At 33.4% G+C, this 54,881-nt stretch overlaps 1 protein-coding gene and 1 long non-coding RNA gene across 4 annotated transcripts; both read left to right on the top strand.

The window, feature by feature from the left end:
• The first annotated feature begins 5,927 nt into the window (after positions 1–5,927).
• LOC142231997 (uncharacterized) lies at positions 5,928–6,408 on the top strand. Its single transcript, XR_012720987.1, has 2 exons — positions 5,928–6,157; positions 6,215–6,408. It is a non-coding gene; the product is annotated as an uncharacterized LOC142231997 (long non-coding RNA).
• Positions 6,409–9,119: 2,711 nt separating this feature from the next.
• Positions 9,120–51,717, top strand: LOC142230442 (uncharacterized). 3 transcript variants are annotated; one of them, XM_075301083.1, is made up of 10 exons: positions 9,120–9,236; positions 13,915–15,046; positions 22,626–23,153; positions 23,238–23,385; positions 23,449–23,648; positions 40,011–41,636; positions 41,703–41,849; positions 46,541–46,711; positions 46,783–47,018; positions 51,493–51,717. In XM_075301083.1, exons 2-9 carry the CDS (start codon positions 13,915–13,917, stop codon positions 47,007–47,009), a joined length of 4,179 nt encoding a protein of 1,392 aa, XP_075157198.1. In that variant the 5' UTR covers positions 9,120–9,236; the 3' UTR covers positions 47,010–47,018; positions 51,493–51,717. The 3 variants fall into 3 exon arrangements, with proteins under 3 accessions (XP_075157198.1, XP_075157200.1, XP_075157199.1); XM_075301085.1 differs by lacking the exon at positions 51,493–51,717 and adding an exon at positions 47,077–47,198; XM_075301084.1 differs by lacking the exon at positions 51,493–51,717 and having other exon boundaries at positions 46,783–47,198.
• The last annotated feature ends 3,164 nt before the right edge of the window (positions 51,718–54,881 follow it).

The raw sequence follows: 54,881 nt of genomic DNA, 5'->3' as shown, positions 1-54,881 counted from the left end.
GTTCCAAAAAATGTGGGCATTAATATATACTCAGACAGTCAACCTGCAATAAAATCCTTGGACTCTGTGTTCCTCAACTCGAAAACGGCCATCGATTGCCGCAAATCTCTCAATGAGATGGCTGAGCAGTACAATATTCACCTAATATGGGTGCCTGGCCATAGGAACATACCGGGGAACTGCGAAGCCGATGAGTTGGCAAGGCTAGGGACTACCTTACATATTCCAGGGGAACTAGAATTTGTTGGTATGCCCCTAGCTACCTGCAAGCTCATGCTGCGTGAGAAGGCTGTTATGATGGCAAATGTTCGATGGGAGAATTGCAAGGGTTGTAACGACACCAAGCAAATATGGCCCCATTTCAACTTAAACCGCACACTAGATATGCTAATGTTCTCGAGACGTCAGATATCACTCCTGATATCTGCTATAACGGGTCGCTGCCTGATAGGAGATTTTGCAAAAACTATTGGCGCGAAGTATAATGACTATTGTATGAGCTGTCATGATGCGGAGGAAAAAGAATCAATTAAACACCTCTTGTGTGAGTGTCCTGCATTTTGTGTAAAGCGCAAGCAACTTTTAGGAGCATATAGCTTCAGATTACTGGCGGATCTGGAAAACGTTAACTTAAGCAGTCTGCTAATGTTTTTGGAACAATCTGGTTGGTTCAACAAAGAAAAATAATCAAGAAGGTTCAGCGGTTAAAACTAGAAGTGCCCATATGTAATAGGTACTTTTAGTTAATGTGGTATCACAATGGACTGAATAGTCTAAGTGAGCCTGAATCTTAATCGGGCTGCCACTTTAACCTAACCTAACCTAACCTAACCTCAGCGTTCAATTTAATAGAGAATTGGTAAGTTTTATATTAAAACTTTGCCTTCTTTTGACAAGAATATTTATTGTATTATGTACTTCACAGTTTTATGAGTTAATATATTACTCAATTCATTATTTCTCTAATTGTTTCAGGTACAAACTTTATGAGGTACGTTTATCTAAGAAAAGTCGAATTCCTTACACCATTTAATAAAATGCCCCCAAATATGGTAAGTTACAAGCTAATTTAAGGAGATTAAAAATTATATTTTATTACATGTTAATTTTTAACAATTTTCATTATTCCTTCCATTTTTTTCAGCAAGATATGTGAATATACTAACGATGAATAAAAAACTAAGGAAAAGTCAAAATGTCCAAATAGCGAGTTAAAATAAACTACTTTCTTGTTACACGTGGTCATAATTTTTATTCACAAAAACATTGTATTAAGAACTTTCATCATAAGTACTTTTGCTTAAAGAAAGTTGAATTTTAATGTATGAAAATTTTCATAATAGTAAAACGGTTTGTTGTTCCTTTAATTATTTAATTTCTCTGTACTGTGGAATGATTGATTTAAAAATAGTTTAGCCGTCGACATTTTAAAGAGACTGTTAACCACTTTTTATTATCGGGTTTGCCAAAAAATAAGCAGGTAAACCAAAATAATACTGACTTTTTAACTTGGTAGGGGTATATAAATCTTATGGTGTTGTAAAAATGAACTAAAATACAATGTTATAGATTAACTAAAATTTAAGAGAATTATAAACTAGACAAGTTGAAAAAAATCTTAAGGGCTAAATCATGGTCAATATTACTACAGTTTAGTTCATTTTGCAATAGAAAAGGGTTCACTGTTTTTTCAGTGTAGAAATTCTAAGACACACTATTCATTACATGTACCGCAGAAGTATGCAGGCATTTGAATGTCAGAGTCGATGGCGAAACAATTCAGGACAAAGAAACATTGGTGATTACCTATAAGGCAATTGGCCGATCAATGGTACACTATGCAGCAGCAGTGTGGGTACCTCATACAGGAGATACGTAGTGGAATAACATGCAGACCTTCCAGAACTCTGCCCTTAGAACTAACACAGGATATCCGCAAAATATGGGGGCTTATATAAAGCCCCCATATGAACTGATCCCCAGATTTTCTTACGACGCCTCTTAGACAAGTAAATTTCATCCGATTGAGTCGAAATTTGGTACGTTATGTAAGTATGTGCCCTCTAATAACCATGCATAAATTGGTCCATATCGGTCCATAATTATATAAACCGATCCCCAGATGTGATTGCCGGAGCTTGCAGGAGGTGTAAATTTCATCCGATTTAGTAAGTGATGTTAATATATGATCTCTAAGCATTATGCAAAAATTAGTCCATAGCGGTCCATAATCATATAAAACCCCGTATAAACCGAAAATTTAATTTCTGGAGCCTCATGGAGGAAAAAATTTCATCCGAGTCGGTTGAAATGGGGTACGTCGTGAATATATATGGTCCTTAACACCCATATCGGTCCATAATTATACATTGCCCCCATATAAACAGATTTCACCTCCGGAGCCTCTTAAAGGAGCAAATTTCATCCGACTCGGTTTAAACCTTGTATGGCCTTTAACAACCATGCACAAATTGGTCCATATTGGCACAAACACCCTCAAAAATTCGCTTCTGTAACATATAACATACTCCCAAACACATACTGCTTCAAGCATATTTTCAAAATTGGTCCAAGCAAAATATTGTTTGTATTGTTCAAACATATTATGTCACTGGTAGAAAAAACTTTTAATTAAATTTTCTTTGTGTGTATATATTTTTAAGGCGCCAATTGGTTACTTCCATTTTTTACTTGCCATACATTTTAAAAGAGAACATAACAAAAGTTGGGCTGAACAAGAAATTGAGCTACTGTCCAATGTGTGCATGACCATAAATAAAATTCAAAAGATTGACCTCCAACTATTGAAAAATCACTTTGTGACATACTAGTTGCATCGACCCAGATAAAAGGGGCTCTATGCCAACTGAACTTTATTTTAGTTCATGAAGATTAGTCGATTTTAGTTAAATTTTGCACAATATGAGTAAATGTTCCTTATTTGAATAATGTTTTGCTAACTTTAATGACGTGAACTAAAAATAAGAAAAAAAGTTGTATACAAATATAGTGCACAATTTTAGTAAAAAATAAAATAGTTCATATTTTCCTAAAATGACAGAAGTTTGCTTAAATTGAGTTCATAAGTCTCTCAAATGAGTAAATTTTACTAAAATTGTACCTGTCATGAACTTCGTATAGCGCTAAAGACATTTTAACAATTTTTAATTCCAATTTTTTCTTTCAACATATGAAATTTTCTTAAACTAGAGAAAAAAATTAATTATTTTTAATAAATTTTCTTCAATTTGACAAAAATTATTAACTTATTTGTAACATGTTGCAATTAGAAAACTATTTTAGTTAAAATTTTCTAAAATAAACCTACATTTTCTTCCACGGTGGGTTCACTTTTTTTTGGGTGTCGGTAATCCATTGCAGTGGACAATTTAAAGTTCAAATCACACCCAACAGCGTAAATTTAGAAAATATAGTCTGCTTCCAGGGCATACAAATTACAATAAATATTTTGGAATAAAAAAATTTGGTTGGCTAACATAGAATTGAATAAGAAAACTGGTAAAATTTCGACTAACAATGAAAGATCCAACTTATATATTAAAAATTCTATATTGGTTCCGCTGAAATTTAATGAGAAGTGATTGAATTGGTGATATTGTTCCCAAAAGCCACATTAAAATAAATCGTTTCATTCCAGCCTATCGCAATCATTTTGGAATGATGATGAATAACTACAAGAAAATTATTTTGCTTTTTAAATAAAAATTAGTTGTTTATGTGGAATACACATTTACCATTTATTTTGGATATAACTTTGTTCTGAAAAACTAATTTTATAATGCTGCATTTTATTTTTGGAACATAGCAATTTATTCTTGTGATTCCATTCGTTGCTACCAGGGCTGTGGAGTCGAGCCAATTTTGCTCGACTCCGACTCCGACTCCAGCATTTTTCATCAGCTCGACTCCGACTCCGGAGTCGACTCCGGGTAATATAACTAAATCTCACTTTAATACCACTAATTTGTAGTTCTATTGTGGGGGTACCCTAAGTGAATCGATATAAAGTATCGTATTTATTTATGTGTGCAAAAAAAAGGTCTTAATTTCACATTAGATGCCAATTGAACTCTATATTTCAAATTTAGGGCAATGTGTAATAAATAAAATAATGATATAAGTACCCATCATAATATGAGAAGATACCAACAGTATATGTATTGGTGGACCAAAATTATTGATACTATCTCAAATCCTTTAAATTTGTTGCGAGCTATATAAAGGCTTATATTCCCATATGCATGAATTTGAATCTGATTTAGACAAAATTGTATATACTTCTACAAAATCTATGTACTTAAAATTTAAATCTAAAGTTATGGGACGTAACACAATTTTAACAAAAAATAAAAATGCAAGGAAAGTCTAAAGTCGGGCGGGCCGATTATAATATACTCTGCACAATTTTGTATTTAGATCTACATTTTGATAAAATCTTAAATCAGACTTCTACAAAATCTCGGGCAATATTTGGGAAATATTTATAATTGTTTAGACAATTTCGCAAAAATGCATTTATGATTCATTCATTGAAAAATTTGAAAATCTGAGTCATTTCTACAAGTTTTCGACTTAGCAGTGAGTATCAGTGAGCATACAATTTTGGAAAAAATTTTGTCTAGTAAATAAAATTTTGCAAAATTTTCTACAGAAACAAAATTTTGAATAAATTTTTTATAGAAATAAAATTTTGACAAAATTTTCTATAGAAATCAAATTTTGACCAAATATATAGAAATAAAATTTTGAATAAAATTTGTATAGAAATAAAAGTTTGAAAAAATTATCAGCAGAAATACAATTTAAAACAAAAATTGTGTAACAATTTTGCAAAATTTTCTATAGAAATAAAATTTTGCAAAATATTCTATAGAAATAAAATTTTGACCAAATTTTCTATAGAAATAAAATTTTGACCAAATTTTCTAATAAAAAAATCTATTACTATAAAATTTTGGCAAAATTTTCTTTAGAAATAAAATTTTGACTTAAATTTTTATAGAAATAAAATGTTGAAAAAAATTTTGTGTAACAAACAAAATTTTGCAAAATTTTCTATAGAAATAAAATTTTGCAAAATATTCTATAGAAACAAAATTTTGACACAACTTTCTACAGTCCTAAAATTTTGACAAAATTTCCTATAGAAATAAAATTTTGACTAAATTTTCTATAGAAAAAAGTATTTCTATAGTAATAACATTTTGAGTAAATTTTTTATAGAAATAAAATTTTGACAAAATTTTCTATAAAAAACAACTTTGAAAACATTTTCTGTCAATATTCCACATATGTATATGGCCTTAAAATAAAATTAAAAAAAATAATTTCGATTGTTCGAGATATTTGAAATAAATTGATATGGGCATTAAAATGGATCGATCCAGCCCATCTGCTAGTCTAACATTCTAGGAAACATAAAAAGATAGCCGTAATTGGAAGTTGATTTTCATTTACAATCATGCTGTAAATTGATCGAATGAATAACGCAATGGAAACTAATTTGCGTAAAAACTTGCTTAGTTACAAAAATGTGAAGTGTTTTAAAAAATTTGGTTTAGCCGGAGTCGGAGTCGAGCAAAATTTTTACGACTCCGACTCCAGCAAAATATTCAGACTCCGACTCCAAGACTCCGACTTGGCTCCACAGCCCTGGTTGCTACCATAGTAGTGCAACATCAATCGCACTACCTCCTTTATAATTACGATGTAAGGCTAGCAGCATTTGTGTTTATTATCCCGATGCCCACTAAAAAGAAACGATTGTAAAATGAAAATTACTAAATAAAACTTTATTTTGTTAACATTTTTCTATAAATTTCATGTTATATACATTATTTATATTCTATCATGTAGTAGGGTGCGGCTAGATGGTGGTTCTAGCAATTATTACGAAAATCCCTGCCAGCATTTCAAAGTTCCATTTCAACCTCATCGTTACCACAGACTCGTAAATGTCACTTCAACCATCATGAAAAGGTACATCAAAAAGTACATGCAAGTAATTTGCCATCCCTACTGTTAAAAAAGCCATTTTTTGTGAAACGCCAAGCGCAACCAGCTTGTTATATTTTAATTAAATAAAAACGAAAATAAAGTTCTGAAAACATAGATTATACGCTTAAATTTGTGAAAGGTATATTGGTGAACAATTTGGTGATTTTCCAAATGGAATAAAGTGCTTGTTTTTCAGATATTTTACAGACACGCTGCCTCCATGGAATAAAAACACTGGTTGATAGACGCAGCAACATGTAACTCGCTACTTGTAACTCAACATCATCATTAATGCCAAAAATTATGTTAAATGTAATGTGATAGTGGTATAAATGTTATATTTTTAAGAATTTGTAAATGTTTAATCAAATTAATAAATATCTAAACAAACGTGTTTTACTCGACCACAATGATACTTTTACAACTATCTTAAAATGCACTTTTTCTGATTGTTTGGAGGGTCCCTTATTGGCGTCGTTCTAAATTGATCTATAAAGGCACCTAATAATTGCACTCATGCGAAACATTTTTGTAGTAACTTGGCGTGGTACAACTTCTCAATAGTGACGGCGCTTTTCCGACGAGTTTTTGATGTCGTATATGATTGTTTTCGACGTAGTGGGGATTCTCAAAAGAGTCCCCAAATTCAAAAAATGTTGGCAGGGATACCACTCCATGTTATTTTTGTTTCGATCAATCGATCTTATTGCATTTTTCAATAACAACGTGAATCACATTTGTGCTATATTTTTATTTATTTATTTATTTATATATTTACAATCATAATGAATTATGAAAATAAACAGGTAATATATGTAGGTGCTAACAACATACACACAAAAAAAATAACTGCAAATAAATATTAACAACTTTATTTGTATGTAGAATCTGCTTATGCTCAACAAATTTGTCTATTGAACATGAGGCATTTGTTGTTGAAATGTGTTTGTAGATGCTTCACAGAGGAAATAATAGAAATATTCTGAATTTTCAACAAATTGCTTTGTTGCGAAAATAGTTGACTGCTATCGATATGAAAACAAAAATACAAGACTGGTTACGCACACATCGCTGAGAATATGTACGAAAGCTATATTTATATATTTTATATATTCTTTGTATATTTTTCAATATGGTAGTTTCTTAAATGTGTTTTTGTATGAGATAAATAGTAAAACCATATTAATATCGGGATTAGAGTTATTACAATTCTAATTAACTAGAATATATAGCACTGGGAAAAAAGTTGTCAAAATGCTTGCTAGACCCGGGACTACTCAAATTTAAAATTGTCAAACATTTACAAAACTGAGTATAGGATTTTCGACACAAAAATGTTACATGTTCCCCGTCCAAAAATAACATTTTGGTCATATTCCTTCTCTGTGTGTACTTAACAAAATATCTCCAAAATTGTTCCGGCAATTTTGCAATTTTGGTGCAATTCATAGCAAAATTCTGTCAATATTAATTTCAATTTAATTTTTTATCAATACACCAATAAATTTGTTACAGGTCATTGATAAACTCCAACAAACCACAATCAAATTTTTTCGTTCAAATTCAAAAATATTTGTTGACGATTAAACGTAACGTTCAACAACAAATATTTTGTACTGTTGGATGCTCAACAAATTACTTACAAATTATGTTATTGAGAACACAAATTATTTGTTGCCTTCTGATGGTGACGATTGCTAACAACTTTTTTGTAATAATGGTTATTAAAAGTACAAATTAGTTTGTTGCAGGAAAATTAACAAATTTTGTTATTGGTTTTCCAACAAAAGTTATTGGTTCTCAAACTTATTTTTATCTGTGTAGGTTTACGACCTGACTTGTACTATAATTTCACACAAATCATTTGAATAAAAATTATTTCTTAATTCACATTGCAAATGGCGCCATGTTTTGAAACTAACTAATCTCAACATATGGAAGGATTTAACACGATCTAATTAGGGATTGTTCGCTTTACGTCAGATTTTCAACTCGAAAAAAACAAAGTACCACAAATGAAAAAATATTTCGGTAGTTTTTCGCATTTTTTGTTTTGTATGGGATTTCGTTGCGGAAACCTACCTACCTTTAGCCGAATCCGAACGACGTTTCACATTGCAATGAAACCACTTAGAGAAGCATTGAAACACACAGAAATGTCACCAGCATTACTGAGGTGGGCACGGCGGCTCGCAACCTCTTGGTAGAGCAAATTTCATCTAAAATTTGAAATGTGGTACGTTGTGTTAGACTTCCAATAACCATACAAAAATATATATAGCCCCCATATAAACCTACCCTACCTACAGATTAAAGTCCCATATAATTGAATTATATGGGACTTTAATCTGCCTTTTTTATTTGGGTTATATCCCATATGGAGTAACTTACAATTTAGAAGACGACGTTAAGAAGTTGTAAGATATCTTGCCATCGGTAAGTGTTACCACAACCCAAGTAATTCGATTGTGGATTACAGCCTTTAGTAGAAGTTTCTACGCAATCCATGGTGGAGGTTACATAAGATTCGGCCCGGCCAAACTGGCTACGCCCATGTACGGTATTAGGGGTAATATTGAGAAATATCGATTTTACGGCTTTTTAAAAAAAATTTAAAAATTGTCTTTTGATTTTTATTTTTTCGAAATTGCAAATAGTGGACTTTTTACTACATGAATTTTGCAATAGTTGACTTTTTGGGATAGCGTGGACTTTCGACTGTTGTGATAATTGAAAAATTGATTCTTGCATTTTCAGCATAAAAAGTCCTACACATCACATTCCCCTTTCAATTTAAAATCGTTAAAGTTCGATCAGTTGATTAAAAAAACATCAAAAATCGATTTTCTATTTTTAACCTTACAAAAACTCGACTTTTTGACTTTTGATTCAGCTCAAACGAGGAGTCCTTTAACATATTTAGTTTGATTTGAAGTTGTTATTTTAAAGCCAATATTTAGTATAATGTCCCACTGTGCGTAGTAAAATGTTAACATTATATGCTAGCATGTTTGACATGTCTAACTTTACAGCATGGGCATTTGGATGCATTTCGGTTGCTGCTAATTTCACTCCTTGTTTAGTTTCTCTTTCATTTTTGTGTTGAATAGTCGACCGGTGATAAGCCAAATCCTTATTTTGCTTTTGCCATTCCAAAAAATTCTTAAAGTGTGTAAAATTAAGATTTAGCAATTTTGGGATCAGTTTTCTAATAAAAGGTAAGTTCAAATTGGTACTTGGCACATCGATATCGATGATCCCACAAAATTTGCAAGAGATGCTGCAGAAAATGAATATAATGCATAGAATGGAAAATGGGAGTGAGCAACTCCCAACTGGAGACAAAAATCATAGAATAAAGTAAACGGTCCCAATACCAAGAGAGAGACAGACAATTTGCAAGAGAAACAGTGATTTTCGAAAATCAAACCAAAAGCTCTTAAATAAATTCTCTTAACAGTAAAACAATGTACACTCTTAAGGTGATCTGTTAAATGTTCTAGAGTAAGAGGTGTTACACGAAATTGCCATGGTTTAACATTTCACGTTTGAGATACGTAGAAATTCAATTATCAATTAGAATAAATTTTTTTGTGAAAAATTGTTGTAAAAAAACGATTCTCAGGGAAATAAAATAATACATACGAACCTACATTCTCAATATTGCAATAGGGCTTGAGAATTTAAAAACTATCAGAGGTGTGCGAGTGACCTGAAATTGTAGTGACACGCGCGAACTCCGTAAGTCATAAACAAAATTCAAAGCAATATACGTGAATGGGACTAAAACAAAATATGTCTTGAGAAAGTGTGAGTGAAAATCAAAATTTGTTACTGAGTATAATTTCTTAAAAATCACGATCTCCATAAAATTCACGCCCATGATAACATTCATGCTTCCGAACAAATTATGTTTACGATTAATAATTACCATTTTTCTTTTACTCACTAACAGTTCCGTCGTTCCTTAGCCATGAATTGCCTCGAATCACTAGATTTGACGTGATTCACGAATACTGTCGTGTTACGAGAATTTTCGTGAATCACAAGAATGAGCGTGAGTCGTGCGTAAACATGAAGAGTTTTTACATGAGATGGGTGTAAAGCCATGAACAAAATTCAAAGGAATATACAGTGTCACACATAAGTATTGACGCAGCACCCTAAACCACATAGTGGTCAGCGTATTTGCGAAAAAAAATGTGCCAACCAGCAATATTGGTCGACTCATATCCAGAGCTGTGGAGTCGAAGCCGGAGTCGGAGTCTGAAGATTTTGCTGGAGTTGGTGTTGGAGTCGTATAAATTTTGCTCTACTCCGGCGAAACAAAATTTGAAAAACACTTCATATCTTTCTAACTAAAGAAATATTTCGACAAATTAGATTCCATTAGGGTTTTCAATCGAACAACGAAAAACGAAGTATTGGATTTCAGGACATTCAAAGTGTATTTATACGCGTGAAATTTCATGGTAAAAAATTATAAAAAATTTTATTTTGTCACTATAACATCAAATGACTTACCTTTTATTGTTGTGTTTATGCATTTGTTAAAAAAAAATGTTCTAATATTGAACTAAAAGAACCAAATTTCCAAATCCAAATCCCACCTCAGTAATGCTGGTGACATTTCTGAGGGTTTCAAAGCTTCTCTAAGTGGTTTCACTGGAATGTGGAACGCCGTTCGGACTCGGCTATAAAAAGGAGGTCCCTTGTCATTGAGCTTAACATGGAATCGGACAGCACTAAGTGATAAGAGAGAAGTTCACCACTGTGGTATCACAATGGACTGAATAGTCTAAGTGAGCCTGATACATCGGGCTGCCACATAACCTAACCTAACCTACAATCCAAATTAAAATATTTTTTAATTTCAAATATCTTCACGTCACTTTTAACATGTGAGTTTTAAACGAAATTATTTGGTGTGTCACTATATGTGAAAGTGCGTGGATGGGACTGAATCAAAATGTCTTGAGAAAGTGCGAGTGAAAAAGAAAAAATGTCTGTGAGTAAAATATCTTCAAAACCATGACCATGGAGAATTCATGCTCAAAAATCGCACTCACGAACAAATTCCCACATGCCCGTCCTGGGTTCGATTCCAGTTTCCACCGAAACCCTCTCAGTAAAGCAGTTTTAAGTTTTTCTTAGGTGATTTCATCGTAATTTAAATACCGTTCGCTATCATAGGACTGGAACCGGTGCGCTGCCACCGTGGTGCAATGGTTAGCATGCCCGCCTTGCATACACAAGGTCGTGGGTTCGATTCCTATTTCGACCGAACACCAAAAAGTTTTTCAGCTGTGGATTATCCCACCTCAGTAATGCTGTTGACATTTCTGAGTGTTTCAAAGCTTCTCTAAGTGGTTTCACTGCAATGTGGAACGGCGTTCGGACTCGGCTATAAAAATGAGCTCCCTTGTCATTGAGCTTAACATGGAATCGGGCAGCATTAAGAGAGAAGTTCACCACTGTGGTATCACAATGGACTGAATAGTCTAAGTGAGCCTGATACATCGGGCTGCCACCTAACCTAACCGGTGCGCTTTCAAAAATGATGTTCTTTATTCTTACTACACAGGAACAGAGTAAGTATTAATAAAATGGTATAAATTATATAAATGTTGTAAAAAAATGCTGAATCCATTTTAGAAGAAATGCAAATTTTTGAAAATATTTGAGGTCAAGCGTTTTAGACAAAAACCTGTCTATGGGGTGCTCCTGCTAAATTGTCCCAGGACGTGTTCTTTGTAATGAGTCCAAGAAGTGTCCTAAGTGTCCCAATGACAATGAAGTGACCGGTCCCTTTTATACGTTTGGACTAGAACTGGGTCTGGTCCATACACACCAGGAACTAGTTCTGTACCGGTCTTGTGGTTGATCAATTTCTCCTAGGGCGGCTATAAATAAGAGGAACCTTGATATTGAGCTAAACATAGAATCAGGCAGCACTCAATGACAAGAGAGACAGTGGTATCACATTGGACCGAATCGTCCAAGTATGAATGAAATAACGGGCTAACCTATCCTAAACCTACGGTCAAATTCACACTCTTCGATATCACGAAGAAATGTAGTACTTCGGCAACATTTTTTTCAGTGTATGTAGGGAATTTTTGCTGTGTATTGAAAATGTAAAAAATTGGTTAATATGTGTTGTGTAGCAGACTATTGAATTTGTAGGACTCTACTTCGGTAAAATAAAGACATTTTTTATAGACCTATCTACACAAAAAAAAAATTCTGATTCAATCACGAAATTAATTGATCCAATTAATTTTTAATTGAAATGTCTTCAGTCACAGAAATGATAGTCTCAATTAAAAAATTAATTGAAATTAATTTATTAATTTTTGTGATTGATTTTTGTTTCAATTAAAAAATTGTTGAATCAATTAAATTTTTAATTGAATATTTTTTAAAACTCAATTAAAACTTTAATTGGAAACATTTTCGTGATTTTGTTTCTGTGTAGCTTTAAATTTAGGCTCAATAAAATTAAAATTAGGATACAGATCCAATTGATGGAATTTTTGTGATCTTTTTCGATATATTAATAAAGCTACTTACGTACAAACAAATGACAGTTAAAAATCCAAATTGTAAAAGTAAAAAAATTAATGCAAAATATAATAATAATAATCATAAATTAAAGAATATACAAAATGATCGAAATAAGTCTTAGCCTATATTTGAAGCGTTTTTATCTTAAGGTAGGTATTAAGTTCGAGTTTAGTAGCTAAAATCGCTAAAGTGAAAACTAAATCAGTAAAAAAATGCATAAAATTATACATATTTGTGGCAAATTTTATTATAAATTGATGGGGAATAGGCCAAAGCAAATTTTCACAAAGTTTGTATTCCTTAAAGTGTATTAATTAAGAAAAATAATAGTGAAAAAATGGTGATTTTAGCGGCTAAACTCGAACTTAATACCTACCTTAAGATAAAAACGCTTCAAATATAGGCTAAGACTTATTTCGATCATTTTGTATATTCTTTAATTTATGATTATTATTATTATATTTTGCATAAATTTTTTTACTTTTACAATTTGGATTTTTAACTGTCATTTGTTTGCACCACCGTGGTGCAATGGTTAGCATGCCCGCCTTGCATACACAAGGTCGTGGGATCGATTCCTGCTACGACCGAACACCAAAAAGTTTTTCAGCGGTGGATTATCCCACCTCAGTAATGCTGGTGACATTTCTGAGGGTTTCAAAGCTTCTCTAAGTGGTTTCACAGCAATGTGGAACGCCGTTCGGACTCGGCTATAAAAAGGAGGTCCCTTATCATTGAGCTTAACATGGAATCGGGCAGCACTCAGTGATAAGAGAGAAGTTCACCAATGTGGTATCACAATGGACTGAATAGTCTAAGTGAGCCTGATACATCGGGCTGCCACATAACCTAACCTAACCTAATACCCACCTTTAGATCGAAATATTAATTTGAGGAGGACTTAATTTTAAAGACGATTTTACGTTAAGGCATAGCATAACTTCTAATTGAAATCGAGTCTGAATTTAGACTTTGGTGGCTGAAGATGAAGGAAAAAAATTGAATGAAGTAAAATTTGTTTCCTCGAATCAAGTACGTAAAACTCAAATTTAAAAGAGAATTGTGTCTTAACGATATCCATACTTCAACTGTACGCTAGTTTGATTCGGAATCAATACCAAAATCATTAATGCAAAAAAGAAAATCTTTGGAACCGGGCATGCTTTTTTTCAGTGTAGTTATTTGCTTCAATTTAGTTTGATTCGGAATCAATACCAAAATCATTAATGCAAAAAAGGAAATCTTTGGAACCGGGCATGCTTTTTTTCAGTGTAGTTATTTGCTTCAATTTACTTTGAACTACGAGTAATATTTTGTCTTCTCTTTCAGATGGAGTTCGTGCCGCATATTGAAGCCGATGTCACCTCAAATAATAAGGATATTTCCCATGATTTACAATCTTATGAAATCGTTTGCGACGGGAAGAGTTATAAAAATAATTTGAAGAGGAGAGTTGATGAAATCGAGAAGTCGTCGGAAAACAAAAACAGCTTAGCAGAGAGAGTTCGAGATGAAGTAGAAATTTTCATTGTTAAGAGAAAGAAAATCGTTGATGATGTAATAGAAAAACATTTTGGGTTTGATGTAAAACTCGATTCAAATATCTTTTGTAGCAGTGGGGAAGGAGAGATAAAGGCTTCAGATGAATCCTTAAACCCGAACTGTGATTCAAGGAATCTTAATAGTAATACTATGGTCATGGAACAGCCTGTATTGAATATGGAAATAGAATATGAAGACACAATTTATTTGAGGGAAACTCTTTTAGGCGATCATAGTGGGACCAAAAAAGAGAACATTTTCATTAAGTCGATGGAAAAGGAGAAGTTTGCCTATGATTCTGTGAATATTAAAAATGAGGAAAATATTGATCAGGTGGAAGGAATTTATACAGACCCAACAAAAAGGCATATTGAGAAATTACTCACGCCAAGTTCAATTGAGAATTGGAGTGGAGAATTGGAAATAACTCAACTTAATAATATCGTAGAACTTGTCGATATAAAAGAAGATACATTTGTTGTTAATGGCGATATCATGAATGATGATGTACGAGAAAAGAAACACGGCGATATTAAGCAACAAAATAAATCATTTTTCTATAAAAGCGAAGGAGAGAAACTTAAAGATGGTAATGAACAAATAATTGGGAATCCAGATTTAATCAATGATTCTTTAAATAAGACAAAAGGTTTTCATAAACCAATGGATTGTTTTGCAAAGCAAACTAAAAATAATATTCAGGAAGAGGGGTCCAATGAAACTTCCTTTAATGATGTCGGCTCAAATACATCTGTAAAGACATCATCCCCCCCAAATATGCAGAAATGTTTCGATAAACGTTTACTCTCACATATTCGTAAATACAGCAATATATATGACACTGAACACAAGTTATATTCAGATACTGCTGTGTTGAATAAAACATGGCTAGAAATTGCTCAAAAAATGAGAAGTGATGGTAAGTAATATAACGATGGTACATTATGAAATAAATGATTAAAAATTAAGGTTTTTTTGTTTTCAATTAATAATTGTTGATAAAAACTACCTCGATGTCTTAACTTTTAATTTATATTTATTCATCAGGAAAATTTTTGAAAATAACAAAAACTATACACTAACTATTGAGTAAATAACTAACGACTCGATTAGGTATTTACTCTATGTTCTTTTCAGAAATTTTCCTGATAAAGTCTTTCAATGAAAAGTCGAAATATTGAACAAATATAAATTAAAAGTTAAGACCTCAAGCTCGTTTTTATCAACGTCTAAGTACAGGTCAAATATAATTTAATTTGAAATAAAGGTAAACAAATTAAGAAGGTAGCTAGTGTAATTATATTATATTAAGTACTAAAATAAAATAATTATGTAAAATTAAATGTAATTTTTTTAATTATTATAAGTTATATTAAATTAAGTTCAGCCAATTAAAATAATGTAAACTAAATAAAATTAAACTAAATTAAAATTAATTATATGAAATTATACGATATTCCCCTATTAGTTGCCCCAAGGATGAAATAGCATTCATGCCAAATTGCCCAAAATTTCTCAATCCCCTTTCAATTTTAATGTTTTTAATATAAAAATACACACTTAAAGTGTAAAGTAAAGTGCCAACACTCAAAGCAAACAAAAAAATTAATCCTCTATTTCACTAAAGCCAATTTAACTTTATTTTATTTCATGGAATTATTATGTTTGGAGAAAGTTTGCGTACGTGAGTTAAATGAACTAAAAACCAGGACAAATTATACACAAATAAAGCATAAAAATTTACTAAATACGTACTTCTCACAAAATAGTTTATTGTTTCTTAAATTTGGACATTTTACTCCAAATGCGCCCATCTTGACATTCTTGCAATTTTGAATTCCATTTTTTTCCTTCACACTACAAAATTTTTTTTAAAAAGTAAAAAAACAAGTATATACAGCAGTAAGTTCGGCCGGGCCGAATCTTAAATACCCACCACCATGAACCATATATTAGGGTTTCCTTTGAAATTTCAGGAGGGCTTGAGGACTTGAGGACACATCCCGAAGATAAATTTAAAGATTTCACCTATGAGGACTATATCAGATTCTGGATTTATAAGAACCATTTTTGTTTGAGGTTTAGAGGAATCATTAACATCTCTTGTAAGTGTGCAAGAAAATTATAAAATAACGTCTTGATTTGAAATCTTAAATCTGTAGAAGTAAAATCTGGAAATTTTACATTGAGTTTCAAGCAATTTTCATGATCAGTGCGCCTTCTACACCCTCAAGAAGTGAAGTCGGTCTATATGGAGGCATTACCAAATGGACCGATAAAAACTTAATGCGATACACGTTTTTGTGAGCCTAAAATACCAGAATATTTACAATTTCAGGCATATCAGATAAAAACTACGGTTTCTAGAAACCCAAGGAGTTAAATCGGGAGATCGTTCTTATGGGGGCTATACTAAAATATGGACCGATACCCACCATTTTCGGCACACCTCTTTGTGACCCGAAAATACCTCTAGATTTCCAATTTCAGGCAAATAGGATAAAAACTTCGGATTCTAGAAGCCCAAGAAGTAAAATTGGGAAATCGGTCTATATGGGGGCTATACCAAAATATGGATCGATACTCACCATTTTCGGCACACCTCTTTATGGTCCTAAAATACCTCTAGATTTCCAATTTCAGACAAATTGGATAAAAAATACGGTTTCTATAAGCCCAAGACCCCAAATCGGGAGATCGGTCTATATGGGGGCTATCCCAAAATATGGACCGATACTCACAATTTTTGGCACACGTATTTGTGGTCCTACAATATCTCTAGATTTCCAATTTCAGGTAAATTGAATAAAAACTGCGGTTTCTATAAGCCCAAGAAGTAAAATCGGGAGATCGGTCTATATGGGGGCTATACCAAAATATGGACCGATACTCACAATTTTTGGCACACGTATTTGTGGTCCTACAATACCTCTAGATTTCCAATTTCAGGTAAATTGAATAAAAACTGCGTTTTCTATAAGCCCAAGAAGTAAAATCGGGAGATCGGTCTATATGGGGGCTATACCAAAATATGGACCGATACTCACAATTTTTGGCACATGTATTTGTGGTCCTACAATACCTCTAGATTTCAAATTTCAGGTAAATTGAATAAAAACTTCGGTTTCTATAAGCCCTAGAAGTAAAATCGGGAGATCGGTCTATATGGGGGCTATACCAAAACGTGGACCGATACTCACCATTTTTGGCACATCTCTTTATGGTCATAAAATACCTCCAGATTTCAAATTTCAGGCAAATTGGATAAAAACTACGATTTCTATAAGCCCAAGATCCCAAATCGGGAGGTCGGTTTATATGGGGACTATATCAAAACCTGGACCGATATAGCCCATCTTCGAACTTGACCTGCCTGCAGACAAAAGACGAGCTTGTGCAAAATTTCAGCACGATTGCTTCATTATTGAAGACTGTAGCGTGATTACAACAGACAGACAGACAGACAGACAGACAGACAGACAGACAGACAGACGGACAGACGGACATCGTTATATCGTCTTAGAATTTCTCCCTGATCAAGAATATATATACTTTATATAGTCGGAAATCGATATTTCGATGCGTTACAAACGGAATGACAAACTTATTATACCCCCGTCACCATTCTATGGTGGTGGGTATAAAAATAAATGTTGTCTAATACATTTTCTTGAATTTGTCGAAAAATATTTACTTATTTTTGTGATATCGGTGTGATGTCAGCGTTTGTAATACTGTTTAGTTAAAATTTTCTAAAATTAACCAAAATTTTTCTTTTTTTATAATTTTATCTATTTTTATAATTTTATCTCCATTTCATTCATTCGGAGAAGTAACTCAGTTTACCTACTGTTTACTACTTTACTATTGAAAATTTTCTTTGCATACTTTTAGGTGGTTGAATTGTCCGTTTAGAAAAATAATGTATAAGAATAATGTAGTAATAATATAATAAATAAAGTATATAAAAAAAAGGAAAGGCAACAGCTATTGCATTCGAATATTTAATATATTTTTTTACTGTAATTCCTTTTTTATTTATAAAAATAATTTTAAAAATAAGTGTTTAATTTTTCAAATTTTTTACAATATCATTAATACCAATTTACATTTCCAAATTTTTACATTTAGTTTTTTTCTAACAAACTAATCTGCTTTTATGAACTTAATGTAGGTATAAAATTCAGTATCCGTACAAATTAATTCAAGGTAAAGCAGACGAACATGTTTGAACGATTCTGAAAATTAGTAAGAATGAACTACTGCACGATAAATATGGTCACGGTTTGGCGCCAATGGTTGTTTTCTGTCCTTTAACATAATTTATTTTTTCTTTTATGAAACGATGAAATTTCATAAATGGCAGTTTAAAAGCATACCAGGTTATTAGAATTTCCTTGCAATAACCTGTTATGCAATGGAGTGCAATTTAGTTAATTTTTCGATCGAAATAGTTAATTTTTCCCCATGAAATAGTTTATTTTTTATACCCACCACCACAGAATGGTGACGGGGGTATAATAAGTTTGTCATTCCGTTTGTAACACAACGAAATATCGATTTCCGACTATATAAAGTATATATATTCTTGATCAGGGAGAAATTCTAAGACGATATAAGCATGTCCGTCTGCCTGTCTGTTGTAGGTTAGGTTAGGTGGCAGCCTGATGTATCAGGCTCACTTAGACTATTCAGTCCATTGTGATACCACATTGGTGAACTTCTCTCTTATCACTGAGTGCTGCCCGATTCCATGTTAAGCTCCATGACAAGGGACCTCCTTTTTATAGCCGAGTCCGAACGGCGTTCCACATTGCAGTGAAACCACTTAGAGAAGCGTTGAAACCCTCAGAAATGACACTAGCATTACTGAGTTGGGATAATCCACTGCTGAAAAAATTTTTGGTGTTCGGTCGAAGCAGGAATCGAACCCACGGCCTTGTGTATGCAAGGCGGGCATGCTAACCAGTGGCTCCCCTGTCTGTTGTAATCACGCTACAGCCTTCAATAATGGCGCTATCTTCCTGAAATTTGGAACAGATTCGTGTTTTGTTTGCAGGCAGGTCAAGTTAGAAGATGGGCTATATCGGTCCAAGTTTTGATATAGTCCCAATATAAACCGACCTCCCGATTTGGGGTCTTGGGCTTTTAAAACCCGTAGTTTTTATCCAATTTGCCTGAAATTTGAAATCTAGAGGTGTTTCAGAACCATCAAAGAGTGTGCCGAAAATTGTGCCTATCGATCCTTTTTTTGGTACAGCCCCCATATAGACCGATTTCCGTATTTTGCTTCTTGGGCGTCCAGAATCTGTATTTTTTATCCAATTTGCCTGAAATCGAAAATCTAGAGGTATTTTAGGACCATAAAGAGGTGTGTCGAAAATGGTGCGTATCGGTCGATGTTTTCGTACAACCCCCATATAGACCGATCTCCAGATTTTATTTCTTGGGCTTCTAGATACTGTATTTTCTATCCGATTTGCTTGAAATTGAAAATCAGAGGTATTCTAGGACCATAACGAGGTGTGCCGAAAATGGGATGTATCGGGATGTCCATGTTTTGGTATAGTCCCCATATAGACCGATCTCCCGATTTTATTGCTTGGGCGTCTAGATACTGTATTTTCTATCCGATTTGCTTGAAATTGATCACAAATAGGTGTGTCGAGAATGGGGAGTATCGGTCCAAGTTTTGTTGTATCTCCCATATAAACCAATCCCGGATAATTGGATATCGAGATGTATTTTAGGACCACAAATAGGTGTGCAGAAAATGGGGTGTATCGTTCCATGTTTCGTTGTAGCCCCCATATAGACCGATCTCCAAAATTTACTTCTTGGACTTATAGAATCTGTAGTTTTTATCCAATTTGTCAGAAATTAGAAATCTAGAGGTATTTTAGGACCATAAAGAGGTGTGTCGAAAATGGTCCGTATCGGTCCATGTTTTGGTATAGCCCCCTTATAGACTGATCGCCGATTTTAGATTTCGTAGTTTTTACCCAATTAAATTGGAATTCTAGAGGTATTTCAGGAACATTAAGAGGTGTGTCGAAAATTTTGAGTATTGGTCCATGTTTTGGTATAGCCCCCATATAGACCTACCTCCCGGATTTATTGAAAATGTAAATATACTGGTATTTTATTTGAATCGCATTTATTTCTACCGGCCCATTATGTAAGCCATTTATCGATCAACCGATTTCACTTCTTGAGGGTATAGCAGGACCACTGATCATATAAATTGCTTGAAACTAAAAGTAAAATTTCCAGATTTTACTCCTCGTTATCATTTAAATAATGGCGGTAAAAATCTACGGATTTAAGATTTCAAATCAAGGCTTTTTTCATAATTTACACGATATATTTATGATTTCTCTAAAATTCAATCCTGAATATGATCTAGTATTCATAGGTAGAATCGCTAAATTTATCGTCGGGAAGTGTACTGATTGAATTGATCTGCTTGGGAGAATATCTGTCATCAAACCCTCTTAAATCGTACATATATTATAAAGATACCCGCACCCTCAAAAAAAATCGCTTCTTTAACATATGTTCCAAACATATTTTGCAGGAAGCACATATATTATTGCATACTGCCGAAACATTAATATGTTTGTTTTATGTGAACATATTATATGTTTGGAAGCATTTTGAGTAAAAAATATTATATGCTTGGAAGAATTTCTCCCAAACACGATTGTGCTCATTCCCTAACATACTCGTAATTTTCACTTCCACGAAATTTTTTAGTTATTGGCACCTTTTTCTGTAATACAAATAATGTTGAAGAAATTATTCACTTTTATAAATTTTTTAAATTTTACCTTTCGCCTGCACGGAGAATCGAACCGAGGACCATACAGTTTGTAAGCCAACACACTATCCACTGGGCTACGTAGCTGTTATAGTCACCAGTAGATAATTATCGTTTTAAGTTACATTTATATAGCATAGTTTGCAGCGCCCACGAGCCCATGCAAACATAACATTATTTAACAGAAACATACATTTGTTTGCCACGTGGAGCAGTGGTTAGCATGTCTGCCTTGCATGCAAAGGGTCGTGGGTTCAATCCCTGCTCCGACCGAACATTTTTTTTTTGTTTTTGTTATTTTTTTTTTTTTAATTTACACATTTATATTTATACTATATTATTTTTTTTTAAATGAAACTTCGAAATATGCGTTATTAAAGATTTATAGTCAGTAACAGTGCTTGATATAAACGAAATTGACTGATTTTTGGATAAAATATTATTTTTTATTGCAAAAATAACAATCTTGTAATAAAAAACTGTTTTTGTACAAAACTTTAAAATTTGGAAGGAATTCAAAAACTAACAAAAGAAGAACGTGGAGTCGAGTATAAACATACATACATAATTTTATAATATAAACATAAATTTATTTAGGAGTGAACAGTTTTTTACTAGCATTTAACACCATCGCTCTAAAATTCCTTTTATTTTTCTTTAATAATTCATTTTAAAGAAAATAAACTTTTTAAATTGTTTTAGCTGTAAAACTCGAACTTAATGCCCGCTTTTATATTTGATGGTGTCCGTCAACTCCTCGTGGACTACTTTTTAATAAAGAAGAACTAAAGTTTGTTTTTTTACATTTTACTGTGTAATTTTTCACTATTTCCTCCTTATTTCATTTTACTGTTCCAACTGTAAAAAGAGTATAGTGCCCTTTCGTTATTTTTATGAAGACCCCTGATTCCTTTTAACGAACCAAGAAAAAAATTGTGCCCATAATGCCAAAATGATAAACAAAACACATGTCCACACATACATAAAATGCTGCTCTCACGGCGAAAACACATGCTGTTTTTTTTAATGTCTATTCTCTTGGTTCCGAATGTCTATTCTCTTTATTCAAATTAAATAATATTTAGACTTAAACATATCAAATTTTTGGCCTTATCATAAAACAGTTTTCCGAAACAACATACAAGCGGTTTCACAGAAATTGTTCTCTTTTGACTCTTTTGCTGTGTTATATTGATATCTTTCGTCAACTCTCCCGGTTTCCATTTCTATTTCTTTCTCTATACTCTCTCTCTGTCACTTTGAATAAAATATAACAACATATGTATGTTTAGTCGAAATTTGTAAATTTATATATGTTTGTATTCACACATATGATTTTTATGAAACATTCATACCCCAAACATAATATATTCTAACATATTAACATAGATGTCCCAAACATTTAGTGTTAGTTTAGGAACATTACATGTTTGCACTTAAATATATTGTGGTTTAAAATCGTGCCCGAAACACATTTTGTTTAAATCGGAACATATGAAAAACATATTTTTCTAACAGTGCGCACCGACGAAGAGTTTTCAAAGCAAACTATTATATTTGATTCATGGTGGTGGGTATTTAAGATTCGATTTATTTAAGATGCCCAGTCGAACTTACTACTGTATATACTTGTTTTTGCTTATTTCTACTTGTACATTGTTAATCGTTTTATTTTCAGTAAAAATCTGCAGGAACAGATACAATGAACTTCGGAACAAATATGAGCTATACCTGCATCAATTGCGTAATCAATTCAAGAGGCCTACCCCAGATTTGGCAAATGTTGAAGATTTTCATTTGGATTCTGAGTTATTATGTCTATTCAAATTCCTTTTTGATTCTGGAAAGTCAACAATTCCGCAAGGCCTCAGTAATAAAGGAAGAGAAAAATATGCTATGTCCCCGCAAACAGTTACCAAAAACAAATCTATGCATTCTACAGAATGTGAGGAGAAATCAACTACTAATGAAGATCATGAAGACGATGATTTGATAGTGATTGAAAACAAACCAGAATTAATAGTTATCGAGGATGATGTTCATCCTCAGCCTTTTGAGGAATATAAGATTACCCATGAAATGAGAAAATTGGTAGAACTGGTCAAATTATATCCAGAGCTTTATGACATTAAAAATCCTCAGTATAATGATTATGGTCGCAAAAGTTGTGCCTGGAATGCCATTGCTGATAGTCTGGGCGAGAAAGGTATGTTATAGAAATAAAGATGCTTCACATCTTGCAAACAATCTAATAACAATCGAAAATCTGCTTATGCTTCTTGGTTTCTAGTCCCCAAAGTAATGAAACTTTGGCTTTTAATGATAACACGCTTCGAATGGGAAATATCACGAAAACGTCTGAAGAAATATGCAGGCACATATCATCTTACAGAGTTACAAATTCTACTTTTCCCTTTTCGCAGTCTCTTAATGTTGAAGTAAGTTATTGTCGGTTAATTGCATTCTTGGTTTCTTTCAATTCATAATTTATCCCTTGCTAGTCCCAACTCGGTGTATAAGCAATCCTTTTACTTAAAGGAGGCGTGGTATGCGCCCATGGATTCTTTTCGGGATACCAATGCTTTTATTAGGCGTATGAAGCAGATACCAGATATTATATTCGTAACTGATCTATTGTTGTATAAAAACAAAAAGAATAAGAAATTTTTCGAGCTGTGGTATGAAATGGCCAGAATTGGAGGTGAGTGAAATTGAAGATCTATGAAAGAGCAAAATCTATGAAAACCAAATGAAGCAATCGTTAGTTAGAAAGGTAGTTTCAGACGTTTGCAACTAATGTTATGTGTTTCTTTAAACGAAGTTTAACTGCGCTTGTGTATGTATTGCACACTGGTCTATGAAAAGACCTGCTGGCACGGTTGTCACAGTTGGTAGAATTATATCAAAAAATGGTAGATTTTTTACTGTTTGGTAGATAGGTAGAATTCTTGAGGTTTTTGGTAGATTTTGCAAAACAATCCTCTGCAACTAGGAGGTACTTCAGTTTTCTTTATAAATAAAATTTTCACCAACTAAATAAAATATTGATCGAATTTGTTGTAGAAATAAATATATAAGAAAATGTTTTGACAAAATTTTCTATAGAATTAAAATTTTGACAAAATGTTCTGTAGAAACAATTTTTTGAAAAAAATTCTATAGAAATAATTTTTTGAGAATATTTTCTATAAATTCAATATCTTTAACAATTTTAATTTTCCTGTAATTTCATAGAGGAAAATTAAAATGTACACTCAAAAGAAAGTGTACCCTATATATTACTAAAGTCAATTTAACTCTATTTTAGTTCATGCACTCAAAACAAGCATGCGCGGTTCCAAAGATTTTGTCTTTACACTAACGATTTTGGTATTTATTCCGAGCCAAAGAAGTGGAGAATTGAAGTGAGGAAACTTTTAAGACAGAATTGTCTTTTAGATTTAAGTTTTGCGTACTTGATTCTAGGTAGCAAATTTTAATTTATTGTTTTTTTTCTGTTTTTTTTTCTTCAAGTGCAATTAAAGTCCTTTAAAAACGTGTTAACGACATATTAAATTTGTAAATTCGGACTCGACTTCAATTAGAAATTACGCTATGTTTCAAGTAAAAATCGTCTTTAAAATAAAGTATTGCAAAACATGTCCTATTTTTAAACGCTTTTTGGCTTTGTTGTCAAGATGCAAAAAGACAACAAATTTAAAGACAATTTCATTAATTTTAAAGAATTTTTTACAATTATTGAAGACAAGTTGACCTTAGCCAAACAAAATTTTCTTTCATTTTAGGATACCCATTTGTAATTCGAATCACTTAATTATAAGGAAAAAGCGACTTTATAGAAAAGTTTATCGTCTTTTGGACAAGGAAAAAAACTTTATATCAGAGAAATGCGTCTTCTATGCTAAGCAAAAAAAAAAAAACGCATTCGTATTTTAAAGACATGAAATCTTTGGGCTCACGACAATATTCTTTTCAGTGTGGAATTATTATGTTTTGAGAAAGTTTTATTGACTTGCCCATGATAAACTTCGTATGGCACTAAAGAAATTTTTACAATTTTGAACTCCAATTTTTTCTTCACACTACAAAATTTTCTTTTGCAAGTGAAATATTGTTGTATACTGAAAAAAAAAATATTTACGTGATATTAAAGATTGCGTAACCTAAATTTTAGAATGCCCAATTTATAAAATATTAAGGACAAATTTCTTTAAAATAATGAAATTTTAATTAAAATAAAGTTTGTAATCTTTGCTTCAAAAAATTGTTTCATTAAATTTACGATACAAATTTTGTAAATTTGCGTCCCTCCATTAAAGTCGCACGTCTTTTAGCTAAGGAAAATTTTCCTTAATGTAAAGAAACACACTTTTGATTTAAAGAAATCTTTCTTAAATAAACTGAAATATTACATTTTTAGATTTAGACACTACAAAGATTTATTTTGAGGATTTTGCATCTTTGGTTTAAAGATTTATTTTATTTTATTTTAACTCATTTTACAACCAAGCCGAAATGGCCATATACGGTTACAGGGATACTCAAAATAAAGAATTACATTAAATTTACTTAAAAAAAAAATTATAAAAATAAATGGGACTACAATCAAGGACTGCAAAAACTTGACATTATTACACCTTATTACTAAGTATATATCTTACTACTATATGTAGACTACGTTACAAAAACCATTTGATATATAAATATATAAATTTAGGAATTGAATTAATTTTTCGAATTAATAAAATCTTTTTTTACTTTGAAGTATCCGATATGTTAGGTATAGTGGCAGCCCGATATTGCAAGCTCTCTTGGACTATTCAGTCCATTGTGATACCACTTATCACTGAGTGCTGTCCGATTCTATGTTAACCTCAATGACAAAGGACCTCCTTTTTATAGCCGAGTCCGAACGGCGTTCCACATTGCAGTGAAACCACTTAGAGAATCCACCGCTGAAAAACTTTTTGGTGTTTGGGTTTGAACCCACGACCCTGTGTATAGGCTTCATTTCGTTGTAATTCGTAAAAGCAGCCAATGCAGCGACATCCAGCATATTATAAAACATGGCCAATGGCCATCGTTGTGTTGCTCTTTTGCATCTGAAAGTGCCTAGCATTTGATCCATGGTATCAACGCCGCATTTGTTGGCGTTGTAATCTAATATGGCATAGGGCTTCCGCTTCTTGGTTTGCTCGTCAACGAGGCAGGTGCAGTGCATTGTTGAGAGCACGTTCACCACTTTATTTTTTTCGGCACGTATGAGCATAACGATATATCCCCCTCGTTGAACCCAAATAATGTACTATTGATGGCGCGCTTCGGGTTCTTCTTGAACTCCTGTGGAATGAATGTTTTGTTGTAGCGCACTGTACCAACATATGCGGTCTTCCTCCTCAACAAAATATGCGCCAAGTCAAGAGTGGTAAAGAAATTATCCGCGTATATAGTACGGCCAGCATCTAAATATTTTTCCACAAGATCCAGCTCTACGTTCTGCCCTTGGTTTATCTCCCGTTGTTGGTTTGGCAGTTTTCCAGAATATATCATTCCCTTCACAGGATAATAACTCTGTGATTCGCATAACCACCATACTTTCAAACCATACTTAGCTGGCTTTGATGGAATATATTGTGTGAAGCGGGTGCGGCCTCTGTAAGGGAACAACTGCTCATCAACTGTTAGTGCTTCATGAGGAGTATAAGCTGCTGCCAAGTTATGTTGCAACATTTCCCAAATGTCGTCAATAGCCGCAGTTTTGCTGTTGATGAGTCGCTGTTGTCGATTGTTTCCATTGTCGAATCGAATAAATTGCTTTATACACATGAAGCGATCGTACGACAACGCAGCTTTGTATATTGGGCAACGCGTTTATGGTTTAATCTTGTGAGTCCAACATACAAAAGAATAGCTACAAAGGCATCAAACTCTTTCACTGTCACTTGCTTCCACTCCTTTTTCTTCGTGGGATTCGCCAAATTCCATGCAGCTGTAACCTTCCTGCCTTTAAGATTTGTTTTGTTTTTATCATCATCCCTAATGTCTTTGAGATTAGGTCTTTGTGTTCAGAACAAGTAAATTATGTGTTGAAACAATAAAAAAATTATAATGATGCCCAAAAACATGCATTTATTAGTGAAATTTAGTACAAGGTCCATACGGACCTATTTACACGTCCGCGTACTATTCTCACTAAAACCTCAATAACTCCTAAAGTAATGATCCGATCGGCTTGATTTTTTTCCAAAAGATGCGCAACAAAATACTCTTGGAATACAGAGTAACTTTGGGGTGGCTTGTAGTGGCCGAAGTATGAGTAATTACAGTTTGAAAAGGCAAAAAGGTCCTTCTCACTCATCGGAGGGTTAATATACCGTGAGAAGAGAAAGAAATTTCGATAAATGAGATCTGTATCGTAATTTTAATTTTATTGATCCTAGATTTATATCCAGATAGGTCGCTAAAAATGTTTTTATTTTAAAAAAGTCGCATCTTTGGCTCGAAATCAATACGAAAATACATATAGAAAGGTAAAAATTTTTGAATCCAAGTAAACTTTTTTTGAGTGTAGAAAAACAAAAATATATATTTACTTATTTTTGCGAAATCTGGATTGTAATACAGTTTAGTTATATATTGTAGATAAAAATATTAATCTACTTTTTCTAAAATTAACCAAAATTTTTCTTCCTGGTGGGGTCACTGTTTTTTGAGTGTAATATCTTGTCCGTGCAAGCTAAAATCTTTAAAACTTTTCAAATTCGAATTCAAGCGTATTTATACACTCAAAATATAGTCGCCCATTCAGTCAGTCGAAGAAAAAACATTTTTTCATATTAACCACAAAAATTTGATCAAAAACTTCAAAATAAGATTTTTTTAATAAAAAAAAATTCTTTTAACCCTCTAATGCCCCAATTTTTTTGCCAGGTGATTAAATTTTCAATGTTAACGATACAAAAGCAAGAGAACTAAGCAAGAAAAATGTATACGGTATGTAATGTACCGCTAAGAAACCTATCTTAAAATAAAAACAGTTTCATATTTTGTTACAATGATTTTGTTTCTCGCAAAAAAAAATCAAAATCTTGCCAATAAAGGAAAAGAAAAAAAAAAGGACTTTGGAGCCATTTATAGAGCTAGCTTCAGTCTAGGTGGGGTTCGTGTCCTCTTTCTATTAACCTCAGGTCATATACAGAATATTTTATTTAGACTCCAAAATTAAAACTAATCCAAACATTACTAATCTAAGTGGACCAAATAACCATATACAAATAAAATCAAACTAAAAGCCCCAATATGGTTACAAATTATTAAAGGGTAAATACACAAGACACCGATCATTTTTCTTAACACGATCTCCCAGATGTAATGGAGACCCATGCCTCAAAACCCACGCCATCCGAATCCTAGTGGCGAATTTTACTAGGAACCCTAAATGCCTGCCCTAACACATCATCCCACACAGGAAAACTTTTCAAAAGTTTAGCAATTCATTTTTTTTAATATTTTATTTCAATCCATGAAAGAAAAAGAACTTATGTTAGCATTAAATATAAAAAAAAATCATAAGAAAAGCTTTAACGAGCATTCAAAATTCAACCATAATGATAATTACAAAAATAAAAAAAAACTAAAATATAATAGCATTATTTGATCACAATACTTGATAAAGAGGGTAACACTGTCTAATCGAAACAAAATTTAAAAATATTCTTTTCTTCTCATCTTTTTCGTAAACACTAGACGAAATTTTGAATGGAGGTAGTAAGAAATAGTAATAATTTGATGAGATCAATGGAATCGTTATGAAAGTAGCAGAAAATAATTACAATTACGTTTTTACGCTTAAGTCCATATCAATATATCAGTATGTATGAATATGTCATTGATCTCTCAAATTTTACTCTTCTCGCTCAATTGCTGAAAGTGTTATACTACAATTCTTACTACACATATTATTATATGGGGGCCGTATGCTAGGCTGGGAAATTCCACAATTAAAAAATTATCTCAATCATTTTGACTTACCAACATTCATCAGCAACGAAGAGGCCTCCACGAACTGTTGAAACGCTGGGTTGTTTGTAGCTTGCTTGAATTTTTAAGTGAATTGATGTAGCTAAAGGGAATTGTAAATTAATGGAATTTGCCAGTTACATGCACAGTGTTCCTCAATCGTATTTTAGACCTTTACTAGATTAATTTTTCTAATTCTTCTTAATATTTTTTTTTTTTTTAATTTAAATAATTGTTAATCATGGTAATGATAAGGAGAGTTAATAATTCTTTTGAAAGAAGCGTAGTGAAATTGTTGCAAAAAAAAAGTATTAACAAATTTTATCATATTTTAACATATTTTTTTTTTTGTTTTTTTACACATTTCTTTTCTTTTTTTAATTTAGAATATTTTAAGCATTGCTCATTTAGTGATCATGCAGGTTAAAATGTAGGTATATAGAGAACTTCAAACAATATAGATTTTTTCAATGACCACTACCGTTACCTCACGAGGTGGTCTTTAACAAAAATTAATTTTTGCGTATTTAGTGATTTTTTTATATCATCGGAAATGAATTTTTTTGTAAATAATGATTTGTTTCTTTCCTTTAAACCGGAGAAATGGAACAATTAGTATTTTTCAAAAAAAATTAAAATGATATTTCTCCCGTATATATGCAATTTTAAGAAGAACACGCGAATTACTGCTGGCATGTATGAAAATGTTTTTTCTTCTTTGTTCCGTGGAGTCGTTTAATGCATAGTTGCTATGCTTAGTCTCTCTTCATTGATTAATTTGAGTTTCTAAGAGAGAACCCCTCCACGCTTCCCTCGAGCAAACTCCAGGTGTGGTGTTAATAAAGAATTTGGAAGAATTGTTGAATGTTGCCCAGTTCTCATAAAAAATTGTTTCTCCACGGGACACAGAAATTTCCTTGGTCGACTGGTACTGTTAGGGGGCCACTGATAGAGTTTGGATGTACTCCAATCTCGTATCACGTGACCAGAAAAAATCGTCTTTTCTGAAGAAATACAAAATTTCGTTTTTTTTTCTAAAAATATCACAAAATCTGATTCAAAGTAATTTTTACTTACAAAGAGCTGATTTTGAAATATAAAATGTGAGAAATCTCAAATATTTTTTTGTACCGGATGGCAGAGTTTATTGCAGATAAATTCGGCTTTATTAATGTAAGCTTTCTATATGGACTCACGATATCAATTGGTTAGCAAAAAGGAAATGCTGTTGAGCGCATGTCGGCCAAGAAATCGATATCTCGTAAAGAGAAAATTATAAAATTCTATATAGAGTCGAAAGTACGATTTGGATTCGTAACCCAGAATGTACTATTTGTTGTACCGATTGATATGTGCATATATTCTCCCCAGCGTTGCCAATCAGTGAAATTTAACAGTAATCCATACTTATGGTGTGAATTGTATTTGGGGCAAAATGAATACACACAAGAAAATTTCGGCTGCAATCACCAAATTAATTGATTCAATTAATTCTTTAATTTAAATGTCCTCAATCACAGAAATGATATTATCAATTGAAAAATAATTGAAGGTCAAATAAAAAAAAATGGACCCCATAAAAATGAAAACAATTGATATCAATAATTCTTGTGATTGATATTTTTGTTGCAATTAAAAGGTTGTTCATTCCATTAGATTTGTAATTGATATGTTTTAAAACTCAATTAAAATTTTAATTGAAAAAATTTTCGTGAATTTTTTTTCTCTGGAGGAAAAACTACAGTTGGACAGAAATATGGTCACTTTTCCTTACATTCAAAATCAATAATTTTGGTAGAAATATAATTTCAAAGATCCATTTCAGACATCCTGTCGTGTAAAATGAAAACTGAAAATTTATTGTTGTTTAAACATCGGCATAAAACCGCACATTACAAAACTGGATAATATGGAAACTTTTGTGTCCATATTAGCCAGAATGTGGTTAATGAAAAAAATAAGAATCAAAAGGATACTATGTGCGCAGATCTTTAGCATGGAATGTGCCTATGGGTTTACCCGTCAGGTCTTCAAGTAAATAATAATGATTTCCAAGTTTCTCTTTTACCCGGGCCTTAACAAAAAGAGGTGCGAGCTTAGCATTAAATCGTTTCTCCAAGCTACTTTGCACGAAATTTCGTCGTAAGACTACTTGCCCAATTTGAAAGGATTGTACTCTAATCCTTAAGTTATATTGTTGTTGATTGGTCTCGTAGGCCTTCTTAATATGTCTCTTGATATCACCTCGTATTAGTTGTAATTGATCCTCACGGGTAAGTCATCATGTTCAAGCCGTACAAAGTATAATAAGGAGAAGCTCCAGTAGATTGATGGTACGAATTTCTTAAGGCACAGCTAATAGCACTTACGTTTTCGTCCCATCGGGTATGGTCTTCTTTTAAATATGCACGAATGCCTGCGATCAACGATCTATTCACCCGCTCTGAGGCATTCGCCTGGGGCGAATATAAAGCCGTATATATGTGCTCAATTCCATAAGACGTAAATAATGCGTTAAGTTCATTAGCCTTGAATTGTGACCCATTATCGCTAACGATAAACTCGGGCACCCCATAACAATGAAATATCTCCTTCTCTAAAAAATCCTTAATGACACTTGCAGTAAATTTTCGAAGAGGTTTGAGCCAATGAAATTTACTGAAGTGATCCAAAACTATAAGTAACCCAATATGGCCTGATCTACTTCTTGGATATGGCCCCAATAGGTCCACGTAAAGCCGCTGAAACGGTCTTTCGGATATGGCTTGCCTCCCCATTTCAGGTTTCATCACGAAGTTGGGTGCTTTTGTAGTTCTGCACGTTTCACAATTTCTAACAAAATCCCGAATATCGTTGACCATTCTTGGCCAATAAAACCATCTCCTAACTAATTCTACTGTCTTGGCCATACCGCCGTGTGCAGACATAGGAGAATTATGAAATCGGGTAATTATCTCATTTTGTAAACCTTTCGGCACCCAGAGCTTCCAACAGCTATTCTCGTCCAAATCCACCCCGTTATAATGATCTGTCCGAATATAGACAAACCGATCAATAACCTTCACATCCGGCCATCGTTCAGACTCGTCAAGGATTTTCCTGCGTAAGGATTTATAATCACTACTTGCAAAAAATGGAGAATTCAAATCTATTTCGGGGCCCTCTATGTCTACAGATGAAATTTCCTCATATTCGACCCTGGATAACGCATCGGGGACGACGTTATTTTTCCCTTTCCTGTGGCTGATCGAAAATTTAAACGCCTGAAGTTTAAGGGCCCACCGTGCTAACCTTCCACTGAGATTTGGTTGCTTCATGAGCCAAAGTAGACTCGAGTGATCTGTTATCACTTCGAACTCTTGAAGCTCCAAATAACAGCGAAATTTTAGCACGGCTTCCACCGCGGCCAAGCATTCACGCTCGGTTACACTATAATTGCGCTGTGAGGTGTTCAGTTTTCGACTCATGAAGGCAATTGGTTTTTCATCCCCATTGTCGTCCAACTGCACCAACACAGCGCCAATGCCATAATCACTGGCATCACAGTGTACGAAAAATTTTTTCGTAAAATCCGGGTTCGCGAGTACTGGAGAAGAACTTAAAAGATCCTTGATTTTTTCAAATGCCACTTGAGCTTCTGAGGTCCAAGTGAATTTCTTTTTACTAGACAGGGTTTCAGTGATAGGAAATACAACAGTGGAGAAGTTCTGTATGAATCTCCTATACCATCCTGCTAGTCCTAAGAAACCTCTCACTTGCTTCAGGTTTCGTGGTGTCGGCCAATTCCTTATAGAGCTCACTTTTTCGGGATCGGTGCTTATTCCCCCGTCACCTATAATATATCCCAAATACTTTACTCTAGTTACCGCAAATCGACTCTTAGCTATATTTAAAGTTAAATTAGCTTTGCGAAACTGATCAGCAATCCGAACTAATACCGTGAGATGATGTCGAAAATCTTCCGAAACCACAACTAGATCGTCTAGATATCCAAAGACGCAATATCGTAAATCGGCTGGTATAATATCGTCCATAAGGCGACACATCGTCTGGGGTGCATTGCACAGTCCGAATGGCATGACCACAAACTGGTATAGTGGTCTACCAGGGACTGTGAATGCTGTGTACCCTTTCGATTCGTCGTCCAAACCTATTTGCCAATAGGCATCTTTCAGATCTAGTTGGGTGATAAGGTTCGCCTTAGGTAACCGAGCAAAAATGCCTTCAATAGAAGGTAGAGGGTAAGCATCCTTACGAGTCACCGCATTTAATTTTCGTGCATCTAAACACAGGCGCACTTTGTCAGGTTTAATTACCATTCTAATGGGGGAACTCCATGCCGAATCTGAAGGCTCTATGACTCCCAATTTCAGCATACGGTCAATTTCAGGATACATAGCCTTTTCCACCCCGGGAGATACCGGATAAAACCTTTGTTTTATCGGCTTGGCATCTCCAACATCGATATGATGTTTAATCAAGGTTGTCCTACCTAAACCTTCTTTCTCAAAATTAGGAAAGAGTGAGATCACAGTGTCTAATTGTAAACGTTCGTTGGCCCCGAGTGGGTAAAGAGGTTGTTCAACCACTTTTACGTTGGAGCCGTGATTCTCGCCAATATCTCCTGAATCGTCGTTAGATGGATGAATCCGAAATTCAGATTCATGTGACAGAATGTCATTACTTAAAACAGCCTTATCAATAATATCAAGGGACTCTATCCAGTTCGGAAATAAATCAAATTTTTTCCAAAAATCAACTCCTAAAATAATTCTCTGTGAAATTGATGGTATAATAAACAAATGTAAAGATCTCGTTTTGTCTCTAAAAGTTACATCAACAACAATCCAACCAAGGACCTCTTGAGACTTATTATCGGCAGTACGAGCGAAAGATTTACATTTCCAAAAATTTGGATATTTTGAGAAATCATAATTTGCCAAATCAGCCCCTATACAGCTAATGCTGGCACCTGTGTCCAACAATCCATATTCTGTGAAATTTAAAAATGAAATTTTGGCATAGTATCGTTTATCGCTATGGTTTGATATCACAGCCGAAATCAAAAGTTTCGCCCCTTTTTTCCGTGCTGCATAATATTTCCTCATCCGTATCGTGGAACGTCTTGGTCGTTTTATAACCACGCCTGCCACAGATTCTCCTCCGAAAATCTTAGCACGTCTGTCTCGATATATCTCCCATCTCAAATGGTAAGGAAGTTTCGGATATATTAACTTTGACGAATACCAATGTTCATTCAATTTATCAGTGTTATCCCTTTCCAGAATTTTAAAATTTGGAACATTCTGTGTAGAAGTAGCTCCGAATTCGCTAGTAATATTAGTCAAATCAGGGTACGTACTGTTAGTCACATCCGGGTTATTTCTACTGTTCAAGTCAGGCTTATAGTTATATGTCAAATCAGAGTTTTGATTTAAAAGCTTTATATTATTATCATGTTTACTATTTAAACAGTCTCGCGTGGAACATTTGGTCGTATGCAGTTTTTTGCCTTACGAGCCTGACATTTAACACATTGTGGCTTGTATGTACTTTTCTCCCCACAACCGTAACAAAAAACAGATCTTTTCTCGAGACAATCATCCCAATGATGGCCAAGGCCATCGCAATTCCAGCATCGCGTGCCTTGTTCACTCTCTTTTAAGGCGTCAATATAGCCTTCATCACCATCTGGTGTTTCCGCCAAATTATCGCTAAAATCTAATTCGGCTATTTGTCTCCTTACTGGATTAACATTCAGATTTTTGCCATGCAAATTTCTTTTAACAAACTCATCATTTAAAAACCCTTCCCTCATCTGCACTAGTTTGCGTAAATGGGGAATTGAATTTATTTGAACATACAACAGCTCATGCCGTATTTCCGGACGCAAGTTCCGTATTAATATTTCAATCAGTTCCTTATCCGAAATTGATGAAGAAAGTCTGTCCAGAATAGAAGATACAGCCTCATAGAAACTGTCAAAATTTTCACCTAGCTTCTGCTTCCTATTTCGCAACTCCTCACGTATATCATAATCTGATTTGTAATCCCTATATTGGAACCGTATAGCATTACAAAAATCTTCCCACTCTATATTGTTCACCTGCTTTCGGTAGCGCCATAGCCAAGTGCTTGCCTTACCAGATAATAAAATATGTAAATTCCTGCATATTATGGAAAAATCTCCATTAAAATTTTCTCTAGTCAGTGTATCCACTCGGTAAAGAAATTCATCCACAGAAAGGGTATTAGAAACACCATCAAATTTGAGTCCCCAATTTTGAATAATTGAGGTCACTTTATCGGTTGGTAAATTGGAAGAATTACTACTTAAAGAACTTGGTGGTATGACTGGCGATGAATATTGAGAACAATTTTGAGAATTTGGTACTCTGAGATTGTGTGCATAAACATTCGAAGGAATATGATTTCTTGAATTGTTGCCCAATGCAATGTTAGGATTTAAATTTATGTTGGACAACAATCTTTGTAAATTTTCTTCAATCATTCGGTTAATCAATGTATAGTCGATAGAATTCGCATTTGAATTCCCTACAACTGCTTCTTGTGGCTCATTTCCACCAAGAAAATTAGTATTTGTCGAGGGACTGTGATTTTGTGCCTCGGTAATACTAAAGTCTAATAATGGGGTTTGGAGCTGTGTCCCTGCCAAAGCATCACGACTTACACTCCTTGTATGATAATGTTTGCTTAAAGCGCCACGAGGTTTACCCCTTGGTTTAAATACTTTTCTTGGAAACGAGAGTTTCTGTAAATCCGCAAGTTCACATGCCTGATGACATTCCGCACATTCATTATTACTCATCAAAAAATTTTCTATGCAAGCCCTGTGAAATACATGACTGCATTTGCTCAAAATTAAGCACTCAATTCGTTCATTCATGATTTCCTGACAAAGAGGACAATAATGGTCAGAAGGATTCTTTTTCGAACCGGGCGAGTTCATTGCTCCCACCGCTTGTTCCATATTATTGGTATTAGAAGGAGCGGCATTGGTAGCTGTGTCCAAAGGTAAACTTTGGGCTTGAGACAGTTCTTGATGTTGCGTCTGCCCTTGGGCAGAAATAGGAGGACTATGTCTTAATGACATTTCGAAAATTTTCTAGTATATGTAATTAGAGATTACTATTGGTAAAAATCAGAAGAATTAAAAAAAAAATATTCAAATAGTCCAATTACTTCGTTTTCCTGTATGGATATGATTGTTAGGGCTATACTAAAACTATGATCGGTAGAAAAAGCAAAATTACCAGTCTATGGAAATTCAGGCTAATACGCATGCAAAGAAAAAGTAACAAACCAGCTCAAACAAAAACTATTCAATAACCAACGCTTCTCGGATATCGGTTAGCTAACAGCAGTACAGATATTATTCCTGAATAAGAGTTGGTGCTGATACCTAAGCTTCTTTGTCTTCCTATGTCATATATCACCTTAAATTTACTCGAACATGCCAGATCCGTTCATATGTAACAACTGCGCTCAGAAAAGGAATATAAAGAGGCCAATCGGTTAGAATACTCGGTGCAAATCGCAAGTATCTAAAGGTCCTGAAAGGCATTTACATTTATTTCGAAGGCAATTATTAAATACAAAATTCCCGCCATGTTGAGTTAAGAAATTGAAATCTACATTATCTAACAGATACGGAACCGAAAATCCTCATTTCTAAGGACATTTTCGGCCCCACGTTGGGCGCCATTTTTTACTGTAATGTACCGCTAAGAAACCTATCTTAAAATAAAAACAGTTTCATATTTTGTTACAATGATTTTGTTTCTCGCAAAAAAAATCAAAATCTTGCCAATAAAGGAAAAGAAAAAAAAAAAGGACTTTGGAGCCATTTATAGAGCTAGCTTCAGTCTAGGTGGGGTTCGTGTCCTCTTTCTATTAACCTCAGGTCATATACAGAATATTTTATTTAGACTCCAAAATTAAAACTAATCCAAACATTACTAATCTAAGTGGACCAAATAACCATATACAAATAAAATCAAACTAAAAGCCCCAATATGGTTACAAATTATTAAAGGGTAAATACACAAGACACCGATCATTTTTCTTAACACGATCTCCCAGATGTAATGGAGACCCATGCCTCAAAACCCACGCCATCCGAATCCTAGTGGCGAATTTTACTAGGAACCCTAAATGCCTGCCCTAACACATCATCCCACACAGGAAAACTTTTCAAAAGTTTAGCAATTCATTTTTTTTAATATTTTATTTCAATCCATGAAAGAAAAAGAACTTATGTTAGCATTAAATATAAAAAAAAATCATAAGAAAAGCTTTAACGAGCATTCAAAATTCAACCATAATGATAATTACAAAAATAAAAAAAAACTAAAATATAATAGCATTATTTGATCACAATACTTGATAAAGAGGGTAACACTGTCTAATCGAAACAAAATTTAAAAATATTCTTTTCTTCTCATCTTTTTCGTAAACACTAGACGAAATTTTGAATGGAGGTAGTAAGAAATAGTAATAATTTGATGAGATCAATGGAATCGTTATGAAAGTAGCAGAAAATAATTACAATTACGTTTTTACGCTTAAGTCCATATCAATATATCAGTATGTATGAATATGTCATTGATCTCTCAAATTTTACTCTTCTCGCTCAATTGCTGAAAGTGTTATACTACAATTCTTACTACACATATTATTATATGGGGGCCGTATGCTAGGCTGGGAAATTCCACAATTAAAAAATTATCTCAATCATTTTGACTTACCAACATTCATCAGCAACGAAGAGGCCTCCACGAACTGTTGAAACGCTGGGTTGTTTGTAGCTTGCTTGAATTTTTAAGTGAATTGATGTAGCTAAAGGGAATTGTAAATTAATGGAATTTGCCAGTTACATGCACAGTGTTCCTCAATCGTATTTTAGACCTTTACTAGATTAATTTTTCTAATTCTTCTTAATATTTTTTTTTTTTTTTAATTTAAATAATTGTTAATCATGGTAATGATAAGGAGAGTTAATAATTCTTTTGAAAGAAGCGTAGTGAAATTGTTGCAAAAAAAAAGTATTAACAAATTTTATCATATTTTAACATATTTTTTTTTTGTTTTTTTACACATTTCTTTTCTTTTTTTAATTTAGAATATTTTAAGCATTGCTCATTTAGTGATCATGCAGGTTAAAATGTAGGTATATAGAGAACTTCAAACAATATAGATTTTTTCAATGACCACTACCGTTACCTCACGAGGTGGTCTTTAACAAAAATTAATTTTTGCGTATTTAGTGATTTTTTTATATCATCGGAAATGAATTTTTTTGTAAATAATGATTTGTTTCTTTCCTTTAAACCGGAGAAATGGAACAATTAGTATTTTTCAAAAAAAATTAAAATGATATTTCTCCCGTATATATGCAATTTTAAGAAGAACACGCGAATTACTGCTGGCATGTATGAAAATGTTTTTTCTTCTTTGTTCCGTGGAGTCGTTTAATGCATAGTTGCTATGCTTAGTCTCTCTTCATTGATTAATTTGAGTTTCTAAGAGAGAACCCCTCCACGCTTCCCTCGAGCAAACTCCAGGTGTGGTGTTAATAAAGAATTTGGAAGAATTGTTGAATGTTGCCCAGTTCTCATAAAAAATTGTTTCTCCACGGGACACAGAAATTTCCTTGGTCGACTGGTACTGTTAGGGGGCCACTGATAGAGTTTGGATGTACTCCAATCTCGTATCACGTGACCAGAAAAAATCGTCTTTTCTGAAGAAATACAAAATTTCGTTTTTTTTTCTAAAAATATCACAAAATCTGATTCAAAGTAATTTTTACTTACAAAGAGCTGATTTTGAAATATAAAATGTGAGAAATCTCAAATATTTTTTTGTACCGGATGGCAGAGTTTATTGCAGATAAATTCGGCTTTATTAATGTAAGCTTTCTATATGGACTCACGATATCAATTGGTTAGCAAAAAGGAAATGCTGTTGAGCGCATGTCGGCCAAGAAATCGATATCTCGTAAAGAGAAAATTATAAAATTCTATATAGAGTCGAAAGTACGATTTGGATTCGTAACCCAGAATGTACTATTTGTTGTACCGATTGATATGTGCATATATTCTCCCCAGCGTTGCCAATCAGTGAAATTTAACAGTAATCCATACTTATGGTGTGAATTGTATTTGGGGCAAAATGAATACACACAAGAAAATTTCGGCTGCAATCACCAAATTAATTGATTCAATTAATTCTTTAATTTAAATGTCCTCAATCACAGAAATGATATTATCAATTGAAAAATAATTGAAGGTCAAATAAAAAAAAATGGACCCCATAAAAATGAAAACAATTGATATCAATAATTCTTGTGATTGATATTTTTGTTGCAATTAAAAGGTTGTTCATTCCATTAGATTTGTAATTGATATGTTTTAAAACTCAATTAAAATTTTAATTGAAAAAATTTTCGTGAATTTTTTTTCTCTGGAGGAAAAACTACAGTTGGACAGAAATATGGTCACTTTTCCTTACATTCAAAATCAATAATTTTGGTAGAAATATAATTTCAAAGATCCATTTCAGACATCCTGTCGTGTAAAATGAAAACTGGAAATTTATTGTTGTTTAAACATCGGCATAAAACCGCACATTACAGGTAAAATTCAGCAGCCTCTTAAATAGTTTCAAATAAGTTTTCTTTTTATTTTGCCCATTTTTATTGTTTTAAGGTGTGCTTTAGAGGGTTAATTTTGGCATATTATTTTTGTATTGGCTTACAAAACCAATGGTCCGTGGTTCGGACAAATGGTAAAATTTAAAAAAAAAATATGAAATCTGAAAAATCAAAACTAACTCTGTATCTCTGTTATTTGATATTTTAAAAAGACAATCTCTTGGTCAGCGTAAAGTAACAAGAAACTGTTATTTTATATAAAATGCCACTAACAACGTTACTTTTCAGGAAACAATTTTGTACAGAGCTCATATAAGCGATTTTACTAAATCACTGCTAATTTCATATATCTATTGTTCGACATTTTAACAGGGAGATCGGCAGGTCAGTGTGAAACAACTTGGCTTATAATGAGAGCCCTCTATTTGGATCTCACAAAAATGCGTCAAAGTCAGATTCCATTCAATGATAAATGGTATTTTGAACCATATATTGAGAAGCTATATGCTATATCGGAAAAAAATCATCAGAATCCAAAACATGCATCAAAAATTTCTAAAAATAAATCTAAGAAAATACAAATTCAGTGTTCGTCAAAAACTTTAGACAATCTAGGAAATGATGAAATGGTTGTCAAACAAACGCCATTCATAGAATCACTGAAGCCTTCAAACGAGGACGAAGAAATGAAGCCGATCAAAAACCCTTGGAATACTAAAATTTGTCCTTCAACAGAGCTAGATATAAAAGATCCTTCAAAAATGTTGAATCAAAACAACGGAAACGAAAATGATGGTGTCTTGGGACTAAATATTACCAAGGAACCCATTGCAATTTCTCAACAAAATTTGAACTATACAAATTCTGGCATCGCATCAAGAAAAAGTCCAGAAAGTCCATCCTGCAAGGCAAAGAAAATAAAAATTGATGACAGCCAAACAAACGAAGGTGGTTGCAGACATTATGGCGTTTTAGATTCAACAAAGTTACCAGATTGTACTTCGATTCCCTTGCCATCTCTGAATATTACAAAACCACCAATACAATGCACCAAAAATAATTTCGGAAAGCAAACTCAAATCACAACCAATTCTCATCGGCAATTCCAAAGTGTCAACGAACTTAAAGAATTATCAAAATCATCTCAACATTCCATTACCGTTCATCCACTTTTACAGGGTGCAATAACTAAGAGCATACAAAATTCAGAAAACACCTTGCACGTTCCTTCAAAATCCCCATCATCGATGAATCCATTGAGCAACCAAAGTTTATCTCCAAACCTTCAAGCCGAGCCACTGATGCCAAAAATTATTTCAGCTGTTAGTTTGGCTCCAAAGATATCAGTGTCATCTGGACCTGGACCCAACAATTCTCTAATTATAAAACGCACAGCTTCGACATCGATAACCAAAAACCCATGTCCACTTGTGGTCAATGTCCAACCTACGGATTTACCTTTCCCACTTCCCAAACAAACAAAGATCTCTGCGATTATCATGCCACCTTCGCCGGTTGCATCGAACCCTCCAATTCCTGCTTCGCCCTTATATCTTATACCCAATACTAATACTATTGTTTCTGGTAATGGGAAAACTATAAATTTACCACCCAGTATTACCATAACTCCAGCGAAGGCCAATCCTGCGAAGGATACTATGGTCGAATCAATAAAGCCAATGATTTCTATACATGCAACTTTTACAAACGTCTCAAGTAATAATGATGGAATCATATCGCCTAGATTGGAAGCACCAACTCCTATTACAACTAATGAGAGCGAATCTGTGTCCAGGTCCAGCAACATTAAAATTTTTATGAAGGGTGGTATTCTTTTCATAAAGATTGCCTTTGCAACAAAAAAGTGCCTTTTACCTCGTTCGGTGGAAATGTTTATTCGAGAAGTTTTGGCCATTCCTCTGTTGCATAACAAGCACCAATTCCACGATGGTGATGATAGTCCTTGGTTACACATATCCAAAAAATTCGGTCTGCCAAGTATGTTTTCCCCCAAATATTTGATTGCCAATCGTTTGAAATATTTCTTTTGTATTCTATTTTCAGTTCAAATATGCCAAGCCTGTTGGGATTTCTTGCGAGATAAATTTTATCAAATTATATCCCTGAAAGAGTTACTCAAACCTTATGATGAGTCAACATATACATGGAATGAATCATATGAATTATTCCGAGAATTTGATCAGTTTGCTGGTAAGTGGAAGATTAAATACTTTTTATGCACTGGAGTACACTACACTAAAAAATGCCAACTTGGATCGAAGGATTTTGGCCTTCCCTAAGATTTTGTACTTTGGTAGTGATTTCTAATTTTAAATCAAAGCTCTAAAAAATGAAAACTACATTGAAAAATTTATTGACCTAATATGAGAGATTATGCAACATAAATTTTGGGACTCGCAGTTTACACAGTATTAAGGACATATTTAAAAAAAAAAAAAGTATATACGGCCGTAAGTTCGGCCAGGCCGAAGCTTATGTACCCTCCACCATGGATTGCGTAGAAATTTCTTCTAAACACTGTCATCCACATTCGAATTACTTTTCACAAAATTTTCTATAGAAATAAAAGTTTGACAAAATTTTTCTATAGAAATAAAATTTTGACAAAATTTTATATAGAAATTAAATTTTAACAAAATTTTCTATAGAAATAACATTTTAATAAAAATTTTCTACAGAAATAAAATTTTGACAAAATTTTCTCTAGAAATTAAATTTTGACAAAATTTTCTATAGAAATAAAATGTTGACAAAATTTTCTATAAAAATAAAATGTTGACAAAATTTTCTATAGAAATAAAATCTAAGGTAGATTATTTCTGGCTCGAGTGGCAACCATGATTATGAACCGATATGGACCAATTTTTGTGTGATTGGAGATCGGCTATATATAACTATAGACCGATATGGACCAATTTTGGTATGGTTGTTAGCGGCCATGTACTAACACCACGTTCCAAATTTGAACCGGATCAGATGAATTTTGCTCCTCCAAGAGGCTCCGGAGGTCAAATCTGGGGATCGGTTTATATGGGGGCTATATATAATTATGGACCGATATGGACCAATTTTTGCATGGTTTTTAGAGACCATATACCAACACCATGTGCCAAATTTAAGCCAGATCGGATGAAATTTGCTTCTCTTTGCTCCTCCAAGAGGCTCCGGAGGTCAAATCTGGGGATCGGTTTATATGGGGGCTATATATAATTATGAATCGATGTGGACCAATTTTTGCATGGTTGTTAGAGACTATATACTACCACGATGTACCAAATTTCAGCAAGATCGGATGAAATTTGCTTCTCTTTGAGACTGCGCAAGCCAAATCTGGGGATCGGTTTATATTGGGGCTATATATAATTATGGACCGATATGGACCAATTTTTTCATGGTTGTTAGAGACCATATACTAATACCATGTACCAAATTTCAGCCGTATCGGATGAAATTTGCTTCTCTTAGAGGATCCACAAACCAAATCTGGGAATCAGTTTATATGGGGGCTATATATAATTATGGACCGATATGGGCCAATTTTTGCACGGTTGTTAGAGACCATATACTAACACCACATACCAAATTTCAACCGGATCGGATGAATTTTGCTCCTCTAAGAGGCTCCGGAGTTCAAATCTGGGGATCGGTTTATATGGGGGCTATATATAATTATGGACCGATATGGACCAATTTTTGCATGGTTTTTAGAGACCATATACCAACACCATGTGCCAAATTTAAGCCAGATCGGATGAAATTTGCTTCTCTTTGAGGTTCCCCAAGCCAAATCGGGGGATCGGTTTATATGGGGGCTATATATAATTATGGACCGATGTGGACCAATTTTTGCATGGGTGTTAGCGACCATATACCAACACCATGTACCAAATTTTAGCCAGATCGGATGAAATATGCTTCTCTTATAGGCTCTGCAAGCCAAATTTGGGGGTCCGTTTATATGGGGGCTATACGTAAAAGTGGACCGATATGGCCCATTTGCAATACCATCCGACCTACATCAATAACAACTACTTGTGCCAAGTTTCAAGTCGATAGCTTGTTTCTTTCGGAAGTTAGCGTGATTTCAACAGACGGACGGACGGACATGCTCAGATCGACTCAGAATTTCACCACAACCCGGAATATATATACTTTATGGGGTCTTAGAGAAATATTTCGATGTGTTACAAACGGAATGACAAAGTTAATATACCCCCCATCCTATGGTGGAGGGTATAAAAATAAAATAAAACAATATGATTTTTTTATTTTTTTTTTTAAATTTTAAAGTTTTTGAAGTAAGGAAAATTTTCTTTTAAGTAAAGAAAACAATTTTTGATTTAAAGAAATAATCTTAAAATTAACTGAGATAGTGAATCTTTGGATTAAAGATAAAAAAGCTTCAACAATAGAACAATACTTATTCCGAGAATTTAGCATCTTTGGTTTAATTTTTTTCTTGAAATTAACAAAATATCAAAATACTTTGAAGTATCTGTAATAATGTGTAGTTTTTAGCTAACTTTTATTTATATATGAAAAGCTGTGTTAATTTATCCCAAAAAGGCAATATAAAATTTGATAAATGAGATCTGTATCCTAATTTTAATTTTATAAAGCCTACGATGGGGGTATATTAACTTTGTCATTCCGTATGTAACACATCGAAATATTGCTCTAAGACCCCATAAAGTATATATATAGTCTGGGTCCTGGTGAAATTCAGAGTCGATGTAAGCATGTCCGTCCGTCCGTCTGATGAAATCACGCAAACTTCCGAACGAAACAAGCCATCGACTTGCAACTTGACATAAGTAGTTGTTATTGATGTAGGTCGGATGGTATTGAAAATGGGCCATATTGAACCACTTTTACGTATAGCCCCCATATAAACCGACCCACAGATTTAGCTTGCGTAGCCTCTTGGAGAAGCAAAAATCATCCGATCCGTTTGAAATTTGGTACGTGCTCTTAGTATATGGTCTCTAACAACCATGCAAGAATTGGTCCACATCGGTCCATAATTATATATAGCCCCCATATAAACCGATCCCCAGATTTGATCTCCAGAGCCTCTTGTAGTAGCAAAATTCATCCGATCCGGTTGAAACTTGGTACGTGGTGTTAGTATATGGTCTCTAAAAGCCATGCAAAACTTTACCCATATCGGTACATAATTATATATAGCCCCTATATAAACCGATCCCCAGTTGTTACCTAATCCTATCCTGTTGAAATTTGGTACATGGTGTAAGTATGTATAGTTTCTAAAATTGGTACATATCGGTCCATAATTCTATATAGCCCACATATAAGCCGACACCCGGATTTGACCTCCTGAGCCTTTTGGAGAAGCAAAATTCATCCGATCCGGTTTAAGTTTGGTACGTGCTGTTAGTATATGGTCTCTAACAACCATGCAAAAATGTATCCATATCGGTCCATAATCATATATAGCCCCCATAAAAACCGATCCCCAGATTTGGTTTTGGAGCCTCTTGGAGGAGCAAATTTCGCCCGATTCACTTGGAATTTGGTACATTGTGCCAGTATATGGCCGCTAACAAACATGCCACACTAGGTCCATATCGGTCTATAGCTATATATGGCCCTCAAATAAACCGATCCCCAATCACACAAAAATTGGTCCATATCGGTTCATAATTGTATAAAGCCCCCATATAAAGCGAATCCCTTATTTTAATTCTGGCTCTCCAATTACCGCCCAAATGTCCATATCGGTTCGTAATTATATGTAGACTTACCTATATATATCTGTTTTGTCTAATATATACCCCGTATGGACTAACTTACAATTGAGAAGACGGTGTTAAGAAGTTTTAAGATACCTTGGCATCGGCAAGTATTACCGCAACCCAAGTAATTCGATTGTGGATGACAGTCTTTCGTAGAAGTTTCTACGCAATCCATGGTGGAGGGTACGTAAGATTCGGCCTGGCCAAACTTACGGCCTCGGAATCAATACAAAAATACTTAAACGAAAGTCAAAATGTTTGGATACAAGTACAGTTTTTTTGAGTGTATGTTGCTGTTTTCTAATATTCTTAAAATATACTAAATACGACCAGCAACAAACATGTTTCAAGAGCAACATTTTTGGCCGGTAATATGTAACATTCAAAACTAACATTTTGCTCTTCAAACATGTTTGGGGTGATCATATTTATATTCTCTGAGTGTTGTTTGCTGTTATGTCTATTTTAGAGCAAAAATTTGATTTTTAAGCAAATATTAGACATATTCTTAATATAAGGATTTTATTGTGTTATAATAGCCCCTACACTCAAAAAAGTTTATTTGGATCCAAAGATTTTGATCTTCCCTTAAGGATTTTGATACCAATTTCAGATGCAGCTTCTTTAAAATAAAGTTATGCTTTAAAGACCTATCTGGCTTTAAATCTAGGGTCAATAAAATTAATATATTAATATATCGCGAAAATAGAATTTTCATTCCCTTATTACGGTATATTAATATATCCATTCACGCACAAACAAATGCCAGTTTACAAATGCAAATTATAATGAGTACTTCAAAGTAAAAAATATTTACTTAATTCCAAAACAACTTTAAACCGAAGATGCTATATCCACAAAATAAGTCTTAGTCTATATTTGATGCGTTTTTATCTTAAATCTAAAGTTTCAATAACTTAATTTAAGGACGTTTTTTTTAAATCAAAAATGTGTTATAGTACTTTAAGTAAAATTGGTCTTAGTTCAAAGACGCAAATATCACGTAAATAATTTTTTCAGTGTTGTTTAACTTTTTTGTTTGTTTCAGTCAAATGAAACCATGTGTTAATGTAATTGAGCAAACTAGAACAGCTGTCCGATTTATATAATATTCTCTCTTTGCAGTAACCTGTGGATGGCATGCGTATATCTCCATACTACCCGACGTTATTCAATGCATTGGAACAAGCCCGAATCTCTATAAAGATGTAGCCAAAGATGTCGTACTCGATTCACCCAATGAAAATCAAATTTCAGATGTTTTGTCCATGATTAGTACTAAATTTAGTAAAATTGGTAAGTTGTATTATTCATTTATTTTAGAAAAAAATATATTTTGTAATTGTATAATCCCTTATTTATTGTAGAAAATTTAAACGCTATATGGATCTCATTGAAAAACATTTTTTGCAAATATATGACCGATCTGGAATTGGGTATAGATCATAAGTGGAACATTAATTGGTGGCGAGTTTTAGCTGAAATGCAATTTCTGGTGAAAATGCGTTATTCCTTGCGTGATCCTTTCTATTACATTGTAACTCATAAAATTCAAAAGGAGATTAAACGATGTGCCAAATTGGACGGTAAATAATGTAAAGAGGTAATATTAAAATTGTCTTTAAAGGAAAATTAATATTAACATGGCGGTTGTTACACAGAAAAAATTATTGATCCAATATGGAAGATTATGCACCCCAAATTTTAGGATACCCAATTTACATAATGTTAAGGTCAAATTTCTTTAAATTAATGAAATTTTAATAAAAAGGAAGTTTATAATCTTTGTATCAAACTCATTAAATTAAGGGCACGAATCTTGAAAATTTGCGTCTCTCGATTAAAGTCGTAAGTGTTTGATGTAAGGCAAAATTTCTTTACAGTCAAGAAAAAAAATTTTTATTAAAATAAATCGTCTTTAATTCAATTGATATATTCAATATTAAGATTTAAGATAAAAACGCTTCAAATATAGGCTAATACTTATTTTGAGGGGTTTTCATCTTTGGTTTAAAGTTTTTTTTAGAATTAACAAAACATTTTTATACCCCCCACCATAGGATGGGGAGTATATTAACTTTTTCATTCCGTATGTAACACATCGAAATATTGCTCTAAGACCTCATAAAGTATATATCGTTAGCTTAATGTGTGAAGGTGCTAAGTCAATTTTTTGAAATTTTACAGGAGAGACAAAAAACTTAATAAATTGTGAAATAAACCTATTTTCGAAAGACTGTAAATGTAGTTACCATAAATGCTTTCAATACAAGCAGTAAACTTTCCGCAAAATCGCACACAAAAAATTGCAATTAAAATTTTTTTAGCAAAACCTACTCAACCTAAAATTTGACTTAACACGTGTATTTTGCTGACTTAGCACTTTCACACATCATTACCAAACAAGGATAAAAATAGATATTTCATACACCCAGAAAAAAGTGACCCCTTCTTTAAGTTAAAATTAACTCATTGTGAAGAAAGTTGAACTTCGTATAGCGCCAAAGACATTTTTATTTGTTTGAACGATGTGATTTTCGTAGAAATTAGGAATAATGCATTCCATATATTAGTTAACATTTTCCTATATTTATATACCACTATACTACAGAATGAAAAAATTTAACTAATTTGAATTCATATATGGAATGATTTTATTAAAATTTTTTCATTCATTTCGACAAATCTTACACATTTGTGGTAAAACTTTTACTTCATAATTAGAACTGCTTACCTTCGTTTTTAAATACAATTTTATTTATTTCTATAAGCAATTTTATCTTCAATAAAAGACATGTTTTATTAATATATTGAATATATTTATTAAGAATCAACAGCATCGAATCTCTTTGAAATATTAGTTTATTATTCCACTATTTCCAATTTCCGTGTGATATTATCAACTGTAAAACGCACTTTTTCTTCTTCTTGTACTTTTCACTTTTAATAAGTTGCTGCCCAACGATTTTGTCCTCCTTTTACAACTTCAATACCTACAAATATAAAAAATCATAAAACATTTTTGTTGCAAAAGGTTAGCGTCACTGAATATTACCTGATAATTGAAGATTCCAAAATGAAGACAAATAAAAGGGTTGTTATTCTGCTGGTGTTTTCTTTCTTTATACACTATCACGAACATTGATAGATTTATTTAAAAAAAACGAAAATTTTTCTCACTAATTTAAAATAACAAATATTTTATATATTTTATTTGTTATTTATTATATTATTTTACCATATTATTTTTTAACAATCTCTCCGTATACCAAAACAACGCGTTTCCAACTAAAAAAACAACCGACGCGCAAATATATCGATTACACCCACGCGCAAACACATCGATTACGATGACAGGTATCGATTACAGATAGACAATAGAAATTTAGGAAAATTTCCTATATTCTAACAAGTGTGTTTCCTTAAGTTTTGAAAGGATTGCATACTTCTTAGTACGAATGAACTAAAATATTTTTCTATGCCAAGTGTTGTTCGTATGTATGAAAAACTTTCTATTATAAAGGAAGTCGCAATTATCATTTTATAAGAAATTTTACTAATTTTGAAGAAACTTGGTTTTAGTTCGGTTTTTGTTTATTTTTACGAATGCTTTGTTATCGGTGAATAAAATTTTCTTTTTCAGTAGTAAATTCTTATACCCAGCGAAGAAAATAGTATGAGTAAAATTCCATGCCTTATTCTAGTTAATGAACTATTCCTAACTGCTTACAGTTTAGGATTTTTTTACTGAAACGAGTAAATTTTATTATTTTTCACAAAAATTTACCTTAATGGAAATAAAATGGATAAACTATATTGATGAAAATTTTTTCCTTTAGTTTCGAAGGCACTTTTTTCTGGGTGTATATTTCTGTTTGGTAAACTATGTATTTTTGATTTATGTGTCGATCTGCATTTTAATCCATTTTTTTGTAAAAGGTTGACTTAGCACCTTTACACATTAAGCTAACGATATATTCTGTGTAGTGGTGAAATTCTGAATCGATCTAAGCATGTCCGTCCGTCTGTTGAAATCACGCTAACTTCCGAACGAAATAAGCTATCGACTTGAAACTTGGCACAAGTAGTTGTTATTGATGTAGGTCGGATGGTATTGCAAATGGGCCATATCGGTCCACTTTTACGTATAGCCCCCATATAAACGGACCCTCAGATTTGGCTTGCGGAACCTCTAAGAGAAGCATATTTCATCCGATCCGGCTGAAATTTTGTACACGGTGTTGGTATAGGGTCTCTAACAACCATGCAAAAATTGGTCCACATCGGTCCATAATTATATATAGCCCCCATATAAACCGATCCCCAGATTTGGCTTGGGGAGCCTCAAAGAGAAGCAAATTTAATCCGATCCGGCTGAAATTTGGTACATGCACTGAAAAAAATATTGTCGTGAGGTCAAAGATTTCATGTCTTTAAAATACGAATACAAATTTTGCTTAGCATAGAAGACGCATTTCTCTAAAATAAAGTTATTTTCCTTGTCCAAAAGTCGATAAACTTTTCAATGAAGTCGTATTGTCCTTATAATTAAGTGATTTGACTTAAAAATGGGTATCTTAACATGAAAGAAAAAGTTTATAAGCTAAGGTCAACTTGACTTTAATAATTCAGAAAAATTCTTTAAATTTAATGAAATTTTCTTTAAATTTGTTGTATTTTTGCATCTTGACTACAAAGCAAAAAATCGTTCAAATATAGGACATGTTTTTCAAAACTTTATTTTAAAGAAGTTTTTTACTTCAAACATGGCATAATTTCTAATGGAAGTCGACTCCTAATTTGGAAAATAAAGTTGCCGTTAACTCGTTTTTAAAGGACTTTGATAGCATATGAAGAAAAAAAGCTGAGAAAGCGAAAAATTAAAATTTGATTCCTAGAAGCAAGTACACAAAACCTAAATTTAAAAGAGAATTGTGTCTTAAAAGTATCCTTACTTGTATTCTCCGCTTCTTTGGCTCGGAATCAATACCAAATTGTTTAAAGTAAAGACAAAATCGTTGGAACCGAGTATGCTTTTTTTCAGTGTGGTGTTGTTATATGGTCTCTAACAAACATGCTAAAATTGGTCCATATCGGTCCATAATTGAGCCTCCGCCAGCCAAATCTGGGAATCGGTTTATATGGGGGCTATAAACCGATTCCCAGATTTGGCTTGCGGAGTCTCAAAGAGAAACAAATTTCATCCGATTCGGCTGATATTTGGTGCATGATGTTGGTATATGGTCTCTAACAACCGTGCCAGAATTGGTCCATATCGGTCCATAATTATATATAGCCTCCATATAAACCGTTCTCCAGATTTTACCTCCGGAGCCTCTTGGAGGAGCAAAATTCATCCGATCCGGTTCAAATTTGGAACGTGGTATTAGTATATGGCCGCTAACCATTCCAAAATTGGTCCATATCCGTCTATAGCTATATATATATATATAGCCGATCCCCAATCACACAAAAATTGGTCCGCATCGGTTCATAATCATAGTTGCCATTCGAGTCAAAAATAATCTATCAAAATTTTATTTCTATAGAAAATTTTTTTAAAATTTTATTTTTATAGAAAATTTTGTTAAAATTTCATTTCTGTAGAAAATTTTGCCAAAACTTTATTTCTATAGAAAATTTAGTCAAAATTTTATTTCTATAGAAAATTTTGTCAAATTGAATTATATACGTATTTAATCGGTCTTTTTTAATTTAATATATACCACGCATGGACTTACTTATAATTTAGAAGACGGTGTTGGATTTTAAGATACCTTGCCATCGGCAAGCGTTACCGCAACCCAAGTAATTCGATTGTGGATGGCAATGTTTTGAAGAAGTTTCTACGCAATCCATGGTGGAGGGTACATAAGCTTCGGCCTGGCCGAACTTACGGCCGTATATATTTGTTTAAATTAAACTCATAAAAATTAAATTTAATTAACTAAATTTCCATAAATTATATTATTTTCAATTTAATTATCTTTTCAAAATCAATTTAGTTTAGTTAAATTATTTTTTGGAAATTAAAACATTTAGAAAAATAATGTATTCCATCTTTATTCTTTTTTTAGTGAACATAAAATGTCTCTATGTCACCAAATACAGCAGTTGCCATGAAATATTAATAATTTAATGTATTACTATTTTTTTTTTCATTGTACATTTTTGAATACAATTTGGTCATGTCCTTATTAATAACATATATTTCTACATTATATTTGATCGATATCTAAGATTATATTTTCAAAATATTTATATTCTACACTCACTATGGAATTGAATTTTATAGTCATAATTATACATAATAATAAAAGTTATATTTTTATATTGCAACATATAATAAAATATGTAGTTGTATTGGAACTATTGTAAAAGTTAGGCAGATTCGTTATATTCAATAAAAAATATTGAAGCATTAGGAATACGCTGGTTTTAATTAAGTATACATGTCGCTAGAGGATGTGTCGTGACATCGGCATCGCCACTGCTGCTCACCAGTGTTGCTCTTACTAGTTGTAAAGATCCTAATTGGATCTTTTTTGAGCTTCTGGTTCCTTTTCATTTTGGTCCCAAATTTTTCGGGCTTTTTTGGTCCAATTTTAGTTTTTCTTGTTTTAAGTAAAGAAAATGTAAAAGAAGACTCAAAAAAGAAAAACAAAGCGATACATTTAAAAATCGTCGTCCATAGCAACAAATAGAATTGATTCATTCGACCATCAAACGGCAACCCGTAAAGAGTTCATTTGGATACTTGGAAATTATCTGGATTCATTTAAGATCCGCAAAAAAAAAACCAGTCCATATTTTATGGCCTCCTAAATTGTACAAACAAATAAATTTTGTTCCCTTCTACCATGTTTCTTTCATGCCATAACAACGGAATGGAAAATTCCTTACGGAGTTAGTGGCAAACATTATGGTTATCTCCATTGCGTTCAAGATGGTAATAGAATTCTAATGAATGGTGATAAATTTTCCACAAATCACGCATCCAAAAGACAGCAACGCGCAAATATTCATCCTAGATGAGTCCATAAGCCAGCCAAACATTGGTTTAAGCAATGCCAAAAGCAGCCATCAACAGAAGCTTCTCCAAGCCCAAAAAAGCAAAGAAAAACTATGGAGGCAAGAAAAATATTTATCACGAAAAGTCATCAAAGATCGATTGGCACTGCCTCTGCAGCACAAAGCTGATGGTGGTTGTGTTGTTGCATCGCACACTTGAAGATGTTGCATTGGCGGCATGCATGTGCATTATGAGAGAGAGAGAAAGACAGAGATATGGTGAAATGCTGCTGCTACTGCTGTTGATGTCTTGTACGTGGAATACCAATTGGACGAATTTAGACGATCATAAAATTGAAAAGTGAGTGAGTGACTGGCTGACTGAATGATCGTCCATCCATGCTGGTTTAGTCCCCGGCATATCTCACGCCGAGAGCAAGAGTAACCCAGCATAAAGTGTTAGTTGTAAAACAAGGATTTTACAAATTTTATTTTAATATTTTCAGTAAAAAACAAGTAAGGAAAGTCTAAAGTCGGGCGGGGCCGACTATATTATACCCTGCACCACTTTGTAGATCTAAATTTTCGATACCATATCACATCCGTCAAATGTGTTGGGAGGCTATATATAAAGGTTTGTCCCAAATACATACATTTAAATATCACTCGATCTGGACAGAATTTGATAGACTTCTACAAAATCTATAGACTCAAAATTTAAGTCGGCTAATGCACTAGGGTGGAACACAATGTTAGTAAAAAAATATGGGAAACATTTAAATCTGAAGCAATTTTAAGAAAACTTCGCAAAAGTTTATTTATGATTTATCGCTCGATATATATGTATTAGAAGTTTAGGAAAACGAGAGTCATTTTTACAACTTTTCGACTAAGCAGTGGCGATTTTACAAGGAAAATGTTGGTATTTTGACCATTTTTGTCGAAATCAGAAAAACATATATATGGGAGCTAAAGGGTGATTCTTTTGAGGTTAGGATTTTCATGCATTAGTATTTGACAGATCACGTGGGATTTCAGACATGGTGTCAAAGAGAAAGATGCTCAGTATGCTTTGACATTTCATCATGAATAGACTTACTAACGAGCCACAACGTCGAATTTTCAGTGAATGGGCCCTAGAAAAGTTGGCAGAAAATCCGCTTTTTTATCGACAAATTTTGTTCAGCGATGAGGCTCATTTCTGGTTGAATGGCTACGTAAATAAGCAAAATTGCCGCATTTGGAGTGAAGAGCAACCAGAAGCCGTTCAAGAACTGCCCATGCATCCCGAAAAATGCACTGTTTGGTGTGGTTTGTACGCTGGTGGAATCATTGGACCGTATTTTTTCAAAGATGCTGTTGGACGCAACGTTACGGTGAATGGCGATCGCTATCGTTCGATGCTAACAAACTTTTTGTTGCCAAAAATGGAAGAACTGAACTTGGTTGACATGTGGTTTCAACAAGATGGCGCTACATGCCACACAGCTCGCGATTCTATGGCCATTTTGAGGGAAAACTTCGGAGAACAATTCATCTCAAGAAATGGACCGGTAAGTTGGCCACCAAGATCATGCGATTTGACGCCTTTAGACTATTTCTTGTGGGGCTACGTCAAGTCTAAAGTCTACAGAAATAAGCCAGCAACTATTCCAGCTTTGGAAGACAACATTTCCGAAGAAATTCGGGCTATTCCGGCCGAAATGCTCGAAAAAGTTGCCCAAAATTGGACTTTCCGAATGGACCACCTAAGACGCAGCCGCGGTCAACATTTAAATGAAATTATCTTCAAAAAGTAAATGTCATGGACCAATCTAACGTTTCAAATAAAGAACCGATGAGATTTTGCAAATTTTATGCGTTTTTTAAAAAAAAAAGTTATCAAGCTCTTAACAAATCACCCTTTATATCTAAATCTGAACCGATTTCAACCAAATTTGGCACGCATAGCTACAATGCTAATTCTACTCCCTGTGTAAAATTTCAACTAAATCGGAGTTAAAAATTGGCCTCTACGGTCATATGAGTGTAAATCGGGCGAAAGCTATATATGGGAGCTATATCTAAATCTGAACCGATTTGGCTGATATTTTGCAAGTTTTTCGAGACTCATAAAATATTCGGATGTACGGAATTTGAGGAAGATCGGTTGATATACACGCCAATTATGACCAGATCGGTGAAAAATATATATGGCAGCTATATCTAAATCTGAACCGATTTTTTCCAAAATCAATAGGGATCGTCTTTGAGCCGAAACAGGACCCTATACCTAATTTTAGGACAATCGGACTAAAACTGCGAGCTGTACTTTGCACACAAAAATACATCAACAGACAGACAGACAGACAGACAGACGGACATCGCTAAATCGACTCAGAATTTAATTCTAAGACGATCGGTATACTAAACGATGGGTCTCAGACTTTTCCTTCTTGGCGTTACATACAAATGC

Source organism: Haematobia irritans, chromosome 3, assembly GCF_050003625.1.
Source record: "Haematobia irritans isolate KBUSLIRL chromosome 3, ASM5000362v1, whole genome shotgun sequence".
Lineage (NCBI taxonomy): Eukaryota > Metazoa > Arthropoda > Insecta > Diptera > Muscidae > Haematobia > Haematobia irritans.
Note: the sequence above shows the minus strand (reverse complement) of the source record. Positions and strands in the feature narration are given on the sequence as shown.

What these genes read in the sequence shown, in the direction of transcription:
- LOC142230442 (XM_075301083.1), top strand. Translation starts at nt 13,915, where the DNA reads ATGGAGTTCGTGCCGCATATTGAAGCCGATGTCACCTCAAATAATAAG. An exon ending in CAAAAAATTCGGTCTGCCAA is followed by an intron (nt 41,637 to 41,702) that starts GTATGTTTTCCC and finishes TTCTATTTTCAG; the next exon opens with TTCAAATATGCCAAGCCTGT. An exon ending in AGAATTTGATCAGTTTGCTG is followed by an intron (nt 41,850 to 46,540) that starts GTAAGTGGAAGA and finishes CTCTCTTTGCAG; the next exon opens with TAACCTGTGGATGGCATGCG.